Below are 72,089 nucleotides of genomic sequence, written 5' to 3' on the forward strand. Positions count from 1 at the left end.
AACAAAACTCAATATTTATTACTCTGATTCTGCGGTTTACAGAAACACCCCACATGTGGTCGTAAACTGATGTAAGGGCGCACGGCAGGGCGCAGAATGGAAGGAGCGCCGCATGGTTTTTGGAAGGCAGATTTTGCTGGATTGGTTTTCTGAACGCCATATGTTTTTTATTTTTCTACCGATCGTCTTGTGCAGGGGCTCATTTTTTGCAGAAAGAGTTGAGGTTTTTATTGGTACCATTTTTGGGTACATAGGATTTTTTGATCATTCATTATTACACTTTATGGGACAAGGTGGCCAAAAAATTGGCTGTTTTGGAACATTTTTTTTTTTTTTTTTTTTACAGCGTTCATCTGAGGGGTTAGGTCATGTGACAGTTTTATAGAGCAGATCGTTACGGATGTGGCAATACCTAATATGTATACTTTTTCTTATTTATTTAAGTTTTACACAATAATAGCATTTCTGAAACCAAAAAAATGATGTTTTAGTGTCTCCATAGTCTGAGAGCCATAGCTTATTTATTTTTTGGGCGATTGTCTTAAATATGGGCTCATTTTTTGCGGGATGAGGTAACGGTTTGATTGGTACTATTTTGGGGTATATTCGCCTTTTTTGATCGCTTGGTGTTGCACTTTTTGTGATGTAAGGTGACAAAAATGGCTTATTTTTTTACACCGTTTTTATTTTTTATTTTTTATGGTGTTTATTGGACGGGGTTGATGATGTGATATATTTATAGAGATGGTCGTTACGGACGCGGTGACACCTAATATGTGTGGTTTTCTGTTTGTTTGGTTTTTTTTTATAGGAAAAGGAAATTTATTTTTTACATTTTTATTTATTTATTTTTACTTTTATTATTTTCACATTTTTTTTTATCAGTTCCCTCTTGGATCTTGAAGATCCAGTGGGGCTGATGGTTGTACTATACTTTGCAATGCTCTTGCATTGCAAAGTATAATACAATCAGATGCCTGTAGGTGGCAGCACTGGACGCCTATACCATGGCAACCGGACGCCTTTGCAAAGCGTCCGGTTGCCATGGCAACCATCGGGCGCTGCGATCGCAGCAGCCCTGATGGTTGAGAGAGAGGGGGCCCCCTCCCTCTATTACCCCCATGGATGCCGCTACTGCGGGATCTATGGGGTTACAGCATTGTCAGGATAGAGCTGACACACGCTGCTGATGGCGGCGGCTCAGGAATGGAGCCGCCGCCATCACACACACACAAGGGGGACCGCATCGGGGGCAGGGGGCAGCGCTGGAAACGGGGGAGGGGGGGGCAGCATTTTACTTACAGATCGGGGCAGGAGGGGGCGGACCGCTTCGGGGGGGCAGGATAAGATGATCGACACGAAGGAGGCACAGATCGGTGCAGGAGGGGGCGGACCGCATCGGGGGCAGGGCAAGAACAAGGAGGGGGCACAGATCGGGGCAGGACCGCATCGGGGGCAGGACATGAACAAGGAGGGGGCACAGAGGGGGCTTCAGGACACATTACCGATTTCAGGCTGTGATTTTCAGAGCGCAGATCAGAGCCTGAAACCGGCATTTTAACACTGCCGCGATCCGATTGGTTAGTCTGCACAGACTAACCAATCGGATCGATTGCCGGCAAGGGGCCACTCTGATTGGCCCCTTGCCGGCATTACCGCACTGTATGCTGTCCGTGACAGCAGCAGGACAGGGGCAGAAGCTTAAATCCAAGCGCTTTGCAGCGCTTGGATTAAAGAGCTGCCAGAACGTGTATATACGTGGTAGCTGCACGGGGCATGTGCAGCTATCACGTATATATACAGATTGCAGTCGTGAAAGGGTTAAGACCACCGTCTAACCCCCTAAATTTACTGCACTTTATGGTGGTACCCTGACTGGTGTAGAATACTGACCGGCATACTGTTATGTGAATGGCCTCAGCCTAGGGCTTCAATGAGACACACGTCACTATGAAATAGCATCATTACCACATCTTGTACACAAACTATGAAGAGAAAAATGTGTGTCAGCTTCCAACTATCTCAAAAAGTCCGGCCAAGAATTTTTTATATTGTTGCCTGGCTTTGACCATCATAAGGAGAGAAAAAAATGTTTGTGCGTCTCCTGTTCCTAATCTAATTAGTTTTCAGTAATGTCATCACTGCATGTGCTGTAGGTATTTGTCTGGCCTTGTCAATCAAGAAGAAGGGGAATGTGGCCAGAGCTATGGGGTGGTGACGACATGGTGCTCCAAGGGCTCATAAATTTCTCGGGAAGTGCACCACATAGAACCATAAATAAGTTATTGTTTGAATCAGCTGGATCTACCCTAACAGGTTGGATGAATGGTTTAAAGGGTTGATCCTGCTGACATCCTGGTTCCTGTATATGACAGTTTTTGTATTTTGCAATTAGTCTTATGAGTTTGACTTGGATTGATTACTCAACTACTTTTTGCCTTGTATATGCTACCGTGTATAAGCTCAGACCATTATCTAGACTAATCGCCTGCTTTCTTTTATTATGCAGTTTGTCTCACTTGGTTTTGACCCAGGTTGTCTCTGTTGTGCTCAGATAGATGTGTTATAAAGATATCCTTCATTAAAAGCATAGCCATTACAATGCAGGGCCACACAGTTTACCTACAGGTTTTAAGATTTTTTTGCACCGGCTTTGGATATTTCTTTACAGGTTCTAGACAATGGTGGGGACAACAGAAAAATAAGAATCTCATGCATGGTTAGTGAGGTAGCACCGCCAAGAGTGTCCTTTTTACTGTACTATCTCCACCACTGGTTATTCCAGCCTGAGTCTGCATCCAGCGCAGACAGCGTACAGCACCTTCATACACAGTATCTTCACATGTGCTTGTTGTAGTGCCCTTAGCACAACGAACTTAGGTGAGTGGCACTTGCCCAAATTATCTTCACTTACAGAGGACCATTCACCACCCCTGACATGCCTGTTTTAGTAGCTTCATGCATTCCCCATGTAATAACATTTCTGGAGCATCTATTCTTAGAGTTATGAATGAATTGCTAGCAGTCTGCAGTAAGGGTACAGAGGGGCGGTAACCTGTTGGGGGTGTGTCCATGCACAGTCTGAAAATGGCAGCACTGATTGGATAGAGTGGATAGAGTGAGTGCTGCCATTGTACCACCCCTCTGTATCCTTACTGCAGACTGCTAGCAATTCATTCATAACTTCTAGTAGAAATAATAAAGGAATGGCACAACATACAGAATAGATGCTCCAAAATTGTTATTACATGGGGAATGCATGAAGCTATTAAAACAGGAATGTCAGGAGCGGTGAAAGGTCCTCTTTAACCTAATGGTTCTGTCTATAATGCACTCTTGATGTCTCTTGTGTGTCTATGATGTCGCATTCCTTGTTTTATGTACAATCCCCAGCCAGCCAGTCTTGTCATGTACATAATGTCTTCACTTCAAGGGACACTTTTGCTCTGTAAATAAATTGCAAATTATGGCACATGTAATAATTGTGCATTCATTTCCAACTATTTTACTCGATACTTTTCAAAAGTAGCCTAGAAAATAGATAGAGCTTAGCAGGAGAGGATGGAGCCTCTTGTGGCCCACCAGATTTATTATCATTTACTCCAGATACTCATGGATGATGTCGATTTTAGTTTCTGGCACACAGATTGTCGCCCCACGTGCCAAATTTATTATGGGGCCTGTGCCTCATAATAAATCTGCTGTATTTTGCACGGAAGTGCTTTATATTAAGACTAGTATTTGTACCACCAGTCTTAGTACATCTGCAGCACAGTTTTTATTATAAAGACACAGTTCTAAGAAATGTAATACTACTACTGTAATACTAGTACGACCTTCAATGCAGAATCACATTGTGGTACCGCACATAAAAAACCTTAATCACACAAAACTTTAGTCTAAAAATAAATGCAATTTAATTATGCTAAATAAATAATAGTAAATATAGATTTACAATAATGGAAAGAATTAGGGTTCACTTCCATATCACGGATTCATGTGATCTGCAGTAAGGCATCCATAGCATGATACACGCCCAAACTGTATCCCTGATTTTTCTTATGGTATCAGTGAGGAAAAACAAATATTGTACAAATAGCAGTATGACATAATAATATAAAAACAGTATAACATATAGAGGCATAATAAGGGGCTCCAAATGCAGTTGAGTGCCATCTCCACGTGGCACTGTCCAGGGTCTGTTCAATATGCCATAAATATAGTATTTCAGTTGGTAATACTCCTTTAAGGGCTCGTTTACATGAAGGTATTTTGCGTTCCGTATACGGGCCGTTTTCTGCGTTCCGCATACGGTCCGTATACGTAACCATTCATTTCAATGGGTCCACAAAAGATGCGGACAGCACTCCGTGTGCTGTCCGCATCCGTTGCTCTGTCCTGTGGCCCCGCAAAAATTATGAGTGCTGTCCTATTCTTGTCCGTTTTGCAGACAAGAATAGGCATTTCTATAATGGGCCTCCTGTTCCGTTCCGCAAATTTCGGAAGGCACACGGGCGGCATACGGCACGGTCATGTGAACAAGTCCTAAGTTTTATTTTTGCCTCTTAGGCCCCTTTCATACGAGCGAGTTTTCCGCGTGGTTGCAATGCGTGACATGAACGCATAGCACCAGCACTGAATCCTGACCTATCCAGTTCTGCGTTTGCGTGAAAAACGCAGCATGTTCTATATTCTGCATTTTTCACGCAGCCCTGACCCCATAGAAGTGAATGGGGCTTCAGTGAAAAACGCATTACATCTACAAGCAAGTGCGGATGCAGTGCGTTTTTCACTGATAGTTGCTAAGAGATGTTGTTTGTAAACCTTCAGTTTTTTATCACGCACGTGAAAAACGCATCAAAGCGCATTGCACCCACGCAGAAAAAACAGAACAACTGAACGCAATCGCAGACAAAACTGACTTCACTGAACGCACCCTGAACGCATCCAATCCGTCACACTCGTGCAAAAGGGGCCTTAGAATTGGTTTAGGCTGACAATGTGGCCCCAATCAGAAAAAGGTTGTTCACCGCTGCCCTAAACTATCTTTCAGTTCCTTTAGAAACATTCTGAAAAGCTCAATCAACTACGACTTTTAATTTTTTTCCTTATTTCCTTTTTTTTTTATCTCCATATTATTTCAGACGTGGTTGTGCTTGAATACCTGTATTTTTAGGTCAATTTGTAATTTGCGGCTATTAAAATATTAGGTAAAGTTGCTGTGAAAACAGCGGCTTGTGTGTAAACAAGATATTTAGTAAAATACCAACTCCTAACGATCCCTTCAGAAATCTCAACATTTGCAAACAGATTGCAAGGTTTGTTTTTATATTTGAAATGCAGATGGAAGCGTGTTTGCTAAGGAGGCCGTCACATTAGGTTGTAAGATTGTTTAGAAGCACTCAAAGGAATCAAAAGCAATCAAAAATATAGAAATGAAGAGCAGGAAATGAACAGACGATTAAAAAAAGAGAGATCTCATTAGAAAAGCAGGCAGGTGTTTGGTAATTAGCAACCAGAAAATTCATTTTATGTGTTTAGCAAATAGAGGAGCAAAAAAAATAATCCTGTATTCTCAGTTATTGTAGTGATATAATCCAGGTTATGGGACCAGATATAAACTTTACCCATTATTATGTCAGGTGTTGACGTGCTGCCGTATGCTGTGCCCCAGATGTATGTGACTGTATTTGGCAGAGAATACAACTGTCATGGTCTACCACTTTAAAATAATGTATAATATTATGCAGCCTACAGAAGTTGTATTTTTTGCAAGATCCTGAACTTTATGGAGGGATCGACATAGGATTATGGTCATCCCTGTTGTGAAATCCTCAATTTTATTTCTTTGAGGAAGGTTTTCCTCCCTAAAGCCTCATTCACACGTCAGTGCTTTGATCAGTGATTTCCATCAGTGATTGTGAGCCAAAACTAGGAGCGGAGCCTCCACAAACATAAGGTATAAGGGAAAGATCTGCACCTGTTCTGTGTTTAGAGCCTCACCTGGTTTTGGCTCAGAATCACTGATGTAAATCACTGACTGAACACTGACATGTGAATGAGGCATAAATGCTGTGTACCAAGCTGTACCAAGCTCCCATAGAAGTCTATAGAGAGAAAAGGAGAGAGGAGGGAGCTGCAGTGTGTGAAACACGGACACTGCTGGAACTAATGGTACATTTTCTATATTCATATTAACTACTTGTACTGTGTAGGGATTCTTTATCATTTTCTATGTGGTGCTTCTAAGTAAATCTGTGTGAATGAGAAAGTGTAAGGAAGCAGAATCTCATGTTTTTCCATGTGCTGTGTGTGGGAGACATCATAGTAGCTGATCTTCATGCCCTAGCTCAGGAAAAAGTGAGAATTAAAGATGGAGCCTGCAGAAGGGAAAACTGCTAAACATGCTATATACAAGTCATATAATGGCCAAATAATCATGCTATCTCTAAAGTAGACAGCTAATACTGAAAGTGTACCGTAGCTATGTTTTAAGACGGATCTGCCATTACAATATGTTGTCCTAGTAGAAGGGGATCTCTCATGAATACCACCTATTTTTAAAAAGAAGCCTGCCAAACAATCAGCTGGTCATCAGTTTGTTGTTCATAAATTGCATTCCAAGAAATATATTTTCTGTTTTACAGTAAGTACCCTCCTCATTTACATGATTGTTATGAAAATGATACCATCGGGAAAATAGAGGAGTAGAAGACTGATGGCTCGATTATGACCAAAAGAATATAGCAGACTCATGCAGTGGATTATGAGTGCAATGTATTCTGTGTAGAGTTGACTGCAGTTCCCTGCCCTGCCATTTGAGCAGGAGTGGTGCAGTGCAGGAAAAAATGTCAAAGGGGCCCTCAGCACTGAATAAGCCCTGCATCACCTTCTCATGATCAGTGAAGGCCCCAGAGTTCAGACACCCATGATCATAAAGTGATGGCATATCCTAGCTATCTGCCATCGCTTTGAAAGACGAGCATATCTCTTTTATTCTTTTAAGCTATTCATCTGAATGAAGGCCTCCGTTACCATTATCAATTGTGTAGTTTTTCTTTGTACATTTTCCATCTCCAGGGTACTATTTATTGACTGCCTTAAAGGTTATGTACACCATTGGAGGCAATTTTTATTATTGTAACGGCGGCTACGGTGAGCCATTGTTCCCCCGGTTACCACTGCAGTCTGGGACACTCTGTTTGTATAAGCGATATTGCTTCTGAGGATTCCGCTCCACAGATTCTATTCAGCCCTGGACACAGCCTGAGTTCGGCTGGAGTCCTGTTACCCTGCTCTAGGGGCGGCACGCATCACTCCCTGGGCGGGCTGGGTTAGGTCAGGTGACGTCGCTGACCAACCCTGGCTCTCCTGCAGGTATTTAAGTGGTCCAGCCCTCTAGCCATACGGTTTAGTGCCAAGGTCCTATTCTTGTGCTAAAGTGCTTACTTACTACTCGTGTTCCTGACTTCGTCTCTGCATCATCCTCCGATTCCTGTCTTGTTGTTCCTGGTCACGATGCTGCCTGGTTTACTACGTCTGTACTGTCGGTACCTTCGCAGATACCTCATGGTCTGCCTGGACCAGCTGTTGCTCACTGGTTTATGCTCCAGAGTAGCCCCTGACAACTACCAACAGTCAAACCTACCCTCACTATCTGAGGCTCTGGTGAAATCCGGGTAGTTGCTTAGTCATGCCCCTCTGGAGTATTGCTAGTCAGTGGCACAGTGGGTTCACATCCGCTGTGCCGTGATAATTATTATATATATTTTTTTTAAATGGCGTCCTTTTTTCTGTACAGAGCTGACATGCTCTAGTAACACCCTTTGGATTTTCTGTCTTTTCAGTCACATCAGGAGCAGAGGAACTCCTTATTTCTTCTCTCTGAAATTATAAACACTCATTACTGCTCAGTTCTTATCTTACTGATAAGAATGTGGCTTAAATAAGTGTTTATGACCTCTCAGTAGTTTAGAGATAAGGGTTAGTGGGAGTGAAAGGTAAATTTGCATATGTATCAAATCGGGTTTTTTTACACAATAAAAGCACACAGAGCTATGGGGACTGGGCATTGCGGACGTGCTAGCGGCCATCTAGCAACCCATGTCCTCAGCTCTATACACAAAATCCAGACGACAGGTTCCCTTTAAAATGGTAACCCAACAAAATTACATTTAATAAAACAAATCTCGTTAAAGTGACCGTTCTAGATGAGGCTGCACTATATATATTTTTTTAAAACAGTAATATCCCTTCCTCATGAGTCCATTCTCCTTTAATACCCAATGTTATTCTGCTGGCTTTAAAAGCAGCATATTGACATTGCACAGTATTACTTAGGTCATGATCTAGAACACCCAGATCCTTCTCTGCTGGCACTTCTTCCAATCTTCCCCATTCCTCTTCTTCTTCCAGGACACATTTTACAGTGGTTTCTAATAGCTCTCCATGCCTTCCAAACCACTGTGTGCTTCATAAATCAATGCAACCGCAGGTGACCATACCATTACTGCCATAAGACTACACAATGCAAATGTCAGATGGGAACAAAATCTGCTGCTTTCAAGGGGTCTCCCAAAAAATAATGCCAGGCTGTCCAGTCCCTCTGGCGGCATCGCGTGCCATAGAACCTAAATTAGCAAATGCTACCTAAGTGCTTTTGTTGAAATCAAAAGACTTGATTGGAGTAATTGAGCAATTTTGAACATAACAAGGCTCAGCAGTATGGAAGTCGCTATGACATGAAGTCCCTCTGTGAGCCACTTTACTTCTCTGCACCTTGAACAGCAAAAATTAGATTTCAAGGCTGAGCAGCAGAAATTTATTGCTCCTGTAAAATTCTTTATATTTTGCTATGAAACATGTCAGCTCTGAAAAAATAAATGATTTTGGTTATGTACTTCTTTTTACCAATGTTATGTGATATACACAAGAACAGGATTTTATTACTTGTAATGTCTGCCTCTAAACAACATATCTTGCCGTAAGGCGGCAATGACAATATATTTAAATGAAAGGTGATGGCAGTGCAGTCAAATGCTGGTAATCTTTGCTCTGATATCAACAGGCGGGGTCGGGAAAGATACGGCTTTTTAAGGACCCCTCAGCTGTAAAAGCTGAACAATATAGTAGACAATACAGGCAATATGCATACTGTATAAGCGCACTGGTCATGTCAGTGTAATATGGACGAAAGCTCTGCTTTATTTTTACAATGACAACATATTCCACAGAGAAAGGGCAAACTTTACAGGAACGCAATAAAATTATCATTATGGGGTGAAGCAGGAAATTTTACTATATTAAACCAGAGTCAATGGTACGGTATTCAATGATGCCAAGGTATTATCCAATATTAGTGTTGAGCGAATCAAATCATCCAAAGTGGAATGCGATCTGAATTTCAGGAAAAGTTTGATTGGCCATGAATCCAAATTTCTTGGCAATTTGTGGTATCGAATAGAATTTTTCTAAAATGGCCGCTGCACATTGTTACAAAGTAAAAGTAAGAACCTGAGAAGGAGGGATCACCCATAATGCCGTGCATCCAGCCAATCAGCAGATAGCCAGTCCCTGTGATGTCACAGCCTTATAAAAATCCTCATCCTGCCCGGTGTCCTCCATTTTCCAGTGAACTTAGTGCAGAGAGATGTTACAGGCACTAGGGACAGTGATTAGGAAAGAGTTTCTTTACAAAATATTACTTTTGAACAGTGAAGCAAATGTAAGGCAGCTCTCACCTGTTGAAACACCCTCTGGGCACGGATGCCGCACCTGGATGCGGAAATATATATAGTCCAACAAGAAAAATAATCCAGCTCAGCTCGGGTGAAAAGTTTTGCAACTTTTATTCCAGCTGTTTTAAAATTTCCATACAACAAGATGTATACAGTGACGCGTTTCAGACCTCTAAGACATATGGGTCCTTCTTCATGACAAACATGCAAACGTGTTTGTCATGAAGAAGGACCCATATGTCTTAGAGGTCTGAAACGCATCACTGTATACATCTTGTTGTATGGAAATTTTAAAACAGCTGGAATAAAAGTTGCAAAACCTTTCACCCGAGCTGAGCTGGATTATCTTTCTTGTTGGACTATATTACTTTTGAACAGTTCAGACAGAGACAGCTTAGAGATAGTGGAGGGATATAATAGGGAGACTTTATCCACACTATAGGGAGACAGCAGGGCCAATTGAACAGTGTAACTCTTGGCTAATAGAGAAGCTATTCTATGACTTGCTGCACTAATTGGGGTTAAAAATCGTTCTAATACTGCTGATTTTAGGGTGTTCACATTCTTTTATACATAAGTAAATCCGTTAATCCTTCATTCTGTAATTGGGGTGAAATAGTGGTCTGATACTACAGATTTTTTTGAGTTCACGTTCTTTTATACATTCCGCCATTCTTCTCTTTTTTTTGCAGCTCGTATGCGGAACCTTTCACTTCAATGGGTCCACAAAATAACGGAAATGACTCCGTGTGCTTTACGTTTCCCTATGTCCATGTGGCCATTCTGCAAAAAATATGTCCTATTCTTACCCCTTTTGCGGACAAGGATAGGCATTGTTACAATGGATCTGCAAAACAAACCGATGCAATACAGATGTCGCAAGAACGTCATCCGTATTTTTTGCTAATCAGTGTTTTGTGGACCGCAAAATACTTACGGTCGTGTGCATGAGCCCTAAGAGTTACGCCTGTCACCTGCCTGTCATACTGACGCATAGTAACTGTTTGACTACCACTGTGGACTAGCTATGCATGTTTCTGCAATGCACAGTGATGTTCACTGAGATACACCCTCCCTGCAGTTGGGAAATAGCTGATTTGTATCTCACTTCGTCACAAATTAGTTCAGATCGAATAGATTTTTGGGAAGAATTTGACGAATCGTCCCAATCGAATTTTTGGAAAATGTGCTCATCTCTATCCAGTATAGCAAAATAAATATGCTTCTCATATGCTAAATATGTACCATAATACAACCTCATGCATCCGTTATGAACAGATCCGGTTGTATTATGTCTTATACAGGGAGTGCAGAATTATTAGACAAGTTGTATTTTTGAGGATTAATTTTATTATTGAACAACAACCATGTTCTCAATGAACCCAAAAAACTCATTAATATCAAAGCTGAATATTTTTGGAAGTAGTTTTTAGTTTGTTTTTAGTTTTAGCTATTTTAGGGGGATATCTGTGTGTGCAGGTGACTATTACTGTGCATAATTATTAGGCAACTTAACAAAAAACAAATATATACCCATTTCAATTATTTATTTTTACCAGTGAAACCAATATAACATCTCAACATTCACAAATATACATTTCTGACATTCAAAAACAAAACAAAAACAAATCAGTGACCAATATAGCCACCTTTCTTTGCAAGGACACTCAAAAGCCTGCCATCCATAGATTCTGTCAGTGTTTTGATCTGTTCACCATCAACATTGCGTGCAGCAGCAACCACAGCCTCCCAGACACTGTTCAGAGAGGTGTACTGTTTTCCCTCCTTGTAAATCTCACATTTAATGATGGACCACAGGTTCTCAATGGGGTTCAGATCAGGTGAACAAGGAGGCCATGTCATACGATTTTCTTCTTTTATACCCTTTCTTGCCAGCCACGCTGTGGAGTACTTGGACGCGTGTGATGGAGCATTGTCCTGCATGAAAATCATGTTTTTCTTGAAGGATGCAGACTTCTTCCTGTACCACTGCTTGAAGAAGGTGTCTTCCAGAAACTGGCAGTAGGACTGGGAGTTGAGCTTGACTCCATCCTCAACCCGAAAAGGCCCCACAAGCTCATCTTTGATGATACCAGCCCAAACCAGTACTCCACCTCCACCTTGCTGGCGTCTGAGTCGGACTGGAGCTCTCTGCCCTTTACCAATCCAGCCACGGGCCCATCCATCTGGCCCATCAAGACTCACTCTCATTTCATCAGTCCATAAAACCTTAGAAAAATCAGTCTTGAGATATTTCTTGGCCCAGTCTTGACGTTTCAGCTTGTGTGTCTTGTTCAGTGGTGGTCGTCTTTCAGCCTTTCTTACCTTGGCCATGTCTCTGAGTATTGCACAGCTTGTGCTTTTGGGCACTCCAGTGATGTTGCAGCTCTGAAATATGGCCAAACTGGTGGCAAGTGGCATCTTGGCAGCTGCACGCTTGACTTTTCTCAGTTCATGGGCAATTATTTTGCGCCTTGGTTTTTCCACACGCTTCTTGCGACCCTGTTGACTATTTTGAATGAAACGCTTGATTGTTCGATGATCACGCTTCAGAAGCTTTGCAATTTTAAGAGTGCTGCATCCCTCTGCAAGATATCTCACTATTTTTGACTTTTCTGAGCCTGTCAAGTCCTTCTTTTGACCCATTTTGCCAAAGGAAAGGAAGTTGCCTAATAATTATGCACACCTAATATAGGGTGTTGATGTCATTAGACCACACCCCTTCTCATTACAGAGATGCACATCACCTAATATGCTTAATTGGTAGTAGGCTTTCGAGCCTATACAGCTTGGAGTAAGACAACATGCATAAAGAGGATGATGTGGTCAAAATACTCATTTGCCTAATAATTCTGCACGCAGTGTATAGCCAAGACGGATCCGTCATGAACACCATTGAAAGTCAACGGGAGACGGATCCGTTTTTTATTATGTCAGAGAAAACGAATACATCCCCATTGACTTACATTGTGTGTCATGACTGATCCGTCTTGCTCCGCACCACATCGTGGACAGAAAAACGCTGCTTGCAGCGTTATTCTGTCCATGATGGCAGCGCAACCAAACAGAACGGAATGCATTTTGGTGCATTCCGTTTTCGTTCAGTTCTGTAGTAGTTGTAAACTATTGTATGACAATACAAAATGGTAGAAAGAGCTTTGAAGACTAGTAGTTGTCATCAGGGGCGGACTGGGAACTTAAAGTGGCCCTGGAAAAAAAAGTAAAAGTGGCCCCATTTTATAAACAGGTCCAAATTAACAAAAGGTGGGGCAACACAAGTAGGTGGGGTCAACAATACCATAGTGCAAAATACCATCCCAGCAGAACCGAATACCACAATGTAGCACAATATACTGCCCTGAAATCTGTCCCTCTGTTGTGGCCATCAATAGCTACCATCTTCTGTCCTCCTCTGCCAGTTGTCTATGGAGCAGGCGGCTTAGGAGGTGAGGTGTGGGCCACAAAGTTGAATTCAGGAGGGCATTTGCGGTCGCTGGTGGGGTCCAGGAGTACCTGATTCTCACAGCATTAATTACTGTTGAGAGCTCATTATGTACCCGGTCAGCGGTAGAGAGGAGGACTTGGGTGGCCCCCTGGGGGCATTGGTCCACTGGGAAATTTCCTTGTTGGGTCTAGTCTATGGCCAATCTGCCCCTGGTTGTCATGGTCTGTTGTAGTAATTCCCAACCTGAAGAATTATCCTGAAGGGTTTATGCCTCCTAGGGAACTCCTACAAGTTTCCATGTCCCTCTGATGTAAAAGAAAACGCTTGCGATGGCGATCTTAGATACAAATACTAACCAAGTTTCACAGAAAACACTGGCCAAATTATTTAGCATAATTTGCACACCACCATAAATTGCACACCACCATAAAAACATTATCCTCAAAATAAATCCTGGTTATGTCAGAATCGTGGTTTGGAGATGATTCTTTACAGAAAACTTCTAGGGCCTTGGAAGACTTGAAAAGGCAGTAAAATAACTGCAGAGAAACACAGGGAAAGCCTACAGAAAAACCTACTGAAGTCTACAGGCGAACTGGGCTTGGGAAAGTATATATCTACTAGCCAAACTATGGCCCCAAGTGTCAAGATCTGCATACAACTGAGAATTTGTGATCGGCTGTTCCACTGTAGCCAATATGCTACTTGAAGCTACAAGCAGTGAACTCTCTAGATGGCACCAGAATTAGGTCAAGCGTCTTCCAACACATGCCATAAGGGTGTGGAGATAAGGGTGACCACCTTCTGTACTGCAGAGGTCCTAATAGCATATATTGCTGATATACTATCCTGTACTTCCAGATGTCACATTGTGCAGGGTACAGAGCTAGCTGGACTAGGCTGAATTAGATAAATTGACTTTACTTCTTTACAAGTGTGAAGTTGGACAAGAGAAACGGGGAACCAGAGGAAGAAAGTTTCTTTTAGCATAATTGTATGTTTGCAGAAATGTTAGTATTTAATATTGATTTATCCATTGGATAGATCAATTGTTCAAATACGCTGCAGTACTTAAGTGATCATTGTGGCCTCCTCGCAGCTTAAAAATCACAGTACCGTCCATTGGATAGCAGCTGTGCTTGTTGTTGCAGCATAGCCCAATTTACTTGAATGGGACTGAGCTTCACCTAGGCCATGTGACCAATGAACTTGACATCCCTAGCCTAAGAAGAGTCCATGTCATTCACAGAGATACCAACGACCCACCCTAATGCTTGGTCATCAGTATTAAGCACTCTGACAACCCCTTTAATTTTCATTGTAAATTTCCTTATTCCTTAAAGGGGTTGTCCGGGATTTTACTACATTAATATTAGACCGGCGGAGGTTTGACACCCGGCACCCCAGCCGATTAGCTGTATGAAGGGAAGGCGCAGACGCATAGACATATCAGCACTACGCACACCATCTCCTCAAACAGCTGGTCGACAGGGGTGCCATGTGTCGGACCCCCGCCAATTTGATATTGATAACCTATCCTGAGGATAGGTTATCAATAGGATAGGTCATCAATATTAAAAGCCCAGAGAACCCCTTTAATATATTCATTTGACACCTATGCGTACATGACTAATAATGCATGTCCCTTGCCTCTTATTATTCTTTCACTGGCAATCTAACACCAGCCATAAAAAAACACCTTAAAAATAAAAAGATTTGGCATAAAGCTAATATTAAATTTTCTCATACAATTCAGGTTTAATCAGTTACAGGATATAAACCAGCATTTATTTTATCTTCACTATAGGAAGGCTGACCATACAGACAATATTACCTGACGGCCAGCACTGCATGAAGCGAGGAAAGTGTTCAGCTATCCACTGTGTGCAATAAATGCAAATTAAAGAAGGAATTCTAAAAGTGCCAGCCTTGTTAATATTCTAGTCTTGAGCAGAATACACAAGAATTATTACTTGCTTCAGATTGATTTGTACTGCAAGTCCTTTGAAATTAAATGCAAAAGTAAAGAATGAGCAAGTGGTTTTAACTAGAATTATTTAGGAGCACAATGACACCTACAATAAAATACTGTTTCGTTATAAAATAAAAAGTGAAAATAGACGACACGAGCTGCATATTTCCCAAATAGATGGAAGTGCTAATTTATTGTTACAAAGACAGACAATCTGCTAGTAATCAAGTCCGCTGTATACTGTACCCAGAATCTAGGAGTTTATACAAGGAATGTGCTGTTTTAGGCCTCATGCACTTGACTGTATCCATTTTGGGGGCCACAAAACGCAGATCCACAAAATACAGATGCGGTCCTTGTGCCATCATCATCTTTTTTTTTGGACCCATTAACTTTAATGGGTCTGTTGTCCACATTTTGCAGACATATTCTATCTTGTGTTTTTCATAGAACATGTCCTATACGTGGCAGGGAAATGCAGACGATGGACCCATTGAAGTCAATCGGTCTGCAAAAAATGCAAATGCAACACATCCGGTATCTGTATTATGCAGATCCGCAAAATACATATGGTCATGTGCATGAAGCCTGAAGAGGGACTACTGAAGAACAGAGGGGCACATTTATTTAGACTGGCACTTTAGACGCTGGTCTTAATGAAGCCCCAAAGCTGGCGCAGGCCTCTCCATAACTTCAGCGCATCCAGCGCCAGTTCTAAATGTAAGACTCTTACATTTAGACCTTTTTCTACTCCTAAAACAGGTGTAGAAAATGATGAATGAGACTGGCCTGCCGGCCCATCCTTGTCCACGACACTCCCACAATTTTAGACCTGGCGTGTGCGGGGCGAAGTCGCAAATAGCAGCGCAACTAACCATTGCGCAGCAATCTGCGCCTGAAATACGCCTAATATAGATGTATTTCAGATTATTAATTGACCCCCAGCATTCCTGTATATAGCTCTTGAAGGTTATGAACAATTTCGGGGGCAATTTTCTTTTAGGATTGCATCTTATTCAATTTTGGCTAAAAATCATTTTTTTTCCATTGGTTTATTAAAAGTTTTCAGTAGTTTTTTATCATAAAGGGTGAAATTTTAGCCTAGTTGTAAGTTTTTAACTTTCTCTTTGAACTGGCTATGTATAGTACTCATCTCTGAACTTCTAACAGCTCATAAACTCTTTTCAGTAAAATAAGAATTGAACTACAGGGTGGGCCATTTATATGGATACACCTTAATAAAATGGGAATGGTTGGTGATATTAACTTCCTGTTTGTGGCACATTAGTATATGTGAGGGGGGAAACTTTTCAAGATGGGTGGTGACCATGGCGGCCATTTTGAATTCGGCCATTTTGAATCCAACTTTTGTTTTTTCAATAGGAAGAGGGTCATTTGACACATCAAACTTATTGGGAATTTCACAAGAAAAACAATGGTGTGCTTGGTTTTAACGTAACTTTATTCTTTCATGAGTTATTTACAAGTTTCTGACCACTTACAAAATGTGTTCAATGTGCTGCCCATTGTGTTGGATTGTCAATGCAACCCTTTTCTCCCACTCTTCACACACTGATAGCAACACCGCAGGAGAAATGCTAGCACAGGCTTCCAGTATCTGTAGTTTCAGGTGCTGCACATCTCGTATCTTCACAGCATAGACGATTGCCTTCAGATGATACGAGATGTGCAGCACCTGAAACTACGGATACTGGAAGCCTGTGCTAGCATTTCTCCTGCGGTGTTGCTATCAGTGTGTGAAGAGTGGGAGAAGAGGGTTGCATTGACAATCCAACACAATGGGCAGCACATTGAACATTTTTGAGAGTTTCCCTTTAAGACGCTTAAAAATGGCCCCTGATTAAAATACATATTTTTTGTGGGAATTTTTGCCAATGATCCCCATTTGGTATATCACTGTCCATGTTGTGGGACTATTTGTGTACTTCTAGTAAGTGTTTGCTGGCTGCAAATATAACCTGAAGGTTTTTCAGATTCTCCTGCCATTAAAGTGAAAGGTGCCCACCGCGAGTTTGCGAATCGTCCTGGCTGATGTTCGTCCATCACTAGTGACAATCACCTATTGTGAATGGTGGATGCTGTCATATCTATACACAGAGGTGATATCATTATAGGCAGGATTAGAATGAGTTAACTGCAGTAAATAGATCTGTATAAACCAAGGATTTTATCTTTTTTGTTTAAATATATGGAATACAGGGAAAATGAAAAACATGATCAAACATTTATTTAAAATATGTTAAACGTAAAAAAGTGATTTAAACAGCAGGTCACTAATGTTGGGTGAGCATGCTCGGCCGAACACCAGTTGGCTCGAGCATTGCTATGCTTGGCATATCGCCATGTTTGGCCGAATACCGCATGTGCTCGAGCGCGATGCTCGAGTCTCCTCCCCGCACGTTTGTTGGCTGTTACGCAGCCAATAAACATGCAGGTAGGTACTGCCATTCACTGTAATGCCGTAGCCATGTTGGCTACTGACATTACAGTGATTGGCTGGCCGGAACGCGTCATCGGGTGCTATATAGCACCTAATGACACGTGTTCGGCTCAGTTTTAGTCAGGGAGAGCTGGAGAGCAGAAGGGAGAGGTAGAGATAGGAATATTTATATAGTGAAATAGGAATATTTTAGCTTTTATACTTGTTATAGACCCAAAAGTCCTTTTAAGGACTATTGTTGTGTGTGGCAGCAATATATATTTTTAGCGCAACCTGCGCTAAATTGCTAAAACTTGTTAGAGACCCAAAAGTCCTTTTAAGGACTATTGTAAGTGGCAGCAATATATATTTTTAGTGCAACCTGCACTAAATTGCTAAAACTTGTTAGAGACCCAAAAGTCTTTTTAAGGACTATAGTTATTTCTAGCAGCAATATGTATTTTTAGCGCAACTTGCGTTAAGTAGCTTGCAATTGTTTGGCCGCTGCAGACAGCGACATTATCTCCGCTACATCTCCTGTCTAACGTGTGCGCAGCCTAAAAATATCTGTGACATCCAGTGTACTTTTTCCGTAGATGGTGTCCGCTGCGGACACTTACATAACCTGCGCCTCATCTCCTGTATAAAATTTGTGTATCCGAATTATCAGTGACATTTAGTCAAATTTGTTGGTTCTGGTGGCAGCGGCATTACCTGCTCTACATCTCCAGTATAACGTTAGCGCATCCGAAATATCAGTGACATTTAGTGTCATTTTTTCACTGCTGGTGACAGCGACATTATCTGTGCTGCATCTCGTGCGCAGCCTAAGAATGACAGTGACATTACTTGCGCTATACCTTCTGTATAACGTTTGTGCATCCTAAATATCAGTGACAGACATTCAGTGTAATTTTTTATTAGCTGGTGGTGAGAGCGACATTACTTATGCTATTCCTCCTGTATAACGTTTATGCATCCTAAATATCAGTGACATTCATTTACTGTAATTTTCTATTAGGCGGTGGTGACAGCGACATTACTTGCGCTATACCTCCTGTTTAATGTGTGAGCATCCTAAAAATATCTGTGACATTCTGTGTACTTTATTTGCGCATACTGTTACAAAACCTGTGCTACTATACGTGTGACATACTTGAAAGCATATATACAATTTAATATGCGCAAGGCGAGCAGTAAGGGACGGGGAAGTGGCCGTGCTGCAGGACACCACTCTCGAAGTCAGACCAGTGCAAACAGGTGGTCGGTTGGATTGCAGCAGATAATGCTTCCAGTCGGTTAAACACCATCCTGTCTTCCACAAAGTCCAGGCTCAGTAGCCAAGAGTCTGGTCAACAGAATCCTCACCCTGATACTCCTTCCACCAACAGTGGAGAGTCTTGGCAAACAAGTGATCCCGCACTCGGATATTCCGAGGAGCTGTTTTCATTGCCATTCCTTAATTTGGGCCTCTCACCAAGCCCCCTTGAAGAGGGACATGAGAAGATCTTGTGTCCTGATTCCCAAACTCTGGAGCATCCACAGTCAGAAGAAGATGAACGGCAATTAGTGTTTCACGAGGTGGATGATGATGAGACACAGTTGCCAATAATTCAACCGCAATTAGTGTCTCAAGAGGTTCATGATGAGGATGAGACACAGTTGTCAATAACTAAGGTTGTTGTTAGGTCAACAAGTCATGAGGATGACCAGATAAGGATGTGGAAGAGGAGGTGCTGGAAAATGAAGGCACTGACCCAACCTCGGAAGGTAGCAAGCCGAGCGACGGCAGCAGTACAGAGGGGGAGGGATCCGCAGCACCGCAACAGGCTGTAGGAGGCAGTGGGGTGGCAAAAGGGAGAAGGCGGGCCACACCAAACAGGCCCGCAACTGTTTCCCGGAGCACCCTCTTGCAGCAATCTGCCTTGCCAAGGGGTAGGTGTTCCAAAGTCTGGCGCTTTTTTGAGGAACGTGTGGACGATAAAAGAATTCTCATTTGAAACCTGTGCCATACCAAAATGAGCAGGGGCGTGACAACTAGCAACCTCACCACCACCAGCATGATCCGCCACATGGCATCAAAGCACCGTAATAGGTGGGCCGAACACCTGGGTCCACAACCAGTGTCTGCGGGTCACACCACTGCCTCCTCTTCCCCTGTGTTACGTGCTGGCCAATCCCCTGTCCAAGACACAGACCCGGATGCCTCCCACTATGCACCTGGACCTTCGCAAACACCATCAGCTAGCACATCCACTTCTGTGTCCCAGCCCACTGTACAGATGTCTATACCTGAGGCCATTGACCGAAAGTGCAAATACCCAGCCACCCATCCACAGACCATAGCACTAAATGCGCACCTTTCCAAATTTCTGGCCCTGGAAATGTTGCCATTTAGGCCTTTGGACACTGAGGCCTTCCACAGCCTGATGGCGGCGGCTGTCCCGCGGTACTCTGTCCCCAGCCACCAATATTTTTCACGTGTACAGTCCCAGCCTTACACCAGCATGTGTCCCGTAACATCACCCGTGCCCTGACCAATGCAGTTATTGGGAAGTTCCATTTAACGACTGACACATGGACAAGTGCTTTTGGCCAGGGACGCTACATTTGATGGCACACTGGGTGAATGTTGTGGAGGCTGTGAGCGATTCGTACCCTGGGATGGCACATGTGCTACTGACGCCAAGGATTGTGGGCCCTACTTCCATCAGGGTTTCCGCCGCCAGCTACGTTAGTGGCTGCAACCCCCCCTTTTCCTCCGCGGCCTCCTCCTCCACTTCCACCTCGGAGTTATCATCTTGCAGCACCAGTCAGCCATCAGTCAGTAGCTGGAAGCAGTGTAGCACTGCAGTGGGGAAGCGGCAATAGGCCGTGCTTAAACTAATCTGCTTAGGTGACAAACACCACACCGCCACAGACATGTGGCAGGGGATAAGGGACCAGACTGAGCTGTGGCTCTCGCCACTCAACCTACAACCAGGCATGGTTGTGTCTGATAAAAGGTTTTATTCTACTCACAAAGGTTGGTAGACAAAAGGCATAAAATACAAATCAGTCGTCACGTTCCTGCCCGACCCGGGTTTCGCTGCCTTGCTTCTTCAGGGGCGATATCGCCCCTGAAGAAGCAAGGCAGCGAAACCCGGGTCGGGCAGGAACGTGACGACTGATTTGTATTTTATGCCTTTTGTCTACCAACCTTTGTGAGTAGAATAAAACCTTTTATAAAAAGATTGCAAAGGGTGCTTCACTATTCTGCCTATCTCCTTTCAACCCTGCAGAGGAGGAGGTTTGGGGAGGATCGGATCCTATGGGTGCCGAGGAGAGGGGCTGATACCCTTTTGCTATCCACTGTTGACCGGGAGACATAGTCTCTAGCAGCGCGGTTCCAAAACCCTTTGATTTGTCTAAACCAGTGTGAGCGACCTACCACACTATTCCGGGACCAGCAGCAGCGCAAGTAATTTGTCCGTGTTGGGACACAGGACTGACTTTCTGTTTTTGTATTTTATGGTTGTGTCTGATAATGGCCGTAACTTAATGGCGGCTTTTGTGCTCGGCAAGCTCACACACATACTATGCCTAGCCCACGTGTTCAACCTAATGGTTCAGCGGTTTCCCAAAACCTACCCAAATTTGCCTGTGCTACTGGTGAAGGTGTGCTGCGTGTATGCCCATTTCCGCAAGTCATCGACAGCTTCCGCCGGTCTGGCAACTCTGCAGCAGCGCTTGCAATTGCCAGCTCACCGACTGTTGTGCGACGTGAGCACGCGCTGGAACTCGACATTCCACATGTTGGCCAGGCTTTGTGAGCAGCAGAGGGCAGTAGTGGAATACCAGCTGCAACATGGTCGTCGCCTTTCCAGTCAGCTTCCGCTTTTCACAAGCGAGGAGTGGGCATGGATGTCTGACCTCTTTGAGGTTTTACGCAACTTTGAGGAATCAACACAGATGGTGAGCAGCGATAGCGCTATTATCAGCGTAACCATCCCACTTCTGTGTCTACTCAAATGCTCACTGCTCACAATGAAGGCGGACGCTTTGCATGTGGAAGAGGTGGAAATGGGAGAAGAAAGTACACAGGGTGATAGCCAGACCACCCTCAGTTCGTCTTCTCAGTGCAAATTGGAGGATGAGGAGGAGGAGGAGGAGCAGGAGACGGTTACCTTCGCTACAGAGGGTAGTACCCATGGAAGTTTTATTCCATATGTTCAGCGTGGATGGGTAGAAGAGGAGGAAGAGGATGAATAGATTGAGAGTCATCCTCCTAATGAGGACAGCGAACTCTTGTCTGTTGGGACTCTGGCACACATGGCTGACTTTATGTTAGGCTGCCTTTCCAGTGACCCTCACGTTGTACGTATTTTGGCCAACACTGATTACTGGTTGTTCACCCTTCTCGACCCCCGCTACAAAGAGAACTGCTCATCTCTCATTCCTGTGGTGGAGAGGACGAACAAAATGGTGCAATACCAGAAGGTCCTTGTGAAAAAATTGCTCCAGAAATTTCCATATGACAACGCTGTCTGCAGAGTATGTAGTTCCTTGGCCGACGAAGGAGGGGAGATGAGGGAAACACACAGAAGTTCTTACAGAGGCAGGGCAACACTCTCCAAAGCCTGGGACAGTTTTATGACACCCCGCCAGCACCCTCAACCTGATGCGCGGTCTAGTGTCACAAGGAGGGAAAACATTTTTTAGATGGTGAAGGAGTAGGTAGCAGACCGTGTCAGCGTCCTCAGTGATTCCTGTGTGCCTTACAACTATTGGGTGTCTAAGCTGGACACCTGGCATGAACTGGCGCTCTACGCCTTGGAGGTGCTGGCCTGCCCTGCCACCAGCGTTTTGTCAGAGCGTGTATTTAGTGCTGCTGGAGGCATAATAACTGATACAATAACCAGAATGTCCACTTTGGACCCAGGATTACTTAATGATACGTGGTACAATAGCCCTGTTAGGGCTATCTAATTCCTGTTTCTTGCCTTTTTAATTTTAAAACGTAACATTTATTATTTTTCTTAAGACAAACAACCAAACAATATTTTGATTAAAATAAAGTGGTCATGAGACGCAACTGTGTGTATATTAATTACTGAAGATTTTCTACATATAATCATTAGGTTGGAAATCTCTGTGGGATATTTACTTCATATCCCTCAGTTACTATAAAGTGAGAGTTAACATGAATTAGCATCAGAATATTACTCACATCGAGCTGTTATGTTACTGTGGCTTGTCACTTGGCCACAATAATACACTCTCTCTCTCTAAGTAAATGTAGTTAGGGTCTATTAGGATGTGTAACTTATTTTGCATAAGATAGCTATCCCTGATTTATAATATTGATATCCCTATATATCGCTACTCCTTATTTTCCCTGCCTATTTAGTAATCCAACTTATACATAACTCTCGGAGTGCCTGAAGCACAATCCGTATTGCTACTGCATACACAGCTGCATCCACACATGACCTCTTTAGCTTAAAACCCTAATCGCAGCTCCCCCGACATGTTTTGCCACCTAACGTGGCGTCTTCAGGGGTGATTCGATCTACCGTGAACACGAGTGTTTAATCTTAAGGCTATTTAAAGATTAGGGGCGGGATCATCCCGTCCGTTCAACCAGTGTCTCAAGTCTGCTCGTGTTAAAGGCAATTGAGGTAGCCAGTAAAATCCAAAGTATTACATTGGTGAGGTATGATAGGCTGTAAGTCCACGCATCCCTCAGCATTACTACGGAGTTTGCAGAGGTAGTGGAATTCTCCTTCTCTGTTACGTGCGTCCCCTTGTGCTACTGCGCATATCTTGGGACTTAGTCAATTTTTACCTTCGTTTACTCTATGCACATGTCTTTGGACTTAGACATATTTTCTCGAAATCCCTATCTATACCTCACATGGACCATAGTTTACAAGTACCATATTTATCAATGTCTTATTTTAGTGAAGTAAGATGTTCATTAATGGGAGCAGATCTCTCTTTTTTATACAGTCCTGATCAAAAGTTTAAGACCACTTGAAAAATGGCAAAAAATCATATATTATGTTGTTGGATCTTAACAAGGTTCCAAGTAGAGCTTCAACATGCAACAAGAAGAAATGAGAGTGAGACAAAACATTTTTTGAGCATTCAATCAATTGAGAATAACCAATAAACTGAAACAGGCTGTTTTTCAGATCATCCAAATTTTAGGACCACATGCCTTTAAAAGGCCAAATCTGTGCAAAGATGTGGATTCATTGTCATTTTCTGTCAGGTAGTCACACGTTGTGATGGCAAAGGCAAAAAAACTCTCCCTTTTTGAACGTGGTCAGGTTGTTGAACTGCATAAGCAGGGTCTCTTACAGCGCGCCATCGCTGCTGAGGTGAGACGCAGTAAGACAGTCATTTGGAATTTCTTAAATGATCCTGAGGGTTATGGAACAAAAAAGTCAAGTGGAAGATCCAAAAAAATTTCATCAGCACTGAGCCAGAGGATCCAATTGGCTGTCCGTCATGACACTGGACGATCCTCGACCCAAATTAAGGCCCTTACTGGTGCTGACTGCAGCCCCATAACCATGAGACGGCATCTGAGACTGAAGGGCTTCAAAAACAAAAAACGTCTTCAAAGACCTCATCTCCTTGAATGCCACAGAACTGCTCATTTGGACTTTGCAAGAGAGAACCAAACATGGGACATTCAAAGGTGGAAGAAAGTTTTATTTTCTGATGTGAATTTTTTTTACCTTGATGGTCCTGATGGTTTCCAACGTTACTGGCATGACAAGCAGATCCCACCTGAGATGTTTTCTACGTGCCACAGTGGAGGGGGCGCCATAATGGTCTGGGGTGCTTTTTCCTTCAGTGGAACAATTAGAGGTGCAGGGGTGTCAAATGGCCGCTGGCTATGTCCAGATGTTGCAGAGAGCATTCCTCATGACTGAGGGCCCTCGTCTGTGTGGTAACGACTGGGTTTTTCAACAGGACAACGTTACAGTACACAATGCCCGCAGGACAAGGGACTTCTTCCAGGAGAATAACATCACTTTTTTGGCCCATCCTGCGTGTTCCCCTGATCTAAATCCAATTGAGAACCTTTGGGGATGGATGGCAAGGGAAGTTTACAAAAATGGACAACAGTTCCAGACAGTAGATGGCCTTCGTGCGGCCGTCTTGACCACTTGGAGAAATGTTCCCACTCACCTCATGGAAACGCTTGCATCAAGCATGCCGAAACTAATTTTGGAAGTGATAAACAATAACGGTGGAGCTACTCATTACTGAGTTCATGTTTGGAAATTGTATTTCTGTTTTGGGGGAGTTTAGTTTTTTTTTGGAGGTGTGGTCCTAAACTTTTGATCAGCTGAAAAACAGCCTGTTTCAGTTTATTCGTTGTTTTCATTAAATTGAATGCTCAACAAATGTTTTGTCTCACTCCCATTTCTTCTTGTTGCATGTTGAAGCTCTACTTGGAACCTTGTTAAGATCCAGGCATGCTATGATTTTTTGCCATTTTTCAAGTGGTCTTAAACTTTTGATCAGGACTGTATATTCATTTATTTCTTTAATTCCAGACTTTATTTATATTCTATCATTGTATAGTACTCTATACCAACGTATTAGTAATTTAAATATGGTATAGCATACAATTAAAATAAAGAGTAAAAAAAACTAAGAAAAAAAGGAAAAATTTAAAACACTACAATAATATGGCTGACAAAATATGCTCAATATATGGCAAATTTACATTATTTATTATTTAATTTGAATTAATTTTCCTTCTCACTATATAATTTATTTATTCGTCTGTATATGATTAATTAAAATGCTGATCACTCAATCATATTTTCAGAGTATTGGGATCACTGTAGGCTTCAGGTCTACAAGACATACGTCTACAGCTCCATAATGTTTATTTCCTATAATATGTTAAATTTTTATTGTAATTTCATAGTGTTCCTTCAATTAATTCATCCTACATTTTTCATTTATTTATTCCTTGACTTTTATATCATTTTGCCATATATGAGGACATATATTTCCTCCTCAATTATTCTGGTCCATTAATCAAATGAAATTATGATCTTCACTGGAAATTTTGGTATCATGTACTTATTGGATTATCAATGGCTATTTTGGTACAAATACTTGGATCAAGGGACTATTTTTAATATCCATTTAGGCCTCCTATTATTGCTAGAGTTGCTTTATTACAGTTTTTATTAAAAAAAATTTTTTTATGTATAATAGATAATTATCCTTTATTTTTAATAAATGCTGTAAAAGAAAAGTCCTCATTTAGGCCAGTTGGGCTCATGATATTTAGCCTATGTACCTATATATCCAGCGAGCGTTGAGTTTTTTATCCAAATCCCCCCCTCTCAGTCCTAATTTTATCTTTTCCACCCCCCAAAATCGTAGTAGACATATATTTTTTCTGTGAACGTATTTAATATGTCTAGAATTTAATGTGTCCTTGTCAGTCTCAATTGCACTTAGATGGCCAGAGATACGACGTCTTAATTCCTGTCTTGTTTTTCCAATGTATAATTTTGGCCACGGACATGCGGCTATATATATCACTTCCTGTGTTTTACAGCTGATAATCTGTCTTATTTCATAAACCTTGTTGTCACTTGGAGTAGTGAATTATTTAATACGTGGAATAAACTTGCAAAAAGAACAGTCACCGCAAGGTGCCGATCCCCAATATTTTTCTCTAATTTCAAAATCCCTATTTTTTGGTTCTTGAAGGAAGCTATGCACCAAATGGTCTCTCAAGTTTGGGCCTCTACAAAAAGTAATGCTTGGATTGTATGTCAAGACAGGTCTTAGCTCACTATCCGACTGTAAAATATGCCAATGTTTTTTTAGGATATGATATATCTCCTTATTGTAACCATCAAAGGTACCAATGCATCTAATGATGTCAGAATCTTTTTTTTTTTTGGTGGGGGGGTCTTCAAAAGATCCTCTCTCTTAGTACTTCTTGCTTTGTTAAATACTTTTTTTAAGGGGTGTGTTGGATAGCCCCTATTTATGAATCTATGAAACAATTCATTACTTTCCTTTTTAAAGGAAATCTCATTGGTACAGTTGCATCGTGCTCTTAAATATTGGCCAGTCGGAATGCCCCTTTTAAGGGGAGGAGGATGCCAGCTCGTCCAATGCAGATAATTATTCGTAGAGGTCAGTTTCCTGTATATTTCTGTTCCCAATCTCCCATCTTCCGTTTTCTTAATTTTCAAATCTAAAAAGCAGATCTGTTTCTCTTGATTTTCATAAGTGTACTTCATTCCAATGTCGTTGTTATTTAAAGCTTGGGCAAATTTTCTCTACTCCACCAGAGGAAAGCGGCTGAACATAAAGGCACTCTAAATGTGGCTTTTATGGTGTATTGAATACACTGTATTCCCATGCACCCGTTCCACCACTAAAAGGGCTATATGGTTCAATTTCCCTTTTCTCGTCCTCCTCCTCCATCATATCAACATGCTTATTAGGCTGCCCTCGCTGCTGATGTTTTAGAGGGTCAGCAGTGGGCCTGAACCCATAATGTTTTTGAGGGTCCCCAGCAGGCCCTAAACCATAATGTTTTAGACGGTCAGCTTAGCAGCAGACCCTTACCCCTAAATTTTTAGATGGTCAGCTCGGGAGCAGGCCCTCGCCCACAAAATTTTTTAGATGATCAGCTCGGTAGCAAGCCCTCACCCACAAAATTTTTTAGATGTCAGCTCGGCAGCATGCCCTCGTCCACAAAATTTTTTGGATGGTCAGCTCGGCAGCAGGCCCTCGCCCACAAACTTTTTTAGATGGTCAGCTCGGCAGAAGGCCCTCGCCCACAACATTTTTTAGATGTTTAGCTCGGCAGCATGCCCTCATCCCTAATGTTTCAGATGGTCAGCTCAGCAGCAGACCCTCACCCCTATTGTTTTAGATAGTGAGATCAGCAGCAGGCCCTCGCCCCTAATGTTTTAGAAGGTCACCAGCAGGCCATCAATCATAATTTTTCAAGGGTATGTATGATGCCCTCCTTTATGTGTAATAAAGGGTGTATTGGAGTGCCTTTTCCTTGTAATTTTTTGCAGCACTTGCACTTTATATACAAGTAAATATACAGGAAAGAATGTTTCCTAACAATTTTTCCTCTAAAATCGATTTTATCTTCGGTTTGGTGCGTATTATTGTCAATCTGTAAAAGTGGTGTACTACTTGGACAACATCGTTCCTAGCAGCGACCTGGGAGTCCAAGATGCATCCAGACATCCTCCCCATGCTGTTCCCGAACCATTTTAGTGGTGTTTCCATCAATTTCTGACCTTTTCCTATTAATCATACACCCTCCCCTCCCCCAGGCAGGGGGTGCCTGGTTTAGTGCTCGGGTCCTCCCATTGACTTCCATTGTGCTCTGGTGCTCGGTAAAGCATCCGAGCATCCCAAGGTGTTCTACTCAAGCACCCGAGCACTTTGGTGCTTGACCAACACTACAGGTCACCTTCTGATGACACATTCCCTTTAACAATGAGGGGGGTACAGAGGCCACACAAGTGCTGCAGTCCGTTTATTGTTTGGATCAACATGGTCCTTAAAGTCAGACCACCACCAATGAAACATTGATGACCTATCCTAAGAATAGCAACAGGTCCTATCCACATCTGACAGTCATCAAGGCTATGGTTACTGCCAATGATCTTTCATCATCTATTTCTGATAAACTCAATCCTCTTTAACTTTTTTTCAATTACTGACACTGATCTTTCATGGTCTACTTCTGAAAAAAAATAGAAAAAATGAATATACCTGTATTTTTCACCCAATAAGACGCACCGGCCCATAAGACGCACCTAGGTTTCAGAGGAGGACAATAAGAAAAAAATATTTTTCATTAGACCTCAGATCAGCAATCAGACCCCCAATGTTAATCAGACCTCAGCTCACAGCCCCAATCAGATCCCCAATGCTAATAAAATTTCAGATCAGACCCCAATGTAAATGACCCCCAATCAGACCTCAGATGAGACCCCCATGCCTCATATTAGCCGCCAGCCATATGTAATCAGCCCCCAGTCATATAATCAGCCCCCAGTATTAATCAGCCCCAAGCCATATGTACTCAGCCCCCAGCCATATGTACTCAGCCCCCAGCATAGGTGTCGCTACAGGGGGGAAAGGGGGGGCAATTGCCCCCCCCAGGTTATTCCTTGCCCCCCCGCCCCCCGCTGATTCCCCTGTAAAAAAAAAACGCGCCCACAGAGTACGGCGGGGCACGGCAGTGCATAGTTCCCTGCCCCGCTGGTCACCACTGTAGGCCTAGTTGGCCTGAAGCCTATGTGGTAATCCCGGCGCAGGCGGGCGTGATGACGCCATTGGGCGCCTGTGCCGGGACATGCGCCCCTGTCTAGTACCCAGTAGAGTGAGCGCCAGGAGTCTGGGACATAAGGTAAGTTTTAGCTATTACTGCAAAAAATGCACCAAAATGATACGCAACTGACAATACTAGCTAATTCCTCAGGCCGCAGACAACGGCAATCCCCAGCAAAAAATGCGTACAATGGAGGATGCCGGGGCGGACCGCATGCACCACAAGAACATCTTACACAAAATGATACATTGTGCAGATGAAAAAATATACATACAAAAATCACGGCAAAAAATGCACCAAAATGATAAGCAACTGACAATACTAGCTAATTCCTCAGGCCGATATTAAAAGCTCTCAGCAAAGTTCTCAGCTTTTAACATCGGCCTGAGGAATTGGCTAGTATTGTCAGTTGCGTATCATTTTGGTGCATTTTTTGCAGTAATTTTTGTATGTATATTTTTTCATCTGCACAATGTATCATTTTGTGTAAGATGTTCTTGTGGTGCATGCGGTCCGCCCCGGCATCCTCCATTATACGCATTTTTTGCTGGGGATTGCCGATGTCCACATGCGGAGGAATTGCTTCCCCGGTTATAGACACGCTACAGTGTCTGGGTTTGGAGCATTTTCACCCGTTTAGGTCACTTTTTTTAGTGAGTTTTGTGCCACTGCCAAGTGCCAACTTTGGGGGACATTACTGGTGGGGGCACAGGAGGATCATATTACTGAAGGGACAGTGGGGGGGGGGCAAATTTCTACATGGGCAGCAAACTAGCCATGGGGGCAGTGTGGGGGACAATTAATACATTACTGTGGGGGCAGCAGTGTGGGGGACAATTACTACTGTGTGGGCACTGGCAGTGTGGGAGACAATTTCTACTGTGGGGGACAATTACTACTGTGGGGGCAGTGTGAGGGACAATTACTACTGTTGGGGGCAGTGTGGGGGACAATTACTACTGTTGGGGGCAGTGTGGGGGCAATTACTACTGTAGGGGCAGTGTGGGGGCAATTACTACTGTAGGGGCAGTGTGGGGGCAATTACTACTGTAGGGGCAGTGTGAGGGACAATTACTACTGTGGGAGCAGTGTGGTGGACAATTACTACTGTGGGGGCAGTGTGAGGGACAATTACTACTGTAGGGGCAGTGTGGGGGACAATTACTACTGTGGGGGCAGTGTGGGGGACAATTACTACTGTGGGGGCAGTGTGGGGGACGATTACTACTGTGGGGGCAGTGTGAGGGACAATTACTACTGTGGGGGCAGTGTGGGGGACAATTACTACTGTATGGGCAGTGTGAGGGACAATTACTACTGTGGGGGCAGTGTGGGGGACAATTACTACTGTATGGGCAGTGTGAGGGACAATTACTACTGTGGGGGCAGTGTGGGGGACAATTGCTACAATGTCATCCACAGATCCCCCATAACAGTGTGTCCTCCACAGATCCCCCATAACAGTGTGTCCTCCACAGATCCCCCATAACAGTGTGTCCTCCACAGATCCCCCATAACAGTGTGTCCTCCACATATCCCTCATAAGTGTGTCCTCCACAGATCCCCCATAACAGTGCGCCTGCGCACTGAGGAGAGACAGAAAGGAGGAGAAAGAATCCGCGGAAGCAAGCAGAGGACGGCACAGCAGATGATTGAATAGCTTCTTTGGTAAGTAAATTGTTTTATTATAAATGTAGTTTAGTTTAATGTCTAATTTTAACCGGCTGTGTAAAATTGGTACATGGTAAGTAGTATTAGTTGCACACACCAACAACACCCACAGGGTTATTTCACAAAGGGGTGAAGAGTTTGGAGAAGTGAACAATATAGGACAACATAGCTGATTTGAAAAAAATACTCCAATTCAGCTCACTTTCCTATTCAGTTAAGTTGACCTAGATTGTTCCCTTCTCCAAACTCTTCACCCTTTTGTGAATAAGCCTGTGAGCGTCTGTTCATTGGTCTTCTTTAGTGACATGTTTAACATATGGGATTATTTACACAGCCCTGGTGTTTGCTGAAACTGCTTTAAACTATAAGAAAAGTTTTCGAGAGTGTTTCTCTCTTTCTCAGGTCTGAAGCAATACCGAGGAAGAAAGGATAACTCTTGAAAGCTTGTCTTTTAAGTATTAGGTTAGTACAATAAAAAGGTATCCCTGCATACTGCAATACTCTCCTATTTTGTAATCTTATTTATATATACTTATTTTGTTTTTTTCAGTGGTGAAAATTATTAGTGCCCCCCCCATTTTGACTATGGTATCTTATGTGCCCCCCTATATATTGTTCCTAGAGTCGCCACTGGCCCGCAGCCATTTGTACTCAGCCCCCAGCCATATGTGAGTAGCCCCCAGCCATAATTCAGCCTCAGATCACAAAATAAAAAACCCACTTACCTCTCCTGCTCCTGGACGCCGCTGCTCCTCACATCTTGATCCTCTTCCTCCTGCTGTCGGCTGCGCTGTGAACTGGCGCGCACAGCGTGAGGTCACAGAGCGCCCTCACGCTGTGCGCAGCCTTCACAGCTGACAGCCGAGGACCAGGAAGCGGCGAGTACAGAGCCTTCACCGCTTCCTGGTCCTCCAGTACTAATGAGCACTTCCATAATGGAAGCCCTCATTAGTATTCGTCCCATAAGACGTAGGGGCATTTTTCCCCCACTTTGGGGGGAAACAAGTGTGTCTTATGGGGCAAAAAATACGGTATTTACACAAACACATAGAAAGAATGAAAAGTAAATGTAAAGATGTTTGTTACAACTGCTACAATTTTTAAATATAGCTTCTTCATTGAAGAGAATATATTCACGATGGAAAGTAATAATGAAATCTGAGTCATTGAGAAGATAAGAGCAATACAGAATTATAGTGCAGCCAAGATTCATGAAAATGGTTATTATGTATCACAGTTCAAAGTAAGTTACATAAGGATGAGCTTGATAAAGTGAAGTGACAGGTACTGTGCATACTGAATATAAATAGAAAAACTATTGCCTGCAAAATGTAAGCAAAGTCTAAGATAAATGTGAAAAATACATTTGTTAAACTCATTGGGGGTCATTTACTATGCTGAAATACACCTAAATTAGGCACCTTGTCATAGACAACTGTAATCCCATCCTAGGGATGGCCATATAGTTGAAGACTGAGAAGAGGCATGAGAGCCAATGGCTCCCATCCGCGCTGTTCACTCTCATAAGCCACAGGCCACTATTAGAGCCATTATAAGTGGCATTATAACTATCAGAAGCACTATGGGGGCATTTAAACTACTAGTGGCACTACAAAGAACATTATTATTACTGAGCCACTATGGGGGCATTTGTGGGCAGGAATTATAACTATTATGGCAACTATGGGGGGGCATTAGAAGCACTATAGGGTATTATTATAACTACTTCAGGGCATTATGGGAGGCATTATAACTAGTAAGGGCAGTAAAGGGTTCATTATAACTACTGGCACGCTATAGGGGGCATGAGAAACACTGGGGCCACCATAGGGGGGTATAAAAACTAATGGCCCACTATAGGGGGCATTAAAATTACTGGGTAAAATTACTGGGTTACTATAGGGGGCAGCATAACCACTTGGGGCACTATAGTGGGCATAAACTACTTAGGGCACTATAAGGAGCATGATAACTACTGAGAACACAATATGGGGCATGTTCACTACTGAGGGCATTATAGGGGGAATGATGACTGCTGGGGCACTATAGGGGGCTTGATAATTAATGAGGGCACTATAGGGACATGATTACCGGGGGGAACTATGGGGAAAATATAACTACTGGGAGCACTATGTAGTGATTTATCACTACTGGGGACACTTTTTACTATTCAAGGCACTATGGGAAAAATGTATTCTACTATGGGGGCATTATTACCACTAAGGGTGCTATGTGGGGCATTATTATTGGGCACAATATGGGGGGCACTACTTCTAACAGGGGCACTTTTGGGGAGCATTATCATTATTAGGAGTACTGTAGGTAGAATTATTACTAATGGGGACACTCTGGGAGAGAATTATTACTATTGATGAGACTTTTTGGAGACACTACTGGGGGCGAATATTCTGTATTGGAACTATTATTTCTGCAGTATAGTATTTGGGGCATGGGGAAGCACAGCAGGCACAGGATGACACTGTTGTGATCACAGGAGGGGGATGAGGAGGATGGAAAAGTGAGTAATCGAAGATGTCTGTTTGGCGAACTCTGCAGAGACGAGATGTGTGAAAGAAGTTGTCATGGTTGTATGGGCCAAATGGAGAACGTGGGAAATTAGAGAAGGCATCACTGGATGTAATATGTAGTACCCCAGAACTGGTACTGGGTGCTGGGTACAAAGTAATGTAATGCTTTGTAATGCCAAGCTATGTCACCTTTCATGTAATGCAGATGGGGTACTGTTGGCAATGTCTGGTAACAGGAATTGAACTTACCATTCCACCTCCCTTCTTGGTAGGTGAGGGCGGGTCTGACTTTCTGCCAAGGGTGGGGCTGAGCTAGGGAGGGTCGGCCTAAAAATGTACAGTTAGGAGTTAGAGAACATGCAATCCATCTCCCGCTCCTCCAGACCAGGTGAACCACAGAGGCTGCTCACCTAGAAGTACGTAATTGCAGAGTGATCAAGCGACTGAGCAATCAAGACTTTGCTGCAAAGTGGTGGGTAACAAATTCAGACACCATAAGGAAAGTTTATGACAGGCATAGCTAGACGCCTGCAATATTCAGTGGACACCTATAGTCACAGGTGCTAGAGTAAAGCCATAGGGAAAGGATTCCAGAGAGAGAGAGAGAAAGACAGCGGGCTGGTGACAGTAATGTTACTAAGGTGGACTGAGAAATAAGGAAAAGAACAAACAGAAGGTGACACTATACAGATATATTTTATTGAACAGCTCAATGGCTATACTAGGAGTGTTACATCCAGGGTGTTTTGCCCAAGGTTTTAAACATAGTGGGTGGCATGTATTCAACTCTATAGTTGTTCTCAAAATATTGCAGTGGGGCACAGGAGTGGGGCTTGCTTCCCCACCGTTAACTCTCATAGGCACAGGGTGTCATAATTAGTGAGGGCAATATAGGGGGAATAATTAATAGTGAGGGCACTTTAGGGGCCTTATAATATTAGGCACTACAGGGAGACATTATTACTACTATTGTCTCTATAGAGGGTCCATATTACTGCTGGGGGCACTACAGGGAAGGGGGTTAATACTACTGGGGGCTCTTTAAGGGAGCTTTTTTTTACCACTGTTGGAACTATGAGGTGCTTTCATCCCCTGTGACATACCTGTACGTCATAGTGGCTAAGGGAATGTATAGAGCAGGCTGCTAAGCTAAGCCCGCTCCATACGTGGCGGGTGGCAGCTTTATAATACAGCAGGCACTTGGCCGCAATGATCGGAACTGGCAATGACGCCAAACCAGGTCATTTAACCCCTCAGATGCCTTGTTCAATAGCAATTGCGCTATCTGTGTTGTTAGGCAGAGGGGCTCTGATCGGTTACAATGACAGCCTGGGTCCTGCTCAAGGCTCCTAGGCTTTTCATGGTAATCTGCCTGGGGCTAAAAGTTATTATGTAAAAAAATGTAAAAAAAAAAAAAAAAAACATCCAAAATATTAAAAGTTCAAATCACCCAAATTTACATTAAAAAATTTACAATTTAAAAAATGTAACAGGTATCATCACAGCAGAAAATGTCCGAACTATTTCAATATAAAAGTATTTTTTCTGTGCGCTGTAAGCCTTGAGTGGAAAGAAATCCACTTATCCACCCAAATGTTGTATGTACCTCAGAAATAGTACCAATAAAAATTACAGTTCGTCCCACAAAAAAACAAGCCCACATACAGCTCTGTAGATGGAAATATAATAAAGCTATAGCCATCAGAAAATGCCAATGCAAAGATAAATTTGATTTTTTTCAAAGGTTTTTATTTTCTTAAAAGTAGTAAAACAAAAAACTATACAAATTAGGTATCATCGTAATCATATTGAGATGCGGAAGAAGCATGTCATGTAATTTCTAGCGCACAGTAAATGCCGTAATACCAAAACACAAAATGCCTTGTCGGAATTGTTGTTTTTATTTTTCAATTTAACCACACAAAGAAATTTTTTCCTGTTTTCCAGTACAAGACATGGTAAATTAAATGGTGCCAATAAAAAATACAACTTATCCTGCAAAAAAAAAATCTGCCCTCATATGGCTATATGAACGGCAAATTAAAAAAGTTATGGCTACTGGAATGTGAGAAGTAAAAAAGCTAAAATGGGCCCAGTACACCTGTATGTTTGGTGGCACTGAATATAATGTCCATCCAGCATGTAAAATATGTCTCTAGTGCTAGCGAATCAAGAATTAGGCACATGTAGGCCCCAAATGTTTTAAGACCCTAGCAACATTCCTTGGCTATACTACACTTTTAATTACATACAACTAGAAAAATATTCAGATCCAGGTGCTGTTTTAAAAAAAGTGCATGGGACAATTCCTTTAAAACTCAAAATCTAAAAATCTAAGGCTGTGCTCTTAAATGGGTTTTCTCACTTCAGCAAGTACCTATTATTATGTAGATCTTGCTAATACAAGGCACTTACTAATGTATTGTGATTGTCCATATTGCCTCCTTTGCTGGCTGGATTCATTTTTCCATCACATTATACACTACTTGTATCCATGGTTAGAGACCACCCTGCAATCCAGCAGTGGTGGCTGTGCTTGCACAATAAAGGAAAAAGCAGTAGCCTAGGTGCACTCCCATAGTCCCGGCCACCAAATAGGTCGGCGCTTTTTCCTATAGTGTACAAGCACGACCGCCACTGATGGACAGTAGGGTGGTCGTAACGATGGAAACAAGCAGTGTATAATGTAATGGAAAAATTAATCCAGCCAGCAAAGGAAGCAATATGGACAATCACAATACATTAGGAAGTGCCTTGTATTAACTTCCTCTACACAATAAATGCTATTTGCTGAAGTAAGACAACCCCTTTAAAGGGAACCTGTCACCTGGATTTTGGGTATAGAGCTGAGGACATGGGCTGCTAGATGGCCACTAGCACATCCGCAATACCCAGTCCCCATAGCTCTGTGTGCTTTTATTGTGTATAAAAACCGATTTGATACATATGCAAATTAACCTGAGATGAGTCAGAGCTTGAAAATATGACTTCTCTGGTCACACAAGTAAGATATGACTCTTTTATGTTAATTTGCATATGTATCAAATCAGTTTTTATTACACAATAAAAGCACACAGAGCTATGGGGACTGGATATTGCGGATGTGCTAGCTGCCATCTAGCAACCCATGTCCTCAGCTCTATACCCAAAATCCTGGTGACAGGTTCCCTTTAAAGAGTCCATCAAGCTGAGAAATAGGGAGTTTGAGACTCTCTTGTATTATTTCCTAGTCTAGACACCAAGGCATTACACATCAATGAGGCATGCGGCTGCGCTGGAGACCCTGGAGTGATGGCCCGGTTTCTGGTTGGCCTCATCCATATGTGAATAGGAGGTGAGAACCTGCACAGCTATGTGGTCTCTACAGGTATAGCATTTGTAGCATTTGTAGTGAAAAAAAGTGCTCAAGTCCTGAATATGGAATCGGGCACCCTTTACAAATGTCCCGTCACAGGTGGTTAGGAGCGCCTAAAAGGAACCAAATTTTATCTTTAGCCCCTCGTCCTCTAATTCCAGCACGTCTGGGCATTGGGCATTAAAAAAAAAACACTTTAATTCATTCATTTCCTTTAAAAAAAATTACCATTTACAGTTGATGCAAACTTTATGGGGAATGAGAATGTAACATTTTCTGCTTAAAACAAGATAGCATTTACAAATTGTCTTTCATTTACAAATTGATTTTCATTTCTTTTGTATCCCTTGAGCTGCTGACCTTAGGAAGCCAAACAATGTGAACAACAGCCTCCCAGATGCCGTGTTCGAAATGTGAAAATAATATGCAAATTTGGAGAAAACAAACAATTCCATTTGCACATAACACTGCGTTGTCTTCTCTATCCCCACCATAGCTACAACCCCCGACTGCCACTCATCAAGTCTATTCAATTCTTGCATCAAATGTTAATAGGCTTCTTATCTGGGGGAAAAAAAAAAAAAAAAGAATAATCCTATTTATTGTGAAAACCATTATCATACTGTATACAAAATCAATATGAATAGATTCCTTTATTAAAAAGAGAGACTAAATGGATGCAGCAGTGGAAACAATGAGCTGTAAGATTACTTTTATACAGCTAAATATAATATTCCTCCTGCTTCCATCCGAGGGATAAATCAATATTGATTTAATGGATTTAATTGACCTTTACTTGATAAACTTACAATAGCCAGAAGGAAGTGCTTATGGGTTTTGTTTCTAAGTGAGCCGGATATTTGACATCATGATTTACGCTATGTAAACTTAATTGGACCAAAAGTATAATACTGACACCTGCTGGCCATTGTGGGTATATTCAACATCAAAAACTGCTGCCAAAGAATTTTGGTTCTGGCTTTGGAAGTATAACATTGAAAACCTTTTTTTTTTTTTTTTAATACACAAAAAAATTAAAATTTAATTTAGGAAATTATTCTCACAAATATGTTGAATACTTTTGTGCCTGCTACTTTTTAGCAGATTGATTTTTTTTAGCACATTGATCCCACAAATGTATTTTCCTGCTGAAATGAATGTGTATCTGATAAGGCGAATTGCAATTCTTCTGTTTATTTCTGACACTTTTCAGTAAAATTCTCACACAGCAAGAAAAAAAAAGAAACAAAACCATTGATTTGACAAATTAGAGTAAATCCCATTTACTGAAAAGTGACATTATATTTTTTAGTTAATATGTTGATCCTATGAAACTGGTATATCTGTTAAAGCCACTATCTATTTTCTTGTGATAGTAAGTGATGTCTGCCAGGATCCCCACTCCTCACCTGTTGTGCGGGGAACTGTGAGTAGCGGGAGCAAAAGATGGGAAACGGGATTGAAACCCCCCCCCCCCTTTATTATTGAACACCTCAGATGCCGTGTTCATCACTGATTGCAGCATCTGAGATGACCAGGGGTTAATCTGTTAAAAAAAAATAAAAAAATATTCACCTTATCCATTTGATCGTGAATTGCCCGCCGTGGGCATCTTGCTAGAAGATCCAGTGCGAAATCTCGCGCAGTGCGTGATGACCTCATCACTGCGCACAAGATTTTGCGCGGGATGTTCAATCAAGATGGCCGCTGAGGACTCTTAGCTGATTTGTTACCACAGAGCACAAGGTAATTCGACTTCGCGGCAAATCGAATATTTCCGGAAATTTGGATTGATGTCCACTTCGTGAACTTCAATTGGCTCAACGCTACATGGGACCAACACAGATGCCTTCCGCTGCCAAGCGCACATGCAACAGGTCAGACAGTGTCATGGGTTCAAGTCTGCTGACAGATGCCCTTTAACCTTGAAAACGCAGCCATGCTCCCGAGATACTGTTGGCATCAGCAAAAGCTCTGTTTAAGTCCCAATATGTCACCTAGTAAATGCCGGACCTCAAAAGTCTGACAGAGAGAGATAACAAAATATAATGAAGATAAATCAGTAATTTAAATGGTGACAATAAAAACTATAATCTCCCATATAACCGAGTCAATGGAGAAATAAGAACGTTTTGCGCCAACAATAAAAAAAAATTTTTTCCACTAAACATGTTTTTTATGTTCAAATTACTAACACATAAAAAAACTACATATTTGTGGTATCTCCATATTCATACCATCCCAAACAATAAAGGTAAAGGTATTTTCCGGCCTAGGTGTCACGACCGCTACCCCAGCAGCAGTCATGTCGCACCAGACGGAGGGGAAGGGGGACCCTTATCTACGGATGGGAATAGTATGGCCACCCCTGACTAACCCTAAGCTGGCACCTGTCTGCCCTGATACCCCAGACTGGGCGTGAACCCGTGCGGCGAGCAGGATGCCTAAAACCCTCAGTCACCCTAACAAGCCTAGAGTGGGGAAAGGCCGATGGGAGCACTAGTCACCATCACTCATGTCTAGGAGAACAGCAGGGGAAGACAGCAACATACAAACTATATCAGAGATAGACTTATCCAGAAGGCGATCCCAATCACGACAGCCCACGCCGGACAAGAGCTCCACAGCAACACCATCAAACAATCTCCTTCAAAGGTCAGAATAGAACTGGAAGTAAGGACTATATCTGGCAATGACTGCAAGTGAAAGTGAAACTAATATAGTAGCTGGGAGTGGCAGACAGGACTCACCTGAGAAGGATGCCTACAAACTCCCAGTCAGGACAAAAAGGTTCACAAGGCAAAACCCAGATGACATACCCTGAACCACGGAGCAAACTCACAAGCTATCGCGAGTAGCAAGTCGCTGCGACCTTCTCCTCCCAGACCTGTCTGGATCAGTCACAGTCGTGACAGTACCCCCCTTTCTACGAGGGGCCCCTGGACCCTCAAGACCAGGCCTCTCCGGATGGGAGCTATGAAAAGCCCGAATGAGTCTGTCCGCTTTTATCTCTGATGCTGGAACCCACATTCTCTCTTCGGAACCATAACCTTTCCAGTGCACCAGGTACTGAAGAGAGCGGCGAACATATCGTGAATCAACAATCTTTTCTACCTGAAACTCAAGACTGCCATCAACAACCACCGGTGGAGGCGGTAGTGGCAATGGTTCAGGAGGTTCTACATATCTCTTAAGCAGAGATCTGTGGAAGACATTATGGATCCTTAGAGTCTGAGGTAGCTCCAGACGAAAAGCCACCGGGTTAATGATCTTAATTACCCTATAAGGACCAATAAATCTCGGACCTAATTTCCACGAGGGAACCTTCAACTTGATATTTCTGGTAGACAACCACACCAAGTCATTCACCCCAAGGTCCGGACCTTCAGAGCGCTTCCTATCAGCCGCACGTTTGTATCTACCACCAATTCTCTTCAAACTTTCTTGCACACTCTGCCACACTGAAGAAAGTGAAGACGCAAATCGTTCCTCCTCGGGAATCCCAGACGGCCCCCCTCACTAAACGTACAAAACTGAGGATGGAAACCATACGCACCAAAAAATGGTGACTTATCGGTGGATTCTTGACGACGATTATTAATGGCAAACTCGGCTAACGGTAAATAAGATGACCATTCCTCCTGATTTTCGGAAACAAAGCATCTCAAATATGTCTCTAGGTTTTGATTGGTACGTTCAGTCTGACCGTTGGACTGTGGATGGAAAGATGAAGAAAACGACAGATGAACCCCTAAACGAGAACAAAAAGCTTTCCAAAATTTAGAAACGAATTGGGTACCACGATCCGAAACAATATCGGAAGGGACCCCGTGAAGCTTCACGATGTGGTCAATAAAAACCTGAGCCAGTGTGTTAGCATTAGGCAATGCGGCAAGAGCAATAAAGTGCACCATTTTACTGAATCTGTCAACAACTACAAGAATAACAGTCTTCCCCGCTGATACAGGTAGTTCCGTAATGAAATCCATTGACAGGTGCGTCCAAGGCCTGTTGGGGATGGCCAGAGGTAAAAGACGCCCTGCCGGACGAGTATGATCTACCTTAGAACGAGCACAGGTAACACATGCAGACACAAAATTCAACACCTCCTGGCGCCATTTAGGCCACCAGAACCGACGAGACACTAACTCAGAGGTTGCCCTACTACCTGGGTGTCCTGCCAGTGTGGAGTTATGGTGTTCTTTTAGTATCTCCAGTCGTAAATTTTCTGGCACAAACAGTTTACCCGAGGGGCAGGAGGCCGGGGCGTCCCCCTGAGCTTACAACACCCTCCCCTCCAAACCTGAGTGTAATGCAGAGACCACCACCCCCTTTTGCAAAATGGGCTCTGGTACCTCAACATCACCCCCTCCAGGAAAACTTCGAGACAATGCATCCGCCTTAGTATTTTTTACCCCCGGGCGATAGGTTATTACAAAATTAAACCTAGTAAAAAATAACGACCACCGAGCCTGTCTAGGGGTGAGAAGTTTAGCAGACTCCAGATATAATAAGTTTTTGTGATCAGTAATCACCGTGACGGGATGAACCGCCCCCTCCAAAAAATGACGCCACTCCTCAAAAGCCAACTTAATAGCCAAAAGTTCCCTGTTGCCAATATCATAGTTCCTTTCTGCAGTAGACAATTTCTTCGAAAAGAAAGCACACGGACGCCATTCACCAGGGGACGGGCCCTGAGATAGTACCGCTCCCACCCCCACCTCTGATGCGTCAACCTCTACAATAAAAGGAAGCGAGACATCTGGCTGTACGAGAATAGGGGCCGAGGTGAATCTCTCCTTCAGAGATGCAAAGGCAGTTTTGGCTGCATGTGACCATTTGGAAAAATCGGATCCCATTCGGGTCATGTCCGTCAGTGGTTTGACCACCAAGGAATAGTTTTTTATAAACTTTCTATAAAAATTGGCAAACCCCAGGAAGCGTTGCAATGCCTTCAGGTTCTCAGGCAGATCCCAGTCTATAATCGCCCGGACTTTCTCTGGATCCATGCGGAAACCTGAATCTGACAACACATACCCCAGAAATGGCAGTTCTTTTACGGCGAACACACATTTTTCTAACTTAGCAAACAATTTGTTGGCCCTTAATATCTGCAGCACTTGTCTCACATGGATCTTATGTGTATCCAGATCCGGGGAATAGACCAAGATGTTACAGAGAGTGTAGAGCACCTACTACTCAAGCAGTTGTCCTTACAATGTTCACTCCACTCCACAATCTCCCCGGCCTGCCAATCCACCACTGGATTGTGAGTCACCAGCCAGGGAAGCCCCAATACGATAGGAGCCGGAAGACCGTCCAGGACATAACACGAGATATGCTCCTTATGGAGGTCCCCTACCTGCAGATGGATATTATGAATTATCTGAGTTAACTCTTTCTGAGTAAGAGGGGAGGAGTCGATGGCAAAAACAGGAATAGTTCTGCGTATCGGTTCTGGAGTAAAACCCAGAGCCTGAGCAAACCGTGAATCCACCAAGTTGACCCCCGCCCCACTGTCCAAAAAGACGGAACAGATCTCAGTCTTATTGCCCGCCTCAACGGTAGCGGACAACAAAAACTGAGACATGCGTATGGAGGAAACGAATACGCCCAGACTGTTATCCTCTGCACGATCTGGGGACTCTATTTTTCCGGCTGCTCCTTTGTTTGTGGTCTCTTGGGTTCTGAGGGACAAACCTTTACAAAATGACCCCTCCCCCCATAACGAAAACAAACCTCTGACCTACAGCGGAACTTAGGAGGATTCACCCGTCTAGTGGCGCCCCCTATTTGCATTGGTTCGACTGGATCATAACAAACCGATCCCTGCCCTATAGAGGCCTCCGTAAAATTTAATAGTCTCTCCCTGAGTCGTCTGTCGATTCTTATGGACAGAGACATAGCAGCCTCCAGAGACCCAGGGACCTCGTATATAGCCAGCGCGTCTTTTAATTTTTCAGACAACCCCTGGCAGAACTGACTCCTAAGGGCCGAGTCGTTCCATAATGTATCAGTAGCCCACCTACGGAATTCGGAACAATATAGTTCAGCAGACCGGTTCTCTTGTCGAAGTCTACGTAGCTTAGACTCAGCCAGTGAAACCCTGTCCGGGTCATCATATACGAGACCCAGGGCTTCAAAAAACTCCTCCACTGATCGTAAGGCCAGAGAGTCTGATGGTAGGGAGAAAGCCCAAGCCTGCGGATCTCCTTGCAGGAGAGAAATTACAATCCCCACCCGTTGTTCCTCACCGCCAGAGGATCTAGGGCGTAACCTGAAGAACAATTTGCAAGCTTCTCTGAAGGTTACAAATTGGTCTCTCCCTCCTGAGAACCTATCAGGTAAAGCCACTTTTGGCTCAGGAGTACCTTGGTTTCCCGTAGCAACGGTGGAACCCAAGGATGGTTGCTGCTGCTGCAGCACTGTTGCTTTTAATCCTGCCACTTCAAGGGATAATCCCTGTAATTGTTTCGCCAAAACCGTAACCGGATCCATAGTGGAACAGAAAAATACAAAGCAAAACAGCAAGCAAAAAAAAAAGAGATGTCACTTTTCTTTTTTTTTTTTAAAAGGCCAGATATACTGTCACGACCGCTACCCCAGCAGCAGTCGTGTCGCACCAGACGGAGGGGAAGGGGGACCATTATCTACGGATGGGAATAGTATGGCCACCCCTGACTAACCCTAAGCTGGCACCTGTCTGCCCTGATACCCTAGACGGGGTGTGAACCCGTGCGGCGAGCAGGATGCCTAAAACCCTCAGTCACCCTAACAAGCCTAGAGTGGGGAAAGGCCGATGGGAGCACTAGTCACCATCACTCATGTCTAGGAGAACAGCAGGGGAAGACAGCAACAAACAAACTATATCAGAGATAGACTTATCCAGTCACGAGCAGAGAAGGCGATCCCAATCATGACAGTCCACGCCGGACAAGAGCTCCACAGCAACACCATCAAACGATCTCCTTCAAAGGTCAGAATAGAACTGGAAGTAAGGACTATATCTGGCAATGACTGCAAGTGAAAGTGAAACTAATATAGTAGCTGGGAGTGGCAGACAGGACTCACCTGAGAAGGATGCCTACAAACTCCCAGTCAGGACAAAAAGGTTCACAAGGCAAAACCCAGATGACATACCCTGAACCACGGAGCAAACTCACAAGCTATCGCGAGTAGCAAGTCGCTGCGACCTTCTCCTCCCAGACCTGTCTGGATCAGTCACAGTCGTGACACTAGGAGTTGACAATCCTTACGGTGCTAACATGTGTAACGCGCTGCATGGGGGCATTACCACTCTTTTTACCCCTCCACTATCCTTAATGGTGTACCTTGTGTCATCCTGCATACTTATTACCATGTCCTGCAAAGTGTATGTATCTATTTCCTATTTTGCAACTGTTAACATGTAATGCACCTGGTTCACCAGCAGATGGAGGCACCTCTGGCAGTGTTGTGTTAGCTGGAATGGAACCCTTCTTCCATCTCAGCCCTCTCTCTAGGCAGGAAGGAGTTCAATGTTAGTGAAGGTCAGAGTAGCCTACCCCCTGTAAGGGGAAGCAACAGGCCTTCGTCCCTGTTGTATGGGCCTTGCCAGAGACAGCCAGGGTACCTTCAACTCTGCTGGAACCAGAGAAAAGAAGTAAAGAACTTCAGAAGCCAGGAAGAAAGGTTCCCTGGATAAAGATAAAGAGAGAGCGAAATAAAGATAAAGATAAAAGGTACAGATCAAGATAAAGATGAGTCAGACTACAGAAAGTTAAGTGGCAGCAGAAAGCAGAAAGGAAAAGTTTCAATTTAATCCAGCCAGCATAGCAGAGCTGAAAGAGTACAGAGGTAGTAGAGCTGAATGTGTTTGCCCGCCAGAGTTTCATGCCAAAATCTGCTGATGACCAAGATAAAGTTGGAAGATTGTTCCCTGATGCAAGTTTATGTAAAGTAAAGCTGTTAACTACTTGAATACAAGTCTGGACTCCATTTATTCTACTCATTCTTTAACTGTTAACCCTGTTTTCACTGCTTCGGACAACTACACCAGGGGTTCCGGATATCCAGGTAGAAGCACCGTGACAAGTGCAAGAGCTGCACCTAAAAGGACACCATAGGCAACCCTTACACCACTCTGGCATTCCTACAACTGGGTTCCACCATCACCTTCTACATAGGGTACCCTAGTCCCTCGTTGCTGAAGTGCAACTTGCGTCACGACAAACCTCTAGAAACTCTCATAAAACCTGTAGAAGAGACCCCGGGCGCTGAGAACCCAGGGTCTCTTCTATACATGTGCCCCATAAAAAAAAAAAAAAAAACACACTCATCTGTCTGTGGTCTGACTTCTGCCCCATTCTTGGCCATTTGTGGTCCCACAGAATCAGAAAGTGGCTTGGTCCAATGACCACTGCGGCAGTGCTAGCAGTCATGGGACCAAGCCACCTCCTGGTTCTGTGGGGACAAGAAGCAACCAAGAATGGGCCAGTAGTGGGACCACATACAGGTGTTTGTTTGTTGTTGTTTTATGTGGCACATGTCATGCTAGGACCATAGGGGTTGCTGGCTCCTAGGCCAGACAACCCTTTTAACACTGTTTATATCACACAGTAAAATTTCCAAAAAATAATTGCAGAACAGCTTTGTTTTACTCCCCCCCCCCCCCCCAATAAATAAGTCGAACATTTATTTACACCAAAATAAAGATGCAAAAATCCAAAATGTAACTACGTGGAATAACTGTAGACAGAATATTATAAGGTCAACACCGATGAAATATGTGAAACACAGAGCGTGGCTGACACAACCACCAGGGTAACCAAACCACTACAATGCCACCAGGGTAATCCTACATGGCTAAGAAAGAGCACTCCTACCAGTTTCAGTAGTCACTGGGTGGTGCCTCCCATATCCAAATCCACAATAAAATCTTCAATTAGGTCGGAGTTCCTGTAAGGCACTGAAGTTGTATAAAAAGGGCCACCACTACAGTCCCTGTTATAACCTAATGAGAGGACTGTTATGCCCTAATAACCTGATCATAACGACCTTGCCCTGAAAAAGGCAACCCCCATCTGGATCCTCGCCCTATATAGAATTGTCCTACTGTGTCCCTAGCACTGCCAACACACCATATTGGATGCTTAGGATATAGGTTTACAGTAACACTGATCAGCCATTACATTGAAACCACCTGCGTTATGACTTGTCCTCTCCCTCTAGTGCAGTGATGATGAACCTTTTAGAGACTGAGTGCCCAAACTGCAACCCAAAACCCACTTATTTATCGCAAAGTGTCAATATGTCAATTTACCCTGAATACTACAGTCCACTATAGTGGATCTTCCATGTACTTTATCATTTAGCTATAATAGCCTGCCGACAATCAGTGCGCCGCCTGCGCGGTTCATAGTGCGCCCTGCGCTGATGAAGGGCAGGAAAAGTCTAAGGCATATTGGTACACCATAGACTTTTTCCAGGGTGCGGGTGCCCACAGAGAGGGCTCTGAGTGCCATAGGTTCACCACCACTGCAGTAGTGTACCCTGATGCCATTGATTCTGCAGGTATCTGATGCACCCACACATGGGCCATCACATGATGTAAAAGGTGCTTCATCAGATCAGCCCACCTTCTTCCACTGCTTCATGGTCTAGTCTGATGCTCATCTGTCCATTGTAGACGCCTTCAATAGTAGACATGGGACAGCATGGGCAACTCTGATGGGCAACTGGAATGGGTCCGCAATCCGGAAGTTGCGGTGTGGAACGGAGGTACTGCTTCCATGGGGTTTCTCTCTGTGCCTCCACACCGCAAAAAAATAGAACATGTTCTACTTTTTGTGGGTGCGGACGAATCATGGACCCATTCAAGTTGAATGGGTCTGGGTCCGTCGCAGCAGCCGCACGAATAGTGCCCGTGCATTAGGGACCGCAAATGCCAGTCCCCAATGCACAGAATGGCCGCACAACGGCCGTGTGCATGAGGCCTTATAAATAGGGTACAAAATTGCAGCTTAAAGTGAGACCAATTCTAGGATCTAAGATCCCCATCTGTACCGTGATTTGTATATTTTATAGTCCGATTTACCCAAAATGTGTTAAAAACATTATTCCATTTTCAAGGTCTCCTGTGAAGGGATCCATGGAAACAGAAAATCAAGATGCGACCCGGCTTCAGCCAAAACCATTTTTGTTATAAATGTTTATCATGGCTGAAAACAGCTCAAGGGGAAAATAAATGTTTCATAGGTAACTAGGATTTTTTTTTTCTGCACTTGTCAAACACATATTTATTGACTGAGGAATAGATAGAATCAAAAACACTTTCAATAGAAAAACAACACTTTTTTAGCTACATTAAATAAAAGAGTGCAAAAACAAGAACACATTGCTACAACATTTTGTGAAGTCAATATTAAGGCCAGTAACCCAGATGACTTCACTCCTGTATAGTATTTACTTATTAACCACACGCACTTTGTTAAAGGGGTTTTCCGGGAATTTGATATTGATAGCCTATCCTCAGATTAGGTCATCAGTATCAGATCGGTGGGGGTCCGACTGCCAGGACCCCTGCTGATCAGTTGTTTGAAGAGGCTGCAGCGCTTAGGCCACTTTCTAGGCCAGTGACATCAATGTACATCGCAGGAGCATAGCTAAAGGCTCCTGGGCCCTGGTGCTTCTTCACACCTCAACTTTATACATCAACTTAAAATGTGGGGGGTTCAGTCAGCACCACCATGTATGCAGGTGCACATCGCTATGGCGACATACATATGCAAACGCAAAAACACAAATGCAAAAGCACTCTGCAACCAGCACTCTGCCCTGCCTCTATGCTGGATGTTGAATGAGGCAATGGTGTACATTTTGGCCAAAGCGTAATAAGCCACTCACCACGTCAAGGTCGCCTCTATGAGTGGTCCCTAACACTAGTTCCTACCTGTTTATGGGCCATGATAGCCACACAAAGTCCAGGGAGCGCAGGCACAGCATGCACGCCAAGCACACTCTGCTTTTAACCCCGTCCGGTGCCGTGACAGCTTTCATCGGATCCAGGGATGTAAGTACCAACATGCATGCTGAGCCCACTATATACTTCTCCTGGAGCCAAATGGCTACTGGTAGGCGCTGTAAAAGCAGACTCCGTTTTATACTGAATTTAAAACCAGCCTGCGCTCCCTGGACTTTGTGTGGCTATCATGGCCCATAACAGGTAGGAACTAGTGTTAGGGACCACTCATAGAGGCGACCTTGACGTGGTGAGTGGCTTATTACGCTTTGGCCAAAAAGTACACCAATGCCTCATTATACATCAACTTAAATCTCAACTTCAACTTCATACCTCAACACACCTTCATACCTTGTAGGTTCTAGCTCCACTCACAGATAAACTGCTCTGTGCTCTGCTGGCAGTTTATCTGCATCTCTGGAACCACTCGGCCCAGGCCGTCTTCCACACTGTACATCCTCACTTTTTTCTGTTCTAGAAGTGTCCTACAGCCCTGCCCATCCATTTTAGGCAACTTGTGCCACGCTCTGCGTGTGTAGTATAGGGATGCCATGGCTAGGAGAAAGAATTCAATAGTGCAGTCGCTGTCAGTCCATCAGTGCTTTGTGGCAAGGGGCACGGGTGCACCTAACATTTCTCCTGCCTGAGGCAAAAATTTAAACGGTGCCCCCAAAGTCAAATTCTCAACCTAACCCTTTCCCTCCAGCCCTATTGTTAAAGACATACATGGAAAACATGTACCACATACGTCTCACATCCAGTGACGTCTCCTCTGATGTAGAGGTTCTCTTCTCCTTTCAGAACAGACTGCCATGAGACAGCCAGAGTTTGACAAAAAGACATCTTAATTTCCTACTTTTCAATTATCCTCCAACCTTCTGAACACCCCATTCTACCACCCCCCAATACTATGCCCGCTGTGCTCCCCAATGCTATACAGAAACAGTTCCCCTGAATATACTAGTACCACACAAATAGTGCCCCCTTAAACAATTATTGGCACACAATACATAACTGTGCCCAACAAATAGTATCCCCGGCACTAATAGTGTTGTAAACATAATGTCCCCCCAAAATAATTGTGCTAAGCTGATACTGTGCCAGGTTGCCCCCCAAAGTAATAGTGCTCCCCAAAGATCCCACCATTAAAAATAATTATCTGCCAGAGAGCATAGCATTTACAGTGCCCCCAATAGTAATAATGATTGTGCCTGTACTAGTAATCATGTTCCCCATGTCTCCCTTATAGTGTACATCAGTACAAAACGCCCCCTTATAATGTGTCCCAGTGCAAAAAATGTCCTCTTAAAATGTGCTCCAGTACAAAAACGCCCCCTTACAATGTTTGCCAGTGCAAAATACCCCCTCTTAGTGCCCCCAGTAGAGCCAATGTCCCCATAGTGCTATCCATAATGTGTGCCAGTAGAAAAATATGCCCCCTTATGTGTGCCAGTACAAAATGCCCCTATTTATACTGACAGTAGAAACAATGCCCCCAGATTGCTCCTCTCCACTCCCCCATAGTGTTTCAACAGCATTAAAGGGATTGTCCCATGACAAATATGAATAAACAGCCCCTGGATCTGAATAATTTTGTAATTGCATGTAATTAAAAATTTAGTATAGCCAGTGGGTTCTTCACCGAAATCTATCTGTATAGCGCCACCTGCTGTTTGCCCTTTTTCTAAATTCTCTGTCCCGCTCACTGAGGTTTACACACAGTTAGGTCCATATATATTTGGACAGATACGGCATTTTTCAAATTTTTGTTCTGTATATTACCACACTGGATTTTGAACAAAACAATTCCGATGCAGTTGAAGTTCAGACTTTCAGCTTTAATTCAGTGGGTTGAACAAAATGATTGTATAAAAATGTGAGGGACTAAAGCATTTTTTAAACTCAATCACTTCATTTCAGGGGCTCAAAAGTAATTGGACAAATCAAATAATTGGAAATAAAGGTTAATTTCTAATACTTGGTTGAAAACCCTTTGTTGGCAATGACTGCCTGAAGTCTTGAACTCATGGACATCACCAGACGCTGTGTTTCCTCCTCTTTAATGCTCGGCCCGGCCTTTACTGCAGCGGTTTTCAGTTGCTGTTCGTTTGTGGCCTTTCTGTCTGAAGTTTAGTCTTTAACAAGTGAAATGCTCTATTGGGTTCAGATCCGGTGACTGACTCGGCCATTCTAAATATTCCCCTTCTTTGCTTTAATAAACTCCCGGGTTGCTTTGGCTTTATGTTTGGATCATTGTCCATCTGTATTATGAAACGCCGACCAACCAGTTTGGTTGGATTTGAGCACACCGTATGTCTCTGAAAACCCCAGAATTCATCCGGCTACTTCTGTCCTGTGTCACATCATCAATAAACACTAGGACCCAGTGCCACTGGCAGCCATGCATGCCCAAGCCATCACACTGCCTCCGCCGTGTTTTACAGATGATGTGGTATGCTTTGGATCATGAGCTGTACCATGCCTTCTCCATACTTTTTTCTTTCCATCATTCTGGTAGAGGTTGATCTTGGTTTCATCTGTCCAAAGAATGTTCTTCCAGAAGTGTGCTGGTTTTTTAAGACGTTTTTTAGTGCTAGTGTTAAGAGCGAATATTCGAATAGCGAAGTTTAATCTCGAATATCGGCACTTCGAGAAATCGCAAATATTTAGACTATAGTGCTATATATTCGTAATGATAATTTTATGTTTGTCATTTTTTCCATCTGAACACATGATTCCTCCCTGCTTCTTTCTTTTGCTCCAATGAGTCATTGGCCCACAAGCAACAAGCAGGGAGGAATCATGACTTCAGATGGAAAAAAGGACGAATATTCATCATTACGAATATATAGCGCTATAGTCTAAATATTCGCGAATTCTCGATATTCGAGATTAAACTTCGCTATTCGAATATTCGCTCTCAACACTAATAGCCAAAACTTTTTTAAATTTCCATCCAAGGAGCCGTACGAGGGCTTGTTTTTTGCAGAACGAACTGTAGTTTTTGTCGGTACCATTTTTGTGGTACAAACAACGATTTGATCATTCGATGTGGGGGCTCCAGTCGGAAGGCAGAGGTAGCAGCATCCCACTGCCTTACCTCACAGATGGGAATTTTGAAGGAATGCAGCCAATTTTCTAATCCTGAACAACCCCGTCATGAGAAGAAAAGCTCCTGAAAGGAAATGTATCACTTTTTATTTTTTATTAATTAAAGCCAAATATTGAAACCTATTTCTTTCCATGTATTCTCTGTATGCAATTTTATGAGATTCAGTGATAAAGTTGTAGTCATTTATTACTGCAGTTTCTTGGTGGTTTTAGTAATATACAGCCCTGTATCTGCAGTAGACGGGATGTACAGGGGTGTACAGTATATTTGTGTCTATCTATGGAATGAAGCAAGGTTTTATTGATTAGCTGTGTGCACTAGACGTCATCAATAATGTATCATTCTAGACAAAAAGGTTTGCATTGTATTTAGTGCTCACGTCTTCGAATATATACTGTAAGGGTGGGTTCACATCGCGTTTTATACGGATACGTTACAAAAAAAAAGGATAAAACGCACACCAAGTTCTTGTATCCTGCACAGTCCAGTAAAACTCTATGCTGAATGGATGCCACTGTTTGGCATCAATCTGAGGCATCCGTTTAACGTATACGTTTTTTGTATACGTTAAACGGATGGGAAAAACGTGATGTTAACCTAGCCTAAGCTCATCCTGGCCTCCATAGACTTAAAGGGGACCTGTCCCCTCTCCTGACATGTCAGTTTTAGCGACTACTTACATCCACCTTTTAATAACAATTCTGAAGCATCTGCTCTTATGACTCTATGCGGGACCATTCCTGTATTATTCCTGCTAGGAGTTAGGAATGAATTATTAGAACTTTGCAATAAAGGTCCAGCTGGGTGTTACCAGTGGAGTGTGACATTTTCCAATCAGTGCAGCCAGTGTCAGGCCTCGTCCACATCTCCGTTATTCACTGACGTGTGCTGTCCGCATTTTCCGCTGACAGCACACGTACCCATTGATTTAAATGTGTCTGTTCACATTTCAGCATTTTTCGACCCACCGTGGGTCAGTATAAAAAATTACGGAGACAGGCACTACTTTGATCCGGACCAAGCACGCCCATTGAAGTCTATGGGTCCGTGAAAATCATGGACACAACGCGGATGCTGTGTCTGTGAGGCGTCCGTTTTTCACTCAAAACTGATAGAAGATTCATTGGAAATTGATTTTCAGCTGAGCAACGTCCGTGAATTCCGGATGACACATGGATGGTAAAAAACGGACACACAGACCAACCACGGATCCTTCACGGACATCTTCAAGGATGAAACACGTACGCTTTTTTTCACGGACGCGACAGTGACCTGGAAATGTGGAGGAGGCCTCAGACTGTGCAGGGACCCACACACCCAACTGGTAACACCCATCTGGACGTCCATTCTAAAGGACGAGTAATTCATTCCTAACTTCTAGAAGGAATAATAAAGGGATGGTACAACCCAGAACCATTACAATAGATGCTCCAGAATTCTTATTACAAATCATGAGAGGTTAGAGGTCCCCTTTAACTAATGCTTCATCAATAAGCCACACAAATAAAGACCAAGAAAACAAGGGCAGAACGTTCGATTGAAATCCAGCATTGTTCCTGTAATATGTCATGCTTTGAAAGCTGTGTAAGTTGAATTTGCACTACATAAACTTTAATTAATCTGGTTAGGCCTCTTTAATCGTGTTTAAAATCTATCTGTCACATTTAATGTTTAAGATATCAATGAGATTAGGCAATTGAGGAATTATTAAATTAAGAGCTATAATTCTGCAACCTGGTTCAGTTCATTTACACGTCACCGTTTCATGTCAGATAAATAGCTACTTCTAGACACGGAGAGCGTCCCCGGCTGAATGGAACAGCGTAAACCGCCTGATGAGCGCAGAGGCGCGCTATACTTTATTGCGCGTTTACCGACCAAACGTATTTCAGTTATTTATAAAATCAAAACATGGCAGATTTCCTACTTTCTGTTTCAAGTCTTTACTATAGAAGACCTAAGGGCAAATTTACTATAGAAACTGGAATATAAATGTAGGAACGTTTCCAATGCCGTTAATTAGGAAATGTCGAGACCTTACAAGTTACTACTTTCCAGAATTGATAGTTAAATTATGTTATTAGGATTCTGCAGCCCGGTCGGCATTTAAAGGGAATGAATGACCTATATATATTTTTTTTACTAATTAAAACTAGATAGTAAAGCATATCACGCTGTTTCTATTTTCTGATTTTAGATTTTTTTATGGGGGCTGTCATCTTGCCTGATGTGCTGTTAACAGCATTTAAAGAGAACCTGTCACCGGGATTTTGTGTATAGAGCTGAGGACATGGGAATGCTAGATGGCCGCTAGCACATCCGCAATACCCAGTCCCCATAGCTCTGTGTGCTTTTATTGTGTAAAAAAACCCGATTCGATACATATGCAAATTACCCTGAGATGAGTCCTGTACGTGAGATGAGTCAGGGACAGGACTCATCTCAGGTTAATTTGCATATGTATCAAATCGGGTTTTTTTACACAATAAAAGCACACAGAGCTATGGGGACTGGGTATTGCGGATGTGCTAGCGGCCATCTAGCAACCCATGTCCTCAGCTCTATACACAAAATCCTGGTGACAGGTTCCCTTTAAGGATATGCTTTACAGCAGCCACATGATCCATAGAGATGTTCATTGTCGTCAGTGGCGTAGCTAGAAATGACTGGGCCCCACAGCAAATTTTTGAATGGGGCTCCATCCCCCAGTAATTTTTTCGCAACCCCTTCCTTTCATGCCGCCCCCATTCCTGTGGCTAGTAAAGATCGCTCTCTCAGACCGGGGCCGGCAGCTGTTCCATCCGTTTTCTACACTGTGTATACTGTCACTGTATCTAATTTCATTGTGTAATACTGTTGAGGGGGCCCTGACAAAATCTTTTCCTCCTCCTCCTCTTGGATGGGCCCCCTTCTGGGTCAGGGCCCCAAAGCAGCCACATCCCCTGCTTCCCCGATAGCTACGCCCCTGATTTTCATCTATAGGAGATTTTTCTAGGCATGCTCTGTGATGAGGTCAGGGTGCAGGGAGTGGGGGCATCTAAACTGTGTACATGACTTATTGTGAATGTCATCTCTTTGAAGGTATTCCCCGTCATTGTAATTCTGCCTGTAATGATAATGAGATGACTGCTGAGAATGTATTTTACTGTTCAATCTTAGAGCAGCGCGAATGCTGATGGATGATAATCACGCATCGGTGCTCGTTTGCACCGGCCTGATTACACAAGCCAATGCAAACTTTGAATGAGAGGGGGACGATTGCTGCTGCAGTTGTTCCTCCCTCCTTCTCTCCTATAGATGGCAGCACTTCAACCTGATCATCGATGAACGAGAGTTCTATTATACGGACTAGTGTTGAGTGAATCGAAATGCGCCACATGATTTTTTTCAGGAAAAATTAAATTGGCCATGAAGCCGAATTTCCTCGTGCTTCGCGGTAACGAATCAATTTTCCCTAAAATGGCGGTAAAACAAGAAAAAATAATTCATACTTACCTTACGCGATACGAGTCCTCCGCAGTCATCTTAATTAAAGATCGTGTGTGAAATTTCGTGCGCGGTGACGTATGATCTTCAAGCAAGATGGCCGTGGCGGGCTTGTCGCAATCAAATGGACAAGGTAAGTAGTTTAAATTTTTTCATTTTAACAGGTTAAGGACGGATTCACATCACCATTATGCATTCCGTTATTGTTTTCCGTTATAACATGATTATAACGGAAAATAACGGAATCCATAAGAAGGAAATCAAAACGGAAACCTTTAAGAGGCATTCCGTTTTGTTCCATCGTGATAAAAGTCTATGGGCAGCATAACGGATCCGTCCTGGTTTCCGTTATACAGGATTTTTTTTTTCCATCCTGCATAATGCTCTGATGCTCATGTCAGGGGGGCCGGAGGGGTGAAAATGGGGATATGTCCCCATTTAATTTAAAAAAAAGTATAGTTATTGTTTTATTTAAAATATTTAAAAAAACAACAGTTACACTTTAACACGATCATAGTTCTACTATGCAACATAGACAATCTCATAAAATAGTCTTTATGTATTTATTATAAGCAGGTGTAATGTGCTTTATTACTTTCTCTATTTTAATATTCTCCAAGCCATTCTCATCTGCATAAGACACTTAACGGCCTTCCGCTACGCTCTAAGATGTCTTTACGCTGATCTGATTTAACTTGACCAGACCATCAAGATCCTGAATGGAGCGCACGTCCCAAAGGAAAGTTCAATCGAAGTCTTACATCAATTCCTTCCCACTCTACATTAGTCCTCTTTAAGGCGCTGATATTTTTAGCTCCGTGTCACTCCTATGACTTTGATCCCAATCCTCTTTAAAACTGTAAGCAAAGGAGAAAAGACAAGCCGTGGCGACATCATAGATTCGTGCGATAATATTGCTGTAATAGATCACACCACACGGTACAATCTCATCCGTTACCCTGAACATAAGATGATAAAAGTGTCTTTTTTTTAATGTTCGTGCTCTAAGCGTATAACTTGGATGGCACCAGAGCTGAAACCGGAGCGGCCATTTCCCTTTGTTTGATTTAGCACACGCCATTTCAGCTCATACCTTTGCAATTACACACAGACCGATTTTCTTTTTTAATGCGTTATAAAGTAATATGGCTAATCAAATACAGGGCGGAAAAAATAATAATCTTTGTGATTTGCATCCCTATATTTTATTTGTATGGGAAATACCCAGGCATTTATCATAGATTCCTTGCCAAGTCGCCTGGCAGAGCCCTGGTTTAATTAAATCTCAGCAACTGCTCGGTAGAAGGCTCCTCTTTTGCCTTTGCAGAAACAGATTTTGTAGGTATAATAAACCTAAATATTGTGAAATGTTTATCCTTATTTTATGTGTCTCCTATAAAAATTGAAAATATTAGTAATATTTATGAGCGGGATTGTGAGCCTTCACTGAGCAGTTTCAAGTTAGGAAAATGTTACAATGTAAACCACATGGTGTTTTACTGAGCAGAGAATTAAAGAATAAAGCTTTTGTGAATCACCACCTTGAAAGGCGATGCATTAGGTCGAGAGTTTTATATGACTTCTACTATTCAGTTCTCTTTTGCTTAAATAAGACCAGTTGTAAACTGCAATTAATGGAGTCAATGCTGTAATTAGTATTTTGCCTATAACAGTTGACTGTATTGGATGGTGAATCTATTGTCTACAGCTCATAATGAAAATCAAGACTGGTTGTGACAACCTTGTATTTCAAGCGATTTGAAGGGTTCAGCTAAGGCGTACATTTTATTATTATCTTTATTTTCAATTACAGTATATACAAATGAATATTAAAACCCAAGCAAAGCTGTGCTCACATTATGTTTTTGTCTCACATTTAACATACACACATTTAATTAGTGATGGACGAACATCGGCTGGCACGATTCGCGAACGCGATCAAATGTTCGCGAACCGCAAGTTTGCAGCGGGCCCCGTTCACTTTAATGGTAGGCAAACCTGAAAAACCTTCAGGTCATATTTGCAGCCACCAAATACTTACAAGAAGTGCACAAATTCTCCCGCAACATGGACAGTGACATACCAGAGGGGGATCAATGACAAAAAAATACCCCCAAAAAATATGTATTTTAATCAGGGGCCATTTTTATGCATCTTAAAGGGAAATTCTCAGATATGTGCCCTGCTGGAGCCTAGAAGAATTTTATTTCAGGACACGGGAGTACGGTCCTTAAAAATTAGGCATTCACCTGACATAAAAGAAATTGTGATTATGTGGCTCAAGGTACATTATGCGGTCAATGGATAAATTCTTTTATGTAGGCCAATGGAGTAAAGGCCCCAAACATTAGGCATTCACCGGACAGAAAAGAAAAATTGATAATGTGGATGGAGGTACATTAGGCGGTCACCGTATAACAATTTTACTGTTGGGCAGTTAGATTACAGGCCCCAAAAATTATTCATTCACAGTACAGAAAAGAACAATTGATAATGTGGCTGGAGGTACATTAGGCCGTCACCGTATAACAATTTTACTGTTGGCCAGTTAGATTACAGGCCCCAAAGATTATGCATTCACCATACATTAATGATCAAGTGATTATGTGGCTGGAGGTATATTAGACGGCCATTCAATATCAGTTTTACTGAAGACCAGTGTAGTACAGGCCCCAAGCATTAGGCATTCACCGGACAGAAAAGAACAAGTAATTAAGTGGCTGGAGGTACATTAGACGGTCATTGGATATCAATATTACTGCAGGCCAGTACAAATAGATGTCAAATACATATGTTTAAAAGAACAAAAAATATAAAATTGGATTAAAAACATGGCTAACGGAATCCCCCCTCTTGAAAAAAAAACAAATGATAGTTGAAATTCGATAACACGTGGTCATCACAGGTGTTGAATTCCTCATAGCTTCCAAACATTAGGCATTCACCGGACAGAAAAGGCCTTCTATGCCGCTGTATTTACCTAAGACAGGGACCATCATTTGTTCTGGGTGGCGGCGGTTATTTTTGGGCTGTCATGAGGAATTTAAATTAAACGTGGTCGTCACAGGTGTTAAATTCCTCCGAGATCCATGCCTCATTCATTTTTAGAAATGTGAGGTAGTCCACACTGTCGTGAGCTAGGCGAGTGCACTTATCGGCCACGATCCCCCTGCTGCGCTGAACGTCCTTTCGGACAGGACACTCGACGAGGGGCAAGCCAAGAGTTCCACGGCAAATTGTGCCAGCTCTGGCCACAGGTCAAGCCTGCACACTCAGTAGTCAAGGGGTTCCTCGCTTCTCAGAGCATCCACATCAGCCATTAACCCGATGAAGTTGGACACCTGTCGGTCTAGGCATTCCCTGAGGCTAGATCCGGAGAGCAACTGTTGATGGGTTGGCTGCAAGAATGTTCTCATATTGGAAGTGACTAACACATCTTCAAACCGCCCTCTTCTTGCAGACGCTGTAGGATTGCTACTCGCAACAGTTTCTCTGTGGGTGGAAATTCCTCTGCCAGCATCCGCAACAGCAGAATGCAGCATCTCTCGCAGCAAGGCCTGGAAATGCTCCATTCTGACAGCCCTCCGTGATGCTGGTAACATGTCCACCATTTTGTGTTTGTATTGGGGGTCTAAGCATGTTGCCACCCAGTACTGGTCCTAGCCCATTATGCTTTTTATATGGGGCCCCTCTTCAAACACTGGAGCATGAAGGCCCCCATTTGCACTAAACTGGAAGCGGTGGAGTGCCCTGGTTCCTGCTCATAGCCCAGGAGAATGTTGTCCTCGGTCTCCTCCCCCCATCCATGGACAACACCAGGGATCCCCAAAAAGTTTAAAGCCTGCTCTTCTTGCTCCTCCTCCTCATTCTCCCCTCAGGCACCATCCTCCTCTGACTCCTCTTCAGACTCCTGCTGACTTGTCTCAGATGGAGTAGCCCCCCTTCCTGGGAATTCATTCAGCATTGCGACTTCCTCATATTCCTGTTCCTCGACGGCTTGATCAATGACACGACACAATGCACGCTCCAGAAAGAAGGCATAAGGTACGATATCCCTGATGGCGCCCTGTCTGCGACTGACTAGTTTGGTAATCTCATCAAATGGCCGCAGAAGTCTCTATGCGTCGCACATGAGCAGCCACTGGCACTGTGAAAAAACCAAGCTCCCCAGAACCTGTCCTGACTCAGAGTTAATACAGGTAGTCATTAACGGCAAGTTTCTGCTGGAGCAGCCTATCAAGCATACGCAAGGTGGAGTTCCAGCGCGTCAGGCAGTCACAAATCAGACGTCTGACAGGCAAGTGGTGTCGCCACTGAACGTCAGCAAGGCGAGCCATGGCCGTCTAAGATCTAAAATGGCCAGAGATTTTCCTGGCCTGCCAAAAGACGTCCTGGATCACGGGGTATTTGGCAACGAATCGCTGCGCGACTAAGTTCAGGACGTGTGCCATTTTGCCCTGTTTCAGCGCGCTCAGCAGATTGGCACCGTTGTCACACACCACTTTACCAACTGTCAAATTGAGCGGGGTTAGCCACTGATCAGCCTGTGACCGCAGAGCTGAAAGGAGTGCAGGACCGGTGTGGCTCTTTGCTTCTAGGCACAACAGCCGCAGCACAGCATGGCATTGTCTCACCTGGCACATCGAATAGGTTCTGGGGAGCTTGGAGGGTGCAGCGGAAGAGGCGATAGCAGTGGAAAAGGAGGAGTCAGCCGAGGAGGAGACGGAGGATGGAGTAGGAGGAGGAGAAGAAGAGGCAGGCCTGCATGCAATCCGTGGCGGTAACACCAAATCCACAAGGGTTCCACGGGTTGCATGCTTGATGGCCGTCAGAAGGTTCACCCAGTGGGCAGTAAAAGTTATGTACCTTCCCTGCCCGTGTTTGCTAGACCACTTGTCTGTGGTCAGATGTATCTTGGCACCGACACTGTGTGAAAGAGATATATTAACTTGCCGCTGTACGTGGCGATATAGTTCAGGGATGCCCTTCTGGGCCACACATTTTCTAAAGGACTCTGAGTCCACCAACTTATATGGCAGTAGTTGGCGGGCTAGCAGTTCCGACAAGCTAGCGGTCAGCCGTTGGGTAAAAGGATTATCCGGCGCCATCATTTTTTTAGGCTCGAACATTTGGGACACGGAAGACTGATGAACGCGACGACGTCACAGTGGAAAGTGGAGTGGAGGACAAATGGGATGAGAGGAGGAGAAGGAGAAGAGGCAGGACATAGAGCACCAGGAGTGTGGCTTTGTGGGTTCTGACGGCGTTGCTCCCACTGGGCTCAGTGATGGGAGGCCAGGTGCCTTCTTAAAGCGGTCGTCCCTAGGCGAGTGTTGGGCTTACTGCGACTTATGCGTTGACAGCACAGGCTGCAGATGACAACACTATTATCAGTAGCGGACACGTTAAAAAAAGCCCACACTGCAGAGCCATGGGCCGGCATCCTGGAAGCGCAAGATGTGACCGTGCATGGTGGATGGCTCGCTCCAGATACATTTGCAGTCTGCTTTTTGCCTCCTGTGCACTGCAAGTTCTGCCTGCTTTTCCTTCCTCTCTGTCTCCTCCTCTGAACTCCCCTCCTCTTCCTTTCTTGTGGGCACCCACGTGACGTCCATCGACACGTCATCATCGTCACCTTCACCACCACTTACATTAGAGATCTCGGAGTAGGCAGCAACAGCGGGCGCCACCCTCCTTGGACTGATCTGGGTACTGTCATCAGACCGCTGGGTGGCAGCTGTTGCTACCTCCTCTTCCTCATCCGATGCCAAGAATGACTGCGCATCAGTAAGGTCTGGAAATTGATGGGAAAATAATTCCTCTGACTCGAGTGGAGGGGCTATGTTGGTGGTGGTGTCTTTGGCGGTGCACACAGCAGATAGTGAGGAGGGTGCAGAAGCGGAAGGTTGAGTGAGCCACTCAACCAACTCTGGTGCATCCTTTGATGTAATCGCACGCACCTTCTCCAACTTCCCACTTAGGCTCTGGCCTGGTGCACCTGCCCGACCCCTACCACCCCTGCGGAACGGCCTGCCTCTTTCTCTGCCTGTCATTTTCAAAATGACCCTGAGCCAAAGTCCCTAAAGAAGAGCAGTATTTGTGGAAGCAGGTATATAGAACCCCTTAATCAGTTTTTGTTGGGGGCTACTAGTTTATCACACCAGTTGCAATTAGTTGTTCCAATGGCGTTTGTCTCTCTGTATAGCTGCAGTATCTCAGCAGAACCGCACACAAATGCTGCACAATACAAATGCACTATATAGAAAATATATTATAGGTATATCACACTCCTGCCTCAATCAGATTTTTTTGGGGGCAACTGTTATATCACACTAGTTGCAATTAGTTGTTCCAATGGCGTTTGTCCCTCTGTATAGCTGCGGTATCTCAGCAGAACCGCACACAAATGCTGCACAATACAAATGCACTATATAGAAATTATATTATAGGTATATCACACCCCTGCCTCAATCAGATTTTTTGGGGGGCAACTGGTATATCACACCAGTTGCAATTAGTTGTTCCAATAGTGTTTGTCCCTCTGTATAGCTGCGGTATCTCAGCAGAACCGCACACAAATGCTGCACAATACAAATGCACTATATAGAAATTATTTTATAGTATATTGCACCCCTGCCTCAATCATATTTTTTGGGGGAAAACTGTTATATCACAGCAGTTGCAATTAGTTGTTCCAATGACCTTTGTCCCTCTGTATAGCTGTGGTTTCTCAGCATAACCGCACACAGCTGCTGCACAATACAAATGCACTATAATATACTTTCTATGTTAGAAAGTATATTATAAGTATATTACACCCCTCAGTATGTCACACCTATCGATAGCACACCTATATCAGTCCTTAAAAGGACTTTTGTGGCCCTATTAGCTAGCGTTTGGTGTCCCTAACAGCCTGTCCCTGCTCCACACAGCAACCTCTCCCTACACCGGCAAAACACTGAATGTAAAATGGCGGCCAGATCGGATTTGTGCCTTAGACTGCCCACAATAAAAGGCGACTCTGAAATGTGCACAGTTTTGCCTTACTGGGCGGTGGGGTGGGGTCAGAAAACCAGTCAGTATCTGGTGTGGCCACCATTTGCCTCACGCAGTGCAACACATCTCCATCACATAGAGTTGATCAGGTTGTTGATTGTGGCCTGTGGAATGTTGGTCCACTCCTTTTCAATAGCTGGGCAAAGTTGCAGAATATTGTCAGGAACTGAAACAAGCTGTCTTCTACGCCGATCCAGAGCATCCCAAACATGCTCAATGGGTGACATGTCCGGTGAGTATGCTAGCCATGCAAGAATTGGGATGTTTTCAGCTTCCAGGAATTGTGTACAGATCCTTGCAATATGGTGCTGTGCATTCTCATGCTGCAACATGAGGTGATGGTCGTGGACATACTATTTTCTGTATGTCTGCATTGCATTTGGACAATACTGCTCCACCCAGCTTTCCCCAAGCCTAATAGTGCAGCTTCTATCTTCCCTGGTATAGAACTTTGCATATTCAATAATGTATACTATTTTCTGTAAGTGTGATATCATTGTGATAGATATAGATACAGTCTAAGGGGAAGCACTCGCATGGGTCAGCGCGAGCCAAAAGCACCATCTCTGCCAAAGCGCCATTGTGCCTAAGCGCTTAGCAGTTAATCATGGCAGTTAGACAGGGCAGGAGACGGAGATGCTGTGTGTACTACTCAAACAAAGTTACACACATCACAGGTATGATACAATATTGTTTCACTCAGGCTCTGGCTGCTCTTCTCATCACTATGGTTGTCTACTTTCAAAATCAACCACACCTTCTACTCTTTGTCCCTTCTCCCCACATCAGTCCCTTCCTCCTTCCCTCACCCTTGTTCAGTTCCCATACACTTTATACCCTCATACATCACCATGAACTATCTTCCTCCACGGTGCAGCATAGAAAACACCAAAAAAAATCTTTCATCCACTTGCTGTCTCTTTCTGTTCTCCTGCTACTAGCTGCAGGGGATATTTCACCAAACCCTGACCCTCCGTCTGTTGCTAACTTCTCCTCTGACACACACAGAAACCCCAAAATATTGATTAATGTTCACTGCACATTCTCTACAGTCTCTTTTAACTGCGCACTCTGGAACGCACGGTCGGTTCGTAACAAAATATCCACAATCCACGATTTCTTCCTCTCACACTCCTTGAACTTGCTAGCCCTTACAGAAACCTGGCTTCAACCTTCTGATACTGCTTCCCCTGCTGCCCTATCCTATGGTAGACTTCTCTTCTCCCATACCCCCAGACCTGATGACAGGCACGGTGGAGGAGTAGGCATACTACTTTCTCCACAGTGCACATTTCAGGTCATTCCCCCTGTACCCTCTCTCACATTCCCCTCTTTTGAGGTTCACACCATTAGACTCTTCCATCCATTCCCCCTGAGAGTTGCAGTTGTCTATCGTCCCCCAGGCTCCCTCCACCAATTTCTGGATCACTTTGCAGCTTGGCTTCCTCACTTCCTATCTTCTGAATCACCAACTCTTATTATGGGTGATTTTAATATCCCCATTGATGATCCTACCTCCCCATCAGCCGCTCACTTTCTTTCTTTAACCTCCTCTCTTGGCGTATCACAACTTACTTCCTCTGCCACACATGAACAGGGCAATATACTTGATCTAGTATTCTTCTGTTATTGCTCAGTCTCAAATTTTAGTAACTTATCCTTCCTGCTTTCTGACCACAATCTTCTTTCATTTACCATAAAAACCTCTCACTTTTCTCATGGCAATCCTACTTTTCACACCTACAGAAACCTACACACCATTAACTGCCAGAAACTTATTAACACCCCACAACTAACTCTTACCCCAATCACTTCCCTCCCCTGTCCAGACTTGGCTGCCAATCATTACAACCAGACCCTCAAAACCACCCTAGATGAAGTAGCTCCAATATCAATCCGACCCTCTCGACACAGAACACGGCAACTCTGGCACACACCTGAAACACGTTCTCTGCAGCGCTGCTCTAGATGTGCAGAACGCTAATGGAGAAAATTATGAATATCAGCAGACTTCCTCTATTATAAATTTATGCTCAAAACATACAATTCGGCTCTCAACATTGCCAAACAAAAGTACTTCACCTCTCTCATCTCCTCACTCTCAAATAACCCAAAACAACTCTTTGACACTTTATATTCCCTTCTAAGCCCTAAAGTTCCAGAACCTGTCACTGACCTCTGCGCTTGATGGCATGGCCACTTACTTCAGAGACAAGATTGGCAGTATCCGGCAGGAAATAATCTCCCAGACCCAAATAATTTCAATCCTCCTCCCTCCAATTCCTCCACATGCTCTCTCTCCTCTTTTGACTCTTCTCTCTTCTTCTCGACCCACGACCTTTAGCAGTGATCCTATTCCATCACACCTCCCCCAGTCCCTCTCCCCGGCTGTCATCACTCACCTTACTACAATTTTTTACTTCTCTCTCTCTTCTGATATCTGTCCCTCCTCTTTAAAACATTCTTTTATAACCCCACTACTAAAGAAACCATCTCTTGACCCGACCTGTGCTGCTAACTACCGACCTGTTTCTAACCTTCCCTTCATCTCTAAACTTCTTGAACATCTTGTCTACTCTCGCTTAATAAACTATCTCTCTGCAAACTCTCTTCTTGACCCCTTACAGTCTGCCTTTCGCCCTCTTCACTCGACAGAAACTGCCCTTACTAAAGTGTCTAACGATCTCCTAACAGCAAAAAGAAAAGGTGACTATTCTCTACTGATTCTGCTGGATCTCTCTGCAGCATTTGATGCTATAGACCATAAACTCCTTCTCACCATGCTCCACTCAATTGGCCTTAAGGACACTGCTCTCTCTTGGTTCTCTTCCTATCTCTCTGGCCGCTCCTTTAGTGTATCATTCGCTGGCTCTTCTTCTTCTCCTCCTCTTTCTCTTGATGTTGGTGTTCCTCAGGGCTCAGTACTAGGTCCTCTACTCTTCTCCCTCTATACAGCCCCAATCAGACAGACTATCATTAGATTTGGCTTTCGATACCACCTCTATGCTGACGACACCCAACTATACACTTCATCCCCTGACATCACCCCTGCTTTACTCCAAAACACCAGTAATTGTCTGGCAGCTGTCTCTAATATCATTTCCTCTCTGTATCTAAAACTGAACATCTCAAAAATTGAACTTCTTGTCTTTCCCCCATCGACTAACCCACCTAAACTTGATATTTCAATTTTGGTCTGCAGCACTATCATAACTCCTGTGCAACATGCCCGCTGTCTTGGGGCCACATTTGACTCTGATCTTTCCTTTGTTCTCCATATTCAATCACTTACACGCTCTTGTCGTCTGCACCTCAAGAATATCGCCAGAATCCGCCCTTTTCTTACAGTGGAAACTGCAAAAACTCTTGTTGCCTTGATTCATTCTCGTCTTCACTACTGCAACTCATTACTAACCAGTCTCCCTCTCACTAAACTCTAACCCCTTCAGTCTGTTCTAAATGCTCATCTATCCATCTAACCGCTACACTGATGCTACTAGTCTGTGCCAGTCACTTCACTGGTTGCCTATCCACCACAGAATACAGTTCAAACTTCTCACCCTCAACCACAAAGCTCTCCACAGTGCTGCACCTCCATACATCTCCTCCCTCATTTCCATCTACCACCCTACTCGTGCTCTCCGTTCTGTTAGCGACCTAAGATTAATAACCTCCATAATTTCGTACTTCTCACTCCTGTCTTCAAGACTTTTCTTGAGCTGCACCTACTATCTGGAATACTCTGCGCCGGAATATTAGGTCAATTCACAACTTCTCCACCTTCAACCGTGCCTTAAAGGAAACCTGTCACCAGGATTTTGTGCAAAAAGCTGGGGACATGGGCTGCTAGATGGCCACTAGCACATCTGCAATACCCAGTCCCCATAGCTCTCTGCTCTTTTATTGTGTTAAAAAACAGTTTTGATCAATATGCAAATGACCTGATATGAGTCCTGTATCCGGAGATGAGTCAAGCGGAAAGGAGCCCAGCACCGCCCCGCGTCCTCCGAATCTCCTCCTTGCTGGCTGACGTCACAGAGCTGGAGCGCCGAAATCTCGCGATGCGCGAGCTAGCGCATGCGTAGTTCGTTCCCTGTGCTGATGCCAGTACAGGGAATGAACATGATGCCGACACTGCGCATGCGCTAGCTCGCGCATCGCGAGATTTCGGCGCTCCAGCTCTGTGACGTCAGCCAGCAAGGAGGAGATTCGGAGGACTCGGGGCGGTGCTGGGCTCCTTTCCGCTTGACTCATCTCCGGATACAGGACTCATATCAGGTCATTTGCATATTGATCAAAACTGTTTTTTAACACAATAGAAGCACACAGAGCTATGGGGACTGGGTATTGCAGATGTGCTAGCGGCCATCTAGCAGCCCATGTCCCCAGCTCTATGCACAAAATCCTGATGACAGGTTTCCTTTAAAAACACATCTTTTCAGGCAGGCTTATCGAGCTACCTAAAATGACTTTTCCCAGACTAAGCCTCTCCCCCACCAACTCCTCTGGCCTAAACTCAATCCTCTAACGGTCCCAAACCTGAAGCAGATCGGCCGGCACCACTCCTGTCAGTTCAATAATGGCTCAAATCCTACTTATCACAATCAACTACCTTATGTGTCACCCCCAATTCCTCGTAGATTATAAGCTCTTGCGAGCAGGTCCCTGACTCTGAGTGTTTCAGTTGCATATTAGCTAGTTACGTTTGTTTTGTACATGAACCCTTTGAATTAGTAAAGCGCTGCGGAATATGGTGGAGCTATATAAATACATTTTATTATTATTATTATTATTAATGGCACAACAATGGGCCTCAGGATTTCGGCACAGTATCTCTGTGCATTCAAAATGCCATCAATAAAATGCACCTGTGTTTGTTGTCCATAGCATACGCCTGCCCATACCATAACCCCACTGCCACCATGGACCACTCAATCCACAACGTTGACGTCAGCAAACCGCTCACCCACACGACCCCACACACGCTGTCTGCCAACTGCCCTGAACAGTGAAAACCGGGACGACTGTTGGACGACCATTGGTAACCAGGGAAAAGAGGCAAGGGGTACCACCTTTAACTCACCCTTGGCCCCTTTACCCTATCTTGATCAATAACAAAAAACACAGATAACTGTGTCCCTTTATTGCTGGGTGGTGATCGGCCACAGCTTCTTTATTAAAGCAGCAAATTACTGTAAATCAGTAAATTACTGATATGCCAAATGCTGGACTCCCAGCGGGCAAGTTAAACTGTAATCATCGGAGAGGTATGCCAACCGCTGGACTCCCAGCTGGCAAGTACGCCATCTTCTACCACCATATCTCCGCTGTACTCAAATGCCGCCCACTGTGACTTCATAAACTCGACCAGAATTCACAGCTCTCAAAAGCCGTAACTATTGGAGCGGTATCCAAACCGCTGAACTCCCAGTGGGGGCTCATAAGAATAGAAAAAACAAAACAGAATAACCAAGTATCCATAACTGATCATAACCGTGCACCTTCAGGTATATGTAACCTTCAGGATTCCTGCACCACCCCCATCCTATCTAAGGAGGATCCCCAGTGATTAAACCCTTAATGGCCCTAATCTGCCACCTACTTAACCATTACCGTGACGGGGCCAGACTCCCTAAACTCCCTAAGGGGGAAAGGGAGGAAGGGGAGGACCATCAGTCCCTGAGCACCTTCCCTATACAGTTGGGTGCTTACCAGATCATGGAGGTGAACATGCTGGATGTGGAGGTCCTGGGCTGGTGTGGTTACACGTGGTCTGCGGTTGTGAGGTCGGTTGGATGTACTGCCAAATTCTCTGAAACGCCTTTGGAGACGGCTTATGGTAGAGAAATGAACATTCATTGCACGGGCAACAGCTCTAGTAGACATTCCTGCAGTCAGCATGACAATTGCACGCTCCCTCAAACGTTGCAACATCTGTGGCATTGTGCTGTGTGATCAAACTGCACATTTCAGAGTGGTCTTTTATTGTGGGCAGTCTATGGCACACCTGTGCAGTATTCATGCTGTCTAATCGGCACCTGTAAGGTGGGATGAATTATCTCGACAAAGGAGAAGTGATCACTAACACAGATTTAGACAGATTTGTAAACAATATTTGAGAGTAATGGATTTTTTGTGTATGCAGAAAATGTTTCAGATCCTTGAGTTCAGTTCATGCAAAATGGGAGCAAAACCGAAAGTGTTGCATTTATATTTTTGGTCAGTGTAGTTTTGCTCCTTGAATTTAACGGGATTGTCCCATGAAAAATATTCTACATTTTTCAAACCAGCATCTGGATCTGAACACTTTTCTAATTGTATGTAATTAAAAAAAATCATAGTCACTGAGTATCCAATAAAATGTACCGGTATCTGTATAGCACTACCTGTTGTTTTATTTTTTTCTTACTTCTTTGTCTGTCTCACTGAGAAGGCCGCACATGCTCTGTTTCGTCCTTAAACTGCCTCCTGAGCTGTGATAGGGAAAGCATGGACACGCCCCTTAGCTGCAGCAGAATAGACACTCCCCTTGATATAAATCTAGTAGAGCAATGAATGGGGAGATCTCTGGATCTATCTGAGGTGCCCAGATGGTTCTAGCTTTGTTAGAAAGAGATTGTCATGTGCTATATGATATCTGATTTTCATTTTTTGCATTAGCCATGGGATAACCCCTTTATTGATATATGTCTCCAGGGCCTATTCTAGTTTTTCTACTACCTAAGGAAAAAATTTAAATGGAGCCCTCCTACCCTCACTCCATGCAAATTCTCAGTCCAATCATTCCCCCAGCCCCACTGCATAAAGATTGCATACAGCACTTCCAAACATACAGGTTAATATACTACCACATACATTTTACATCAATTGATGTCTCCGCTCATTTAGATGTTCTCTTTTCTCATATTTTCTATTTGTACCAGACCATCATGGCAAACTATTTCAGCCGCACTTTGTCTCTGAAGAGTTTGCCACATAGACATCTTAGGTTCCACATTTTTTCATCATCTCCTAGTACCCCAACAGTGTTACTTTGCTATCACCCCCAATACTGTGCCCACGAATACCCCCAAATACTATACTGTAGTAATAATAGTGCCATACAGATAGCCTCGCCATAGTAGTAGTGCTCTCTAAAGTCCCACCAATACAAATAATCTCCAAGAGTGCCTTCTTTAATAATAGTGTTCCGAATAGTCATAATGCTCCTCAAGAGCGAGGTCACATCAGACCTTCATCAGCGGTCACATTTTTATCTATTCAGAAGAAATGGGTCCTCAGAGCTCGGATGTGTGTCCCGATGTGTGTCCCCCTTCAGAACAGATAAAAATGTGACCGCTGTTGAAGGCCTGATGTGACCGAAACGTCCGGTCTAGATATTCTGTTTGTACCTTGAAGATAAATATTGGGCAATTAGATGAAACTACTGCGAAACTGAACAAATAATTTAATTGCAACACAAAAAAAATCTGTGTGCCTCAATCTCACTGCATGTACATTGGCTGGTGTCTGCCCTTGATTGGCACCAGAGTCCATCGAACTGAGTGCGGTTCTGCACTTCATCATATATTGGCTAATTAAGTCACACATGTAAAGTTTTAGTCTTGAGCTGCACAACAGACAAGGGTAAGGCTTTAGGATTCTGGGTTATTTCTGATCCTGTGAAATGGAAGAACACGTTTCCATATAGTGAAGTTGTTTTCCAGTGACATACAATAAACGGAATAGCTATTACTGTGCTGTTAGATGTCACTTAGAATTATTTATAGGAAACTAGTAGTATATACTATAGCAGTGATAGCTAACCTCCGGCACTCCAGCTGTGGTGAAACTACGACTCCCAGCATGCTCCATTAATTTTTATGGAATTCTGAGATGAGCTAAGCAAGTGTGAATCGTGGGAGTTGTAGTTTTACCACAGCTGGAGTGCCGGAGGTTAGCCATCACAGTATTATAGTATATAGCAGGGATGGCCAACCTGAGGCTCTCCAGATGTTGTAAATCTACAACTCCCATCATGCCCGGACAGTCTACAGCTATCAGCCTACAGCAGGGCATGGTGGGAGTTGTAGTTTTACGACAGCTGGTATATAGAGATGACGAACCAACATTTGATAATTGCATTAAAGGGCTGTACAAGATTAGAAAAAAATTGTCTGTCTTTTTTCCAAAACAGTCCCATGACTAAACTAATAAATGAAGATCAGACATCGTATAGTACATGCAAATGTCTTTCTAACAAAGCTAGAACCAGCCCTGTACCTCACATGGATCCAGACATCTCCCCATTCATTGCTCTGCTAGATTTATATCAAGCTGGTAGCTGAGGGGAGTGTCCTTTCTGCTGGAGCTAAGGGGGTGTGTCCATGCTCTCCCTATCACAGCTCAGGAGGCAGTTGAAGGATAAAACTGAGCATGTGCGACCTTCTCAGTGAGCAGGACAAAAAAATAAGAAAAAAACAAACAGCAGGTGGCGCTATACAGATACATTTTATCAAATAACTCAGTAGCTATAATACATTTTTAATTACGTGCAATTACAAAAGAATTCAGATCCAGGGGCAGGTTTGAAAAATGAAGAATATTTCTTGTGCAACAATCTCTTTAATTAAACTACCATTCAGATAACTAAATTGGGGAATTAGGAGGAGAGCGACAGGATAATAGAAATGCATTGTTACATCCAGCCTCCAGCTCTCCATGCTCATAAACTGGCTGGATAAACTGGAAATAGTCCACAAAGCACATTCACCCTATTTGGCCTTTGCAAATGGAAGTGGCCTATTTTAAGTCATTCACATTTATTGCACAAACAAACACAATGAAATATTTATACAGCTATTCTACCAACAATACTCCTACCAGAGAGGATAAATAATGCAGCGGGCTGCAGTATCTTATTAAATGTCGATACGCATGAAAGACTAAAAGAGAACCAATTTAAACTGGAACATAGCTTTTGTGAGCAACCACGTTCCCTGGTGGGTTGTATACAGTGGCATGTTTTACGTTTACTCTATCTGTGAACTATACAATGCTAATGTATTATATATTTACTAACGATCTTCAGGTTTAGGGTTAGCTGAGAAATGTATATTAGTAAATACTTTGTCCGTGGGTTAAACTCATGTGTCCCTACCCCAGATGTATCTCATCTCACGAGAGGTAGCCTCAGGCCTCATGCACACGACCGCTGTGTGCATCCACGGCCGTTGTTCCGTTTTCAGTTTTTTTTCGCGGATCCATTGACTTTCAATGGGTCCGTGGAAAAATCGGAAAATGCACCGTTTTGCAGCCGCATCCGTGATCCGTGTTTCCTGTCCGTCAAAAAAATATGATCTGTCCTATTTTTTTGATGGACAACGGTTCACAGACCCATTCAAGTCAATGGGTCTGTGGAAAAACACGGATGCACAAAAGATTGCCATCCGCGTCTGTAGGCTACTTTCACACAGACGGATCCAGTGATCCGTCTGCATAAAAGCTTTTTAGATCTGATCTTTCACTTCGTGAAAACTCAGATCCGACAGTATATTCTAACACAGAGGCGTTCCCATGGTGATGGGGACGCTTCAGGTTAGAATATACTAAAAGAACTGTGTACATGACTGCCCCCTGCTGCCTGGCAGGTGCTGCCAGGCAGTAGGGGGCAGACCCCCCCTCCCTCCCCCCCCTGTATTTAACTCATTGGTGGCCAGTGTGGCCGGCCGCCCCTCCCTCCCTTGTATTTAACACATTAGTGGCCAGTGCGGCCGGCCCCCCCTCCCTCCCTTGTATTTAACACATTGGTGGCCAGTGCGGCCGGCCCCCCTCGGTCCCTCCCTTGTATTTAACACATTGGTGGCCAGTGCGGCCGGCCGGCCCCCCCTCCCTCCCCCCTAATTAAAATGAGCGACCCCCCATCATTGGTGGCAGCGGAGAGTTCCGATCGGAGTCCCAGTTGGGACTCCGATCGGTTACCATGGCAGCCAAGACGCTACTGCAGTCCTGGCTGCCATGGTTACTTAGCAATTTTAGAAGCATTATACTTACCTGCGATGTCTGTGACTGGCCGGGCGCTTATCCTACTGGTAAGTGAAAGGTCTGTGTGGCGCATTGCTTATAGACCTTTCACTTACCAGTAGGAGGATCGCCCGGCCGGTCACAGAAATCGCAGGTAAGTATAATGCTTCTAAAATTGCTAAGTAACCATGGCAGCCAGGACTGCAGTAGCGTCCTGGTTGCCATGGTTACCGATCGGAGTCCCAGCAATTAAACTGGGACTCCGATCGGAACACTCCGCTGCCACCAATGATGGGGGGTCGGTCATTTTAATTAGGGGGGGCGGCCGCACTGGCCACCAATGTGTTAAATACAAGGGAGAGAGGGAGGGGGGGCCGGCCGCACTGGCCACCAATGTGTTAAATACAAGGGAGGGAGGGGGCGCCAGCCGCACTGGCCACCAATGTGTTAAATACAAGGGAGGGAGGGGGGGCCGGCAGCACTGGCCACCAATGTGTTAAATACAAGAGAGGGAGGGAGGGGGGGCCGGCCGCACTGGCCACCAATGAATTAAATACAGGGAAGGGAGGGGGCCGCACAGGGTTAAATACAGGGGGGGGAGGGAAGGGGGGGTCTGCCCCCTGCTGCCTGGCAGCACCTGCCAGGCAGCAGGGGGCAGTCATGTACACAGTTCTTTTAGAATATTCTAACCTGAAGCGTCCCCATCACCATGGGAACGCCTCTGTGTTAGAATATACTGTCGGATCTGAGTTTCCTGATCTAACTCAAATCCGATGTTATATTATAACATAAAGGCGTTCCCATGGTGATGGGGACGCTTCAAGTTAAAATATACCATCGGATTGGACAAAACTCTGATCCAATGGTATAATAGGGACTCCTGACTTTACATTGAAAGTCAATGGGGACAGATCCGTTTGCAATTGCACCATATTGTGTCAA

This window comes from Bufo bufo, chromosome 5 (assembly GCF_905171765.1).
Source record: "Bufo bufo chromosome 5, aBufBuf1.1, whole genome shotgun sequence".
Taxonomy (NCBI): domain Eukaryota; kingdom Metazoa; phylum Chordata; class Amphibia; order Anura; family Bufonidae; genus Bufo; species Bufo bufo.